This window comes from Gossypium raimondii, chromosome 5, assembly GCF_025698545.1.
Source record: "Gossypium raimondii isolate GPD5lz chromosome 5, ASM2569854v1, whole genome shotgun sequence".
In the NCBI taxonomy this organism is placed as follows: Eukaryota; Viridiplantae; Streptophyta; class Magnoliopsida; order Malvales; family Malvaceae; genus Gossypium; species Gossypium raimondii.
This window is the reverse complement of record NC_068569.1, coordinates 1,871,622-1,941,910: the sequence shown is the minus strand read 5'-3', so window position 1 is coordinate 1,941,910 and position 70,289 is coordinate 1,871,622. Positions and strand designations below refer to the sequence as shown.

Genomic DNA, 70,289 nt, shown 5'->3' with positions numbered 1-70,289 from the left:
CATCAAATCCTATGAATAATACGTGATAAGTCCTGACTGTTGATCCCATGCTTTAAGGTGATGTGATAACATTAATTACAATATAAGTTTAAACAACATATTGAATTTTAATGTTATGATCCAAGTGGTATTAACTATTTAAATTATTCTCAAATTATTATTTTCATTTTAAATTGGTTTACAAATTTTAAAATATTCTAATTATATTTTTTTAATCATTGCTGTTAAATTAAAAGTTTAGTGATGAATTTTAAATATAGTATAATTTGGGGTGTCTAGTGGAATTATTCCAAACCAGAAGTGTGGTAGTTGTAGTTAACCCTCTGATCAATATAGGGATTAGTTTGGTTTGTAATTGCTGTTAGTAGTATTTTTGTAAAAATTGTAGCAAACATTTGTTCTTTTGGAGGAAATGAAATTGTTATATATATATATAAAATTATAAAGATATATGTGCATTATATTTTTAATAAAATTCCTAAAGAAATGATATGCTTTTAAATTACTAATCACCAAAACTTATTATTAATTTTAGCTTTAATAAGGAGTATCATTAAACTAATTTAAAAATTATTTAATACTGTGTATTCTCTTAAATATAACTTATTCAATAATTAGGAATAAAAATATCAATTTATTAAATTATAAATACTCTACTTTTTTATTTCATTAAAATAAAGGAAAAAAGATTTGAGCAGCCAATCAGACCAACGACCTTTCCATTATTGACAAGTAGTAGGGCCCACATTCCTTCTCTGGAAAGCCCAACAAAAATTGGGTCCCACATGATCCAGCCCTCACGTTATTCGTTCGTTTAACGATTCTTCTTTATATTATTATTATTATCAAAATGATATTCTTAATTTATTAATAATTTAAATTTATGCATTCATAATATGTAGCATAGAATACTATATTAATTAACCAATGGATCCTTTTACATGGACCCCGTGATAATGGAGGAAACCAGAAATTTCAACGCTCTCTTAAGTCACGCGCGTAAAGCGTGACGGTGGAAGAAATAATATGACAGTCTCAGTCTCAGGGACAGCTGGGGGGGGGCATGGACTGCAGAAAATCTCTGGACCTACTACTTATGAAAACAGATATTGCATATTTTGTATGATTAAAATATGATATATCATAATTTTAATATTTAATATTTAATATTTAATTTTTTGATATTCTAAATTTTAAGTTTAGCTATTAATATTATTAAATTTGTTGATGTTATATTTTGAAATAAAAAATATTTAATTAATAGTAATACAATTATAAAATAACGTTGTAATAACTTAAAATTAATAAAATAATTTTTATAGTATTAACAAAACAACTTAAATTTTAAAATTTTAAAAATTAAAAGTAAAATTTTAAAAATAAAAATATAAAGATTAAATTATAAATTTATGAAAAATATAACGAGCTAGCTTTTATGTTTTAGTTTATTCCTTTGAGATGTCTTTCTATGCATCGAAGAGGCACGGTTGTATTTAAAGTTGCGAGTTAGAGTATCATTTTGTAATTTTACGGTGTTGACAGTCACGCGCTAAAAAAGGTCGGCGAGATAGAAATGCATGAGATAAAAGAAGTGTTAAAATTTTCGATATTTTTAAGTAATGTTTTAAATTAAATGTTATGAAATAAAGAAAATAATGTCTGAAATATATAGCAACATTTAAAGCACACACATAAAAAAATCCTTAAAGAAAACATAAACAACACATTACGATCCACGCGACCTATTGGTTGTTTGTTAATGTTTCAAATTGTTAAGAATACAAAAGGTACAAATACACAATGAAATATTGGAAGAGTGAAAATTGATGATGTTCTCCATGCTGTTAGGGATTATATTGCTGCAATGAATATCTGGGACTATTCGCGTAGTTTGCAGGATTGGATTGTGCTTAATTTACAGGGTTATTAGGATTGGCGTGTGAGAGATGTAAATTGGAAAAGCCTATTCAAGATTATTGCGTGGTACATTTGGAAGAAACATATCTTTTTCATTTTTCAAGGGACTACTTGGAATGCTAATGAATTCATCAAGACATCTGTCAGTTGGGCAAAACAATATATCTCCCTCAACAAGGAATCATCAGTTAGGTCACAAATTAAGTCATCACGTCCACATTGGATGGTAATTGGGCATGCTTGAATACAGATCGATCTAATAAATTTGAAGGTGGTTCTGCAACGGCAAGGGGTATAGCGAAAAACTGTGAAGGTGAGGATTTTGGGGTTTAATAGATTTTTGAAAAATTGTTTCATTTTCGATGCTGAATTGTGGGGAATCTTAGATGGCTTAACTCTTTTACAAGATCGTGGCTTTGGTAGTATTCTTGTTGAGACTGATAATCTTGAGGCAGCTAAAGCTACTAAGTAGAGGAATTCACTAGTTGTTACATTTTGAACATCCAACATTCGCCATATCCCCAGTGAAGATAATAAGGATGCTGATAGAATGGCTAAACTAGCGCATCTCAGATCTTATAATCTATATGTGTATGAGAACTCCCTGTTAGGGAGGATGATTTAGGTTTCTGTTTTTAGTTTATGTACTCCTTTTTTATCACCAAAAAAATATCGACATTAAATTGTGGGTAGTATAATCTTCAAAGTATATATACATTTGTCAAGCATGAGATGTAATGTAATGGTTGTGCATTTCATTTCTTAATTATAATGTTGAGAGTTCAATCATTAAATAATACGGACATCACATATATATAATAAGAAAATCATACCTTAATTTTCTTGTCATAAAATGTTAGTACAAATTATAAGTGTGGTAACTAATTTCTAATTTATGATGGCCGATGAAAAATTCAGGTTAATTTGCAAAAATTATATATTACAATCATGATTCCCAAATTATATCTACGTAAGCTTTCTAACAACCTATCTTTAGGAAAGGAAGAGTCACCTTTTCTAAATTACTTGTGTTATTAATTTGGAATATCAAACCACAAGACTCAAAATTTTCAAGATATTTGATGGATTCAAGTACGCTTCTGCATTTTGTTTTGTCTTATCTAGATGATCTCATATGACAATCTTGATTTATTAAGTTTTATATAATTTTTTTCGATTCTATCATGATTCTATCCATGAGAGTGGAACACATTTTGTGTTCAACCATTATTCAATTGTATAGCTCTTCAAAAAGCACCCATGGTGAGAAAATTAGTCATTCCACCGACAATAAATACCTTAATTTCAACTAAAAAAACAATACATTTACGCTATCAAGGCCTTCAACAACATCCTTTGGTCTTAAAAATCTTTTGTTTATTACATTTTAGTCTCAAACAACATAAGACTTTGTGATTTTTCAAGCCATCTAAAGCTAACTTATTAGAATTACCATGAAAACAACCTGTTTTCAGGGAAATCAGAACAGTAGTTTCGAGACCACAAATTTGATATTAGAAAAAAAATTATTTTAATATTATTTTATAGTATATGGTATGATAGGAATGTCATATGAAAATTTCGTTAACAAATTTTATCGATTACACGTCTAATTTGTTAAAAAGAACTAAATTGAAAAATGTGCAAAACTTGCTAATTAAAAGAAATGGTGATTAAATAGCTTAATCAATAAATAAGGAGGGATTTGAGGCATAAATATACCAAAAGCATATGGATGGGGCGGCATAAGCCTTAAAAAGATGACAACATGGTGTGAACTAAATTTAATGAAATAAATGAGAAATTAAAGAATTCTAGAGAAATCATCATCATTTTCAGTTCTAAAAACATATATTGAAGAGGGTTTGAGCTGGTTTTTCAATTTTTGCTTCATGTAAGTCAAATCCTCACCCGTTTCTTGAAAATTTTATGTTTTTGTGATTGTTACAATTAGGTCCAAGTAACCTTTACCTTGGTTTTTGATTTTATTGAAAATTTTGGGAGTTATCATTGATGATTTTATATGATTTCAGTTATTAGATGATGAATTTGAAGTGTTAATAGTTATTTAAAAGTGTTTTATTAAAGAATTTTGAAGAAAACATGATTTATGGGTTAAATTAAAAGATGTTGCATTCATTGAAAATTCTGAATTTTATGGAATTCACGAGATTGCTATTATTATGTATGTAATTTTAGGCTTGGAATGAAGATTAAATATCATGAATTTCATCTTCCAAGTTTAGGGAAGAAATTAGAATTACTTAAAAGTATAGGGGCAAAATGATAATTTTGCATCGGATGTAAATTAAATTGAATTGAATATGAAATGTATTAAATTGTTGTTAAATTTACTCATATAGATCTGGATAGACCTAGTACGAAATTGGATCGAGGAAAACAAAAAGTATCAAATTAGTATATTTTTTTACACAAGCAAGTGTCGATGTAAGTTCGTGTAACTATATTTTGTATATTACATAATTGAATTAAATGTTGTATTTATGAATGTTGAATTGTGAAACTGGCATATCTATAAAATTAATCATAAAATCTGATAATGCCCAGTAAATATTAAATCTCGTTTGAATACATGAAAATCAATTGGATATAGGGTTGTGCTCCTGTATTGGTTGTGGTCTTGCATATGTTGCGGACACACCATAGCTCAAAAGAGCACCCCGTTATTAGCTCTCATGAGCTTCTTATTAAATGGTTCTTTCAAGCTTCCTGTTTTAGCTCTTCGGAGCATCCCGATAGGCTGTGATCCTACATGTGTTGTGGGCATACCTTATCTTTTTTGAGCTTCCTGATTAAAGGCTTTTTGTGAGCTTCCTGATTAATGTTTCTCCGAAGCTTCTCGATATGGCTATCCAGAGCTCCCCGATTAATGGCTTTTCAGAGGTACCCGTTCTTTCAAGCTACCCGTTATAAGCACTCCCGAATATGAGTTGACGGATTTACTATATTGTATACTTCGTGTGTACTGCCCATGTATCCATCGATATTTTAAAATGATTTAATGGGTAATGTTTCGGTATGAGATGATATGAATTCAAGATGAGTGATTGTGAGAAATACTTGATATACAAAAATGTGATATGTACATGTTCATTGGAAACTAGAAGTGATAAATGTATGTACGTGGAAATAGAATATTGATGAGCTCATCTATATTTCTTGGTATCTATATGAATTACAATACTAACCTATTTGATAAAGATGTATGCGTGTTTAGGCTATTGAATACATTGATTTAGGTGTGCTATGTATGCTTATTTTAAATGAATATGATTGGTAAGTTAAATTTTTGTTATACAAACTTACTAAGCATTAAATGCTTTGTAACACCCCTTACCCGTATCCAACACCGGAATAGGGTACGAGGCATTACCAAAACACATACACTTGTAGACGTATTTAACCGAGTTATAAAATTTCATCTGAATTAAAACTTTCAAAATTATTAACATGCTTTTATAATTCTTCATAATATATATAATGTAACATTTCCTGCCAACCACAATCTCAAATAATGAATATATCCAATCTAGCTCAATATCAGATGTCAACTTATATTCTAACATTTAGCTTCAATTGTACTACAAATACTTGTCAAATTAAGGATCGTCTTACGGATTTGAGTACATCGCTATACCATACCTACTTTTCACAACTTATATTCTAACATTTAGCTTGGTGTCACGATTTGCTTGAATATTTCACATTGCTATAACTCAGTATGGTTTTCTTCACGGAAATACCATACCTACTTTTCACAACTCAGTATGGTTTTCTTTACCGAAACACCATACCTACTTTTCACAACTCAGTATGGTTTTCTTTACCGAAATACCATACCTACTTTTCACAACTCAGTATGGTTTTCTTTACCGAAATACCATACCTACTTTTCACAACTCAGTATGGTTTTCTTTACCGAAATACCATACCTACTTTTCACAACTCAGTATGGTTTTCTTCATTGAAATACCATACCTACGTTTCACACTTTGCCATGGATCCACCATGGACTTATTCGTCAATTCATCATCACTGGTTACCGAACGTATGTACTCAATCCTGCGTATCCCTTAATTTGAACTAACAATCTCATTTTCTTCTTATTTTTACCATAATCATAATTCAACAACAATATACGAATTGATACATTATATCATTCCCACATTAACCATTAATCATAAAAGTTCAGCCATATGAACTTACTTTTCATTATCTTTCCACATTCGTTTTCTATGCACATCACTCAAGATATAAACACATCATTCAACCATAGTCGCAAGCTAGTGTATTTAAACATAACTCTTTTTGGGGCTAACCACATAATAAACCATATCAATGCATAACTTATAAATTTAATGTGGCATAGTCTAGCCACTACTTGGCCAAAGCCTAAGCATGTATACCAAATATGTTAGCCAAATACACATATAGCATAAGCATTATAAGCATGGATGAGCACAACATTTATTCATGTATTAGGCTTACCAACATGTGTTAATTCATAAACCATTCATGACATTGTTTCATGCCAAATCATATATCGAATATACCATACACACATACTATGAAACTTTATTTTCACACATGGGCTTAAACCATGTCCAATAATGCACAAATATAAGCATATTTCTATTTCATCATCTATCAATTATAATCAAACATATGACCGATTATACACAAATCATTCATATATTTCCCAATTTTCCTCCTCCTCCTCTCCATTCCACATCCTTAATGTGTATAACACACTTAAACAACATTAACTATAATTTCACTATTCACTCACATGTATATTCAAAGCTGTTTATCCGAGTCAGAGTCACTAAATTATTTTTCCCTAGAGATACAAAACTTAAAATTAAGATCCGTAAATTTTTCCCGAAACTAGATTCACATATCTTCTTAACATAAAAATTTCAGAATTTTTGGTTTAGCCAACTAGTACAGTTTATTCTTTAAAGTTTCCCCTGTTTCACTGCTCGACAGTTCTGACATCTCTTCACTAAAAATTAATTATCTCATTGTACAAAATTTGGATGATGTTTCTGTTTATTTCCTTTAAAAATAGACTCATTAAGGATTCTAATCATATAAATTATTACTCATAATTATTTTTTTACAATTTTTAACAATTTTCCAAATTCAGAACAGGGGAACTCGAAATCATTCTGACCTTGTCTCACAAAATTAATTATATCTCATGATTTTCAATTCCATTGCTTACACCATTTCTTCTATGATAAACTAGACTCAATAAGATTTAATTTCATATTTTATTTATCTTCTAATTCAATTCCCACAATTTTTGGTGATTTTTCAAAGTTAGACCACTGCGGCTGCCCAAAACTGTTTTAGTGTAAAATATTGATTACCAATTTGACCCTAAACTTTTAATACATGACAACTTCGTCCCTAGGCTCGGAAAATGAAATTCTTGCATTATAATCATTGATTCAAGACCAATAATTCTCATACATATCAATAACTGCCCATGGATTCCATGAAATTTCAGAAGTTATCCACAATTTCAATACTTTTCAATTCAATCCCTAAAACATGTTTTCATCCAGAATTCTTTAATAAAACACCTTTAAACATCCATTAACATCTCAATCTCATCATAAAATAAAAAAATCATATGAACTTATCATTGGTATCTTCCAAAACTTTCAAAAAAATGAGAAACTAGTAGAATACCAAGTTGGACCTAATTGTAAAAGTCAAAAAATATAAAAATTTCAAGGAAAAAGCAATAATTAAACTTACTTGAAGCCAAAATATGGAATACCAGCTCCAAACCCTCTTCCATGGCTGTTTCCCACCGAAATTTCAAGAAGAAATGGTCTTGAAATCCTTAAAATAAAATTTGGCCACATAAACTTTTTGTAATTCCAATTTTGTCCTTAAATACATAAAATCCTAGATTTTTTTAACGGTATGTCATCTCAGCCACTTAAATTGGTCCATTTATCTTTTAGGCCTTCCTTATTTAATTGTTATACTATTTACTCACTTTAGCAAGTTTTGCATATTTTCCATTTAGTCCTTTTTAATTAATTAACTGCCGAAACATTAAAATTTTCTGACGAAACTTTAACACTACCATATTGACACTTCGTAAATATTTATAAAAATATTTATGGCTCAGTTTATAACATCGAGGTCTCGATACCTCTTTTCCTCAATTTCTTGACTTAATAAATTTTTATAAAACACAATTTACTAATTCAAAAATCTCTTAAAAATCATATTTGGCTCGTAATTATTAATAATGAAATTTACAAGCTTATTTTCTGAATTTGATGATCTCGTACCACTGTTTTTGACATTTTTGAAAATCGGGCTATTACATGCTTACTCGATTTTCTTTTCTCTGTTTTATAGTACTTGGAAGCTCGTGAAGGTTGGACGTGGTCAGAGCAACATCACACTATCCTCCAGCTCGTTTTGGTATAAATAGTAAACTTATTTTGGTTTAATGACATGTATATAGTTGGTTGTAACTAGCCATTGGAATGGCTAGTTATGGTATGTTTGATGTATATGTAGGAGGTTATATCATTGTAATATATATGTGTTTGGTATGATAGATTGAATTTTGATAAACTTATATGATTATACAAATAGATAAATTTGAATACTTAAAATACATGTGCTGATATATCATGCATAAGAATGATTTTGGGCTTGGTTTTAATGTCTTGAATTGGTTGGCGAATGTATTCAAGTGTCGTAGGTTGAAGGAAAATTTAGATGAGAAAAGTGGCCTTGAAAATGACCTATTTTCATCCACATGGGTAGACACACGGTCATGCGCATAGGCATGTGGTTTGGCCGTGTGTCCCCTGCATCCTTAAAATTGAGAAACAGAATGCCCGGATATTTTCACACGAGCAGAGACACGGGTGTGTGACTTGGTCGTGTGTGACACACGGCCTAGCACATGGGCGTGTGACTTGGCTGTGTGACCCCTGCACCTAATTTTCGAAAATTAAATTGTCCACACTGCCTAACACACGTTCGTGTGGATGACCGTGTGACGCAAGTCAGAGAGTTACACGGGCTGGGACACAGCCATGTGCCTCACATTGAATGCCCACACGACCTAAGACATGCGCATGTCACTTGGCCGTGTGAGCCACACGGCCTAGCCACACAGGCGTGTGTCCCTGCACCTAAGAAAATTTTTAAAATTTCGCGAAAAATTCTCTGAGTTTTCTGTTTAATCCCGATTTGATCTAAATGTATATTTTGGGCCTCGAGGGCCCATTTAAGGGACAATATGAATTATTTCGAATATGAATCTTAAATTATATGAATTTTTCTGTAATTGATCTGTAAACTCCGGTAATGCTCCATGACCCTGTTCCGGCGGCGGATAGGGATTAGGGGTGTTACAAACTATTTCACAAAATTATCAGAATTTTATAATTTATACAATGTAAAAACAATATATCTTAAATATAATTGTACGATTCATTTTTGTATGAATTTAGTTCCTCTACTATTATTTTAACCTTTGAAGGTTAATAGATTCTAACACCACTAGCTAGAGTTGTAACACCCCTAACCCATATCCGTCACCGGAATAGGGTTACAGAGCATTATTGGAGTTTACAGATAAAATACAGTTAATTCATATCTTTTATTATTCATATCCGAAATCAATCATATTGTCCCTTAAATGGGCCATCGAGGCCCAAAATATGCATTCAAACCAAGTCGAGACTAAACTGGGAACTCAGAGAATTTTTTAGCAAAATTTTAATTTTTTCCTAGGTGTAGGGGACACACGCCCGTGTGGGTATTCGAAATAGGGAACATGGTTGTGTCCCAGCCCGTGTCCAATTTAGGTTGCTTACTGACTTGAGTCACACGGCCAAGCCACACGCCCGTGTGCTAGGCTGTGTGCTACACACAGCTAAGACACACGCCCGTGTCTCTGCCCGTATGAACAATTCTGAGCATTCTGTTTCCCAATTTTTAAGATGCAGGGGACACACGGCCAAACCATACACCTGTGTGCATGACCGTGTGTCACACACGGTTGAGACACATGCCCGTGTAGACAAAAATAGGCCATTTCCAAGGTCATATTTCTCACCCAACTTGGCATCAACCTAACCAACCAATTTTGTACCATTACAAGTCATAATAAGACCTTCAATTTAGGTCAACTTCAAGCTCAATACATGTCATAACATCCCATATTTCCAAGTATTCAATCTTACCTAATTGGCCATATAAATATATTTTACCAATTCATGCAACCCTTACTTATATCATTCAACCATTTCAAACACACATTAAACATGTTTAGGCCATATATTTACATCTCAAAATATACCAAACACAAGCCATACCAGCGACTAGTTTCAACCAAATATTATTATGCCATCATTTGGCCAATTTAACCTATACATGTCATTATACCAAAAAATAAGTTTGCTATTATCGGGAAGCTCGCAATAATCATATAACGGGAAGCTCGAGAGGGCTAATAATGGGACGCTCTTTTGAGATATGGTGTGTCTGCAACATATGCAGAACCATAACCGATTTGGGAACCCTGTATCCAATCGAATTTCATCTATTCAAATGGGACTTAATATTTATCGGACTTTGTCACATATATGTAATCCATTTCGTGTACATGGCAATGATACAATCACATACATACAATTCAATTAACACATATAAATTCTCAATTTAGTTACACAAATTTACCTCAACAATGTTCATGAACTTATATGCTACTAATCCATTACTTTTTCTTTACCTCGATCTAGCTCATTATTTGATCTATCCAGATTTATACGAGTAAATTTAGCTCAATTTAATACAATTCCTATTCAATTTAATTCAATTCACATCCTAGGCAAAATTATTATTTTGCTCCTATACTTTTAATTAATGACGCTTTCGTCCCTAGGCTCAAAAAATGAAATTCATGCAATTTAATCCTTATTCCAAGCCCAACCGATTTTTTACATGTAATATTTGCAGCCCATGAAATTCATAAAATTTAGAATTTTTCCGTAAATTTTACATCTTTACAGTTTAGTCCTTAAATCATAATTTCATCCAAATTCACTTTACAAAAGTTGCAATCTTTCATTTTTTACCATAAATTTTCATAATTCATGCATATCCATCCATGGAAAAATCCTAGTACTTTGATAACTTTACAAATTAATCCACGAGATAGCTAAATTAAGCTATTACAATATCGAAACATAAAATCATTAAAAACGGGACAAGAATACTTACCCAATTAAACCAAATAAACTTGCTTGAGTTCTCTTCTCTTAGCTAGGGTTTTCATAGAAAAAGATGATATTTTCGTTATTTAATTAATTATTATCTTTTATTATTTTTACTTTCCAGTTTAGTCCTTTTCTTTAATTAATTTTCCATGGATGAATCATCAAACTTATCTACTAACTCCTCTTAATGGTCTATTTTACATATAAGGACCTAAAATTTTGAATTCCATAGCTATTTGATCATTTTAGCTACTATATTTCAACTTTTACATTTCATGCAATTTGATCCTTTTATTAATTAATCATGTAATTAGTAAAATTTTCTTAATGAATTTTTATACGATATTCCTATCATACGGTAGACCAAAAAATGATTTTAAAATATTTTTTCTTACGAGCTCGAATTTATGGTCCCGAAACCACTTTTCTAATTTCACTGAAAACGGGTTGTTATAGGAGCGAAGTTAGAAATGTTGATAGGGGGACCAAGATATTTATATAAAATATACATGTTGAAAGCGTCCCGTATTTTTAATAATGTTTTTTTTAATTTGAAATAATCTTGACCATTAAAATTTAGAAAAAAACAAAATAAGTTAAATGCTCGATTTGTATTAAATATTATAATTATTGAAGTTTATTTTTACCTAGTTAATATTTAGATACTACCTTATATTAGTTTACAGATTAAACTAAAATTGTTACTAAATTATAAATTCTATAAAAGAAATTAAATTATAAAAGTTTTAAAACTTGGTAGCACAAACTTATCATTTTTATGAATAATCATAATATGAAAATAAAAATTTAAAAATGTAAAAAGACCTAAAAGAAAATTATTTAGAATTTAAATATTGACATGGCATTGCCAACCCTTAAATTCATCTCTGACCACCAGTTAGAATATGTTGGTGATGTGGCCAATACAGGTGGAACTAACAATATGTCATTATTTAACGATAGCAACAAAATCCGTTAAGCTTAGAACTAAAATAAAGCAATTGAAGGAAAATAGAAGAACAAATTTTAATCAAATAATAATAAAACTAAATCCATATAATTATGATTTACAGAAATTAACTGAAAACAAACAAGCACACACTTATTTGTTGCGTAGTTGAGCAGAAAGATATAACAGTCACATGGTGTTGAAACGGCTTCGGTGCATATGTTCTTTTGAAAGAAAAGTTGGACTATTAGACGAGGTGAGGTTACATGCTGTTTGTTGGGTAGCCCAACCTATAACAACCAGCTGACTGATTGAGGTGAATGGACATTCCTTTATTATTGGAGCCCCTTTCGATTAGTTTTATATTAGTAAAAGAAATCAACCAATATTAAATTTTATTAGATATAACATTTATTATTTGCAAATGTTTTTTTTTTTAATCTTAAATAGCAAAAATGTCTCATGATAATAACTATAATTTTTTTAATCAAAATTTTGAAGTATTTATTAATTTATTGATATATAAAAAATACAAAACATTCTTAATAAATATTGAGTATAATCTCTCTAACTACAAACTTTGAAAATATTAATATTCATAATCTGAAAATACCTTTCATAATGAAGTCAAGTTAAACTTCTAACCATTTAATTACATATATGCTCCTTTATTAACAATCTAAAAAAAAAAAAAAAAACCTAAAAGCCACCCTCTAACAGCGAAAATGGATAAGGCAGTGGTGGACGCGCCTCCATCTCTTCCGCCACTAATTCTCCAAAATAACCCACTTGTTCATTCCTATCAGCATACCCTGCTTTACTACTCGTCACTGACGACGACACCGTCAAGCCATTTACAATCACAGACGGAGCCACAATAACCGAAGGTAATTGCCTTGTTACTGTGGCGCAGCCGTAATTCATGAATTGCCCCACAAACTGATTGTTATTATGCCCCAATAACTCTTTAGAATCCTCAGGCGATGGCGACGATTGATAACTCGAGTAACGAAAATTGTTGTTGCCTATACCGTATCCAGTTTCTAGTGACGAAATTGTTCCTGCATGACATTCGTCTTCCTCTTCAGATTTTACTGAATTACTTGAAACCGCCAGGCTCGAAGAGGATGACTGTGCAGATGATGGCATCACCGTCATCAACCGTCGCTTCTTGTTGGGGTTAAGCTGCTTTTTATGTTCCTTTTCGAGTAGCATACGTGGAAGGAGATCAGGGTCTTCGACGACTTTGTAAAGAAACGCCATCATTTGTTGCGGCCGTCTCTCGGTGGCTTCTAAACGCTTATTCATGCCTTTTATCTCTTCTTCCAAAGACTTTTGTTCCTCTTTTAGCTTCGCTATTTCCATCACTATATCTTCTTCTTCCTCCTCCTCCTCCTCGTTTAAACCCTCAGCTTTCACTTGCCTGTTTAGATTTTTATTATGTTTTCTCCTCACTATGTTCTTCAACAAATGCATTTGCCCTCTGAGAAACCATTCATTTGCAAACTCCCACTTATCTGGATCCACCTTTTTGAAACCCTAAACAATATACGTATATTAGTATATATATACAGATAAATACAGATATCAGATTCAATTGAAATTTACTACTTACATAAGTATTAAGCTGACGAACGAAGCTAGAGAAATTACTATGCTTGAAGTAAACAGGCAAAATCCTCTGAGTGAAAACTAAATGGTCTATCACTATGAAACTGTTATTAGCTTTACCCCAAGTGATCACAGTGTTAGTCATCGGATCATTCACCATCTGATAAGTTTTCACAACGAAAGAGGCAACAATATTGGTACTGTTACCCTCCATCTTAGCATCATAGCTTAACCTTTCTGTGCCAATTCCCCTCTAAACTAAAGAAAAAGTTTGGGTTTTTATTTTACTTGAAATGAAGATGTTTGTGGTAGAAATGGAGAAGAACTGTAATATATAAATACAAAAGGCTAAATATAATTGGAGGAACTGTACAGTAAGGAAAAAGGGTGGTGTCGTGGCTAGAATCAAGATGGCTTTGATATTTGTTGGGTCACGGGATGGGCACCCACATGGTTCCGCTTTTATCATCTTTTAGCAACACGTCTTGGTCCCAACGGTGTTTAGTTTTAGATATTTTTACAAGCTTATTTGAGTCTAGGAAGAGTGCTTGACACACGCGCCTGATACGATGGTTTTTGTGCGTCTCAGCTTTAGAATTAGTGACGTGGTCCCTCAGTGTATAAACAATTGTAGCTGAAGAAGACAAATGACTATAGTCGGGAGGCCCCGTGCCTTAATGTCAGATGGATTCCATAACTACAATATAATAAATCCGAGGCGGAGCGGAATTTTTTTAGTGGAATTTAAAATACCAAAATGATTGATTTTAGAGCATAAAATGAATACAAATATTTTTTATTATAACAAAAAAAAATCTGAGATTAAAATATGCTTTTAACTACCTCTATTTTTATGATTAAATTTAATTTTTATTTTAAAATAAAAGGTAATGATTAATATTATTAAAATTAATTTATTATAATGTGATTTAAAATTTTAAAATATTTTTATTTTAAAAATTATATCAATAAATTAAACAAACAGATGGGAACATTGATAATAATTATATTTAAAATTAAAAATTAAAAAAGCAGAAGAAGTATATTCAATTTAAATTATTGTTTCATAAAGGAAGTGTGTTTATTTATAAGATATAAAATTAATATTGGTAAGCATAGCAAACAAGAGTCAACGTCATTATGTTATCATGTGATATTTTAATACGTGAGCATTTAATTTAAGATAAACTTTTATAATGAATAAATAAATGAGGTTTATTATTGTTGTTGTTGAATAATAATTAAAATAATAATTTATAGGCTGATACAGTCATTTCATTTGCTTTCGGCATTTCTTTTTGGCCTCGCGCGTTGTGGCGTAAGGCTTTATGACATGAAGGTGCCGCTTCCCCATTGGTTCACATGCTTCAGCCCTAAAAGATTAAATTCTACTCATTCGTACTAGCTAGGCCCTTGACCTTGGAGAGCATTTTTTTTTATATACCCCCAAATTTATGCTGCTTGTCTCCATTTTATAAGCTTTTCTTTGTCTTTGTCCGATTATTTATATTTGTATAGAATAAAAAATAATTTAGTTCCTTTTAAAAAACATTAAGACAATTTAATTTTTATATTATTTTAAAGCCAAAGATAATGATACCATTTGACAATTGGTTGATAGTTGATTGCACTGGTTGGTTTGATCAACTGATTTTATTCACAGTTTATTTACAAATATTTGGTAAAACTTAGCTGAAAGTTAATAGGTGAAAAATGACAAATTTTATTATTAAGTATTTATTTGTTTATAATACTTTAGTCTTTATTGGGTGAAATTATTGAAATAAAACATTATTACTAAGGAATTAAAATATTCATTATGAAAATTAATTAGTGGATATTTTTGAAAATTTAAATAAAAAAATTTCTTAATTTCCTTATTTGCAAATTTATCAAGTTGCGTAAGAAATCATTTTACACGAGTAAATTAAAAATAAATCAAGAGTACATAACCTAATTAGTGAATTTTTTTAGAATGGAGGCTACTCATATCTTGGCACTCCTTATTTGGTTTGAGAGCACGTGATAAAGGGAGTAATTTTTGAACAAGCATAATCAGACATGTCATTCCACATATCTCATTCCCAATTAGTTATGAAAAAAATTGTTCATCACTACGTTTTTTGTTTTGGATGTTTTAGCTCAATAAGCTATTACAAATCTCCATTCACCAAACAGTATAATTAGAGGGTTTAACTACCCAACCTTTTATTTGTACCTAAATTTTGTTTACTAAACATCCTCGATATAAATTGACAGTAATTATTTTTGTTAATAAGATAAACAAGATAATTTAGAGTAAATGGAATAAGCGAATTGAATAAGTGTCAAAATATGTTGTTAGAATGGCTCACTCACTTTTTTAGACATTCAATATGTTGCTGTCTTTTTATAAACTCGCCAACAGCACCTCTGTATTCTAGATAGAATTGGAAGACAATACCAAAAGTGCTGAGCCATCATCTAACAACATTTAGAAAAACTTGATCATATTTTATTTATATTTTTAATAAAACATTGAGTTTATCTAGCTCTTTTTTCCTTTTAAAATAAAACATCAAATCCATCTTATTTTAAGTTTATAAAGTTCATGATAATTAAGATTATTTTTCATTACATCAGGTATTAGTTGAGGTGATCAATTTTTTATTATTTTATATATATATATATATATATATATATTTAAGAGAAAGAGTCCCACTTTTCATTTCTCGCTGATTTTCTCTTTGTTTTCTACTCTTTTAGTTGTTCGATACTGTGATAAGATCAAATATTGTACCAACATGTTTGTATATTCGCGGAAGATTCGCTCCGATCCGAATTTGGATCATGCAGTAACGCAATAAAAGTACAGGTGTTCGGTCGATTCTGATTTTGCTTTTTATTTGTCTCCCGATTATGTGGCAATAAACATTCATACTTAACTTGGGTTGGATTTTGTACCTATATCATAAAATAATTTAAAATTAGAGATGAATAAAATTCGATTATATTTAAAAAAATAAAATAAAATTTTAAATTAATCAAAATAAATTATTTGAGTTTCGAGTCCGAATTGAATTGAATTTTAAAATTCAAATAACAAATTTCGTATCTAAACAAGTTAATTAATAATTCAAATTTATTATCCTAAAATATGTTATCTTTTATTATTTTACTTTGAAAAAGTTTTTAAATATATATGATTTTAAATTTACGTGCTCTAATATAAAATTAGTTATACTATAACAAAATTTTAATTTAACATTTTAATTTTTAATTTAATTCAAATAATTTTACTCAATTTAATTCGACTCAATTTCATTTTACTCGACTCTATTAAAAAAAATTCAAATCAAGTTAAGATAATAAAATAAGACTCGTCAGCTCAAAATAATTTTAAATCGAGTTAAGATAAAACTCATCAACTCGAAATCTTTTTTAGATGCTACTGTTCTGTTTTTTTATTGTGAAATATTTATTCTGAAATAGGGGCACCAAAATGAAAACTGAAAAAGAGGAGAGAAATGTCAAACTGAATAATAAGAGGTGAGAACTACAAGGTGGCAAGGCATATCAAAGAAATTCAACGATAAGGAAATGCCGAAAACAATGTATTCAAGACAGTACTTTAGTTTAATCCCTATATCTACCTCTTTCCTTTTATTTTGAAGCAAATCTCGTCACCCACATCATATGGTCAAAACTGCTTTTAGGAGTGAATGAAATCTTGTCCAAGTGAAAAGATGATACTATAATTGTGGAACCTTGAATCTCATGTTCAAAATTGATTACGTCCTATTTGTTCAACTTTTTCATTCAATTTATCTCGTTCAGTGCATTTGTTTTCTAACCTTGAATTAATGAATCTCATGTGCTATCCAATTAAATTAAAACATGCTAAATGTATTTCTACTACATTTTAATTCTAATCCTTCTACACCACTTTTGAATTTTAAAAGTAAATTCAATTATCATTTTTCTCAGTTAAATTCATTACATCAAAACATTTTTATTATACGACTACTGACTTTATTTAAAAATTTGACCAATGTTATACAAGTAGATTAAATAAAATATTTGTAACAATATTAACAATTAAATCTCATTTTTAAATCTGAAATAGTAAAGGGATTAATTATTGACAATAAAAGTGAAAGAACTAAATTCTAAATATATAAAGAGTATAAAACTTAAAACATATTTTAATCTAAAATGAATTCAGTGCATTTTGATATTTAAAATCAACAAAGCAATGCAATATAACCAAAATTAAATGAGAGATGGCGTATAAATAAAAGCTATACCCGGTCCAAAACAAGCTTGAAAGTTGAAACACAAAAACAAGGTGTTTTTTTTTTTTATCATTAACAATAATATTATTCTGCTGAATAAATTTCACACATTTTATTTATAACGAAGGGAGGAGCAATGCATATATTTATAATATGGAGTCACAACAGTAAACTAACCTGAAGCATCAAAAATGGAGGAAGAAAGCCACAGCATCAAAGAAGAAACAATCAAATCAAAGGCAGGTCTAAGTCCACACCCAGGCTGAACTCCACAGTATATCAATGGGTTTCACCAGCTTCATTAACCGGTTTATCAATTGCCTGAAGATACTAAAACATTGTACTCCTTTAAATGTTTTTGGAATTGATCCAAGCGCGCTTGCAGTTGTACGATTCCTGCAGCCTTCTGTGAAAGAATGGTATTTAACTTCGAGATATAATTATCCAGTTGATTGCCTGGTTGGTCAGCTTCAACTAGCAGATTCATTTCCTGCAGGCATAATAATAGTCAGAACAGATGTGATTGTAGCACGCAAGGAAATGAGCTACAGGCATACTGTTATCTACCTCCCTAACAATCTCCATTGTGTCCTCGACTTGCCTTCTATGAGCAGATACAAGATCTTCCTCTTCCTAAGAATACGGAAAGACAAATTGCATTTCATCATTAAATTACAAGCAGGGAAGAAAAATCAGATGTCAAGATTCTAATTAATACTAACCTTCAACAGGGCACTCAAATCATCATCTGAATGATAATTGTTATCATCAAAGGTTGAAGGATTCGCTTGCTTCATCATAGGATCTTTTGTTTTCTGCAACATCTTTGGTTGCTCATATGCCTCCTCCGAGTAATCAAAATCATCCTCGGGCATGTCGTTTAGTTCACCTCTCTGACTGTTAAAATAATCGGAATATGGACCAACCAAATGTCCGTCCACCCTTCCACTAGCAACAGGATCCACTTTAAGAGACGTATCTCTTTCAATCGGTTTGGACCAACCAAATTTGTTCTTTTCAAAAGGAACATCGGTTATATCATCCTCAAATGTGTCAGTTCGTAAAGATGAACTCAAAGGCAAAGCAGTTGACTCCCTAAGATTTGATGATGAAGATAGCATATCCTTCTTGAAGTTGTTCCCTTTTGATAGGCTCTTCACCCTGGAATGCAAATATCCACAGTATTTTCAGTAAAATGCACCTAGGTTCTAGAATGCAATTTCAATTGCAGAACCACATACCTATCAGCATATCTGAGTGTATTCAGGGTATGTTCACATGACCCTGAGCTTGGTGAAATACATGATATCATAACAGTACGTGAGTCACCAACAAATGAATCTCTAAGAACTTCAGTCAGCTTACTTCCTCGGAAAGGTATGTGACCCTGGTCATTGTCAAGAGCTCTGATGCATTCTTTTAAAGCAAGTAAACTTTTATTAATTTCAGCACCTTCCATTCTGCAGAAATGTGAAATCAGCTTGTTATGATTTGAATAGCACAAGTCTTGGTTATCTAGTTGGGGCACTTTCTGGCCTAGTAACTTCATGGAGCAGTTCAATAGCTCTATGGCTCCATAAATATGCCAGTTAGAATATTAAAGTTATCTAGGAGACTAGGATTCTGTTTTACAGAGAAATATTAAAGTCATCTAGGAGACTAGGATTCTGTTTTACAGAGAAATATTAAAGTCATCTAGGAGACTAGGATTCTGTTTTACAGAGAACCAAGATATGCCACTTAAGATATTATGTTTAATGGTTTGAGGCTTTTGATGAATAAATTATAGAGATTTCAGGAATTTTTAATACTGAGTTACTTTTCCAACATCATCGATTCATAGTTTTGCGCTTTCAAGAAGTATAATTGCAGATTGCATGGATTCAAAATCTTTTACCTTGTCTGTTTATCATTGTCAGTTGTATCAGCACCACGCTCACTTCCAGCAAGATCTATGAAGGAAAGTTTCCCTACAGGTCTAGGAGGCTTTGATTCACTGCCATCAGCTGATCTCTTGATGGCAAGCTGAAGAATAGCATGTGACCTTGAAGATTCCTCATTCGCTCCAGTAGTGCCAGTGCTTCTTGTTGCATTTCCTCTCTCGATTAACTCCTTGATTGTCTGAACATCTAATACCTTGTACTCTTGCAGACCCACAATACATACTTGTTGTTTACCATCTTCTCTCATACAAAGCTTTCTGTAAAAAATAGAAATCTAATTACAGAACCATAAACAATAAGACAATTTGTCTTGGTTTCCATATGGAAATAACTTACTTCCGATCATTAAGGAGATCAAAGACTTTTCCTCCATATATCTCAAAAAAACTGACAAAGAGTTGGAAACCTTGGTTCCGATATGTGTGATACATTAGTCTTAATATATCTTGAGATGCTTTTAGAGGCAGTGGCTGCATAGTATATGTCTTCCCACTTCCTGTAAAGAAAACATAGGAGTAACTAAATGTTATTTGTAAGAATATAAACCGAAAAAGAATTATTAAGATATGGAGAACCGAACTGTATGAATATTGTAAAAGACAGAATTTCCGAAAGAAACACAAAGCCAAAATTACCTATACAAGATGTTATAAGAGTACACAAAAACACATTCAAAAGGTGTAAATCTGAATTAATTAAGAAATGGACTTTTAAAGATGCATGTATCATATATCACTTAAAAGGGAATTTAAAAAGAGTTAGTTTACCATTTATTTCATTCCAATAAAATTTTTGTAAACTGTGGAATGGTCTGCCTTTCATATCATTATTAAAAATTTTGCAACTGGTAAATTGGATAACCAGATACATCCCTTAAAAATATCCATACGTACACATTCACCAATATGCTAGCTTCAGTACTTTCTCTCTTTTCTTATACAACTTATGTGACAACTCAAACACCATATAGAAGAAGACAAAAAAAAAAAAAACTAACCATACCAAAGGCACTGGAGCATAATGACTGGTCAGAGAATTTAAATCATACATGTTCTCAGTAGAGAATAACAGGAATAAATACCAGGGTAAATAAAAAAGGATCAATTGAACAGCATATCACTCATAAATGACAAACAGCAAAGGAGACAGTTAAATCGATAGAAATACATATCAAGGTGCATTCTCAAATAGGTACCATACTGGCATTATAATAAACCATTAAACTCTGCAAAGATTCAGGCACATCCGCATGTTGGTCATCATGAGAGTAGGAGAAAAGATATATAATGTATGAGTCTATATATAAATCAACCATAACACTTCAAACCAATCTTTGTCAAAATCTTGCATAAAGAACACATAAAAACTACAAATATTAAAAGATTAGCGTTCAGGCAAAATAACATAATATAGCTGGCACTCAGCAGAGAAAGAACTGGCGTGTTCATAGTGAGAAGAGAGTTCATACTAGAGAAATTTTAAGAGTGTGCTGTGGCATACACATAACTTTCAAATCTAGGATAAAATAACTTACCTGTTTGCCCATACGCAAAACAGGTTGCTTTTGTTCGATTGAAAATTAGTGGGACTATCGGCTCCACAGTCTCCGAGTACACCTACCACAATAAAAAAATGAAATCTAGTTACATTAGCTGGATGACACTTTAAAGGTTATTCACTTTCCATCATATACTCACCTCCTCATTGCTAACATCTTCATTCAGTACGGCATCAAAAATAAATCCATGCTTCTCAACATATTCTGTCAGGTCAACCTGCATGTATCAATCATTACACCTCATGCAAAAGACTGCCACAACGTCATTTATAGATAACCATGGAAGATGCAAAGTGTTTGATCTGGTGGAGGTTATTACGAATTGCTTAGGCTTTTAAATAATAAGATAATTTGGATTTTCATGAAAAGTCAAGGCAAAAAGTGCTAAAACTTTTTGGTTAAATAGACAGTAATCTCTTGAAAAAACTATAGCATCAAACGACTGATCCATCAAGAGCTCAAGTCAGCAAGTGCCGCAAATAATAAATCCAAATACCTGCATCATAACACACTTTAGGAAAACAGAGATGCCCTAAAAGCTCCTCACCTTTAGCTTTTTCTCGTGAACCATTAGTGCATTGGAATTTGGCTCTATAGTGATAATATCTTCTTCTTTCTTTGCAATTTCCTTCTTGTTCAATGGTCTCTTGCGCACCTGCATTGGAAGTTATTATTAGCTATTTTAACAATTACAAATAAAAATCTAGCGAGTATGCATATCTTGCTATAACATGAAAAAAGCACATTCAATTGGCTATAAACCTTTAACATGTTCAGATCATAAATTCATCACTCAGATGAGCATTAAAGTTGCGGGAAAACACAGCTTCATTGCATTAGCTCAACTGATGGGTCAATTTGGTAGTTGAATCACTCAAAACATAGAAACTGATATTTTCAGTGGGATGTCATATAAAACCCAAAAGAAGCATTCAAGTAACATACCACAACTTTAATCTTGGCAACATTGTTAGCTTTTTCTTTATCTACTGAGATGCTTTTGAGAAGGTTATTCTCAGCCATTCCACGTGGCCTGTTCGGAAGTTTGTTGGTAGATAGATACTGTTCAGAATCATCAAAACTTTTACCACAGACAGGTTTTTGAAGCCCGTATCCTTCATAAAGACTAGGAACCTGAAATTATGAAAAGGACTGATAAATCTCTTATTCACGAAAGAAAATGAAGCTTCTAATAACTAATTTAAAAACACCTCTGATTATTAATATAAACAATTATTTATGATTCAAGAAAAATATAATGCAGTTATCTAATTACCAATTTATCACTTGGTTAACCACAGGATCAAATCAAACCTTATACATAAGAAATTTATATATTAATTAGCATTCGATATTTTATTGAAACAAAGCTAAATAAATTAGGCATTCATGCGTGACAACGAAACCGGAAACTTTAATCTAATTGAAGAAATAGAGTAAAACCTCGGGAAGCAGCTCAGTATCAAATGAATGCAGATCCAGTAAGCCGGGGCTGAGCTCACTGGGCGACACGTATTCATCGCTGTTCTTCCTCAAGCTCGACGACCTGGAAGAAAGCGGCGGTGTCCCTGGCTCCGGTGACTTCCTGCTCATTCTTCCCCCGCCGTAGAACCCGAAATCCTAAACAAACATCAAAAATAAAAATAAAATAAATGCGATGCCATTACAGGAAGAAGTGCAAAAAAGTAAACGTGAAGGGAGAGATTGGGAAAGATTGAAGACCTGAGAAGAAGGCAAATTAGAGGACTGAAGCCATTTGGCGTTAAACGACGCGTCGAGGAAGTTATCGGAGTACTGCCGTTGATGATGAGCCGCCGAATTAGATCTCGCCATCTGTCTCCCTACCACGCTCATTTTCACTGGCCGGTCTGCAATAACTCCGCAGAGCTTGTTTCACAATCGAAAGCAAATAAAGGAAAAATGAAGAGAGAAAGGGAAAGCAAAAACTAGAGAAGACAAACAAAGTAAATACAAGTGGTGGTTGGTGTGTTGTTGTTTTGAAGCTTTCTTCTTTTCACTTGCTCTTTCAAAGTTATTCAAATTACCAGTACTAAATTTGAAAAGAGAGAGAATGTGTATAATCATAGCTCATAATATACTCGTTTTCAAAATTAAAGGGGCGAGTCTCGAGGAGGAGTGGCGCGTGTACAACACGCGAAGAAAAAAAAAAAGGAAAACACGGCAATATAAAATAGGTTAAATTCGAAGGATAATCCTTTACTTACTGATTTCTTCTGGAATTGCTTATTTTAAGTAACCCCATATGAAAATTAAGCATATTTATAAAAAGAATAGGCATAATTCAAATTTTAATCCTTAATCTTTATATTTTTTCAATTTTACATTTATTTTTTTCTTAAATTTGTCCCATCAATTTGGATAAACTCAGCATCTGTCACGCTAGTCTTTTATGTTATTAGCAATTCAATTATAATATTAACTTAGATATAGAATAGGCAACTTATGTACTATTCCACACATATTTTTCATAATTAACGTGACACGATTTTCTAATTATATAAATTAAAAATAAAATTCATTAAATATTAAGCCCAATATAAAAATCCTAAAAGTTTAGGATCAAATTTATTATAAATAATTTTAAATGGGTTAAAGTTGTTAGAAGTTTTAATTTTTTAAATTTAGAATTTAGTTTTGTATTTTTATTTATAGGAATTTAGTCTCTTTTCTTTTATGATTTTAAAATTTAAATTCAACTCACTGTTAAAATTATTTTGTTAAATTCAGTTCATTATAAATGTCTTTTTAATTACATTTCTACTAAATAAGTATTTTTATTTCAAAATGTCACACAAAAAATAAAAATAATGCTAGCAATTATACCTAAATTTTAAAATATAAAAATAAAAAATTAAATTATTTAACATAAAAGTATAAGGATTAAATTTAAAATTTATAAATAGTATAAAGACTTATAGTATATTTGAAACCTTTAAATGTAATTAAAATAAACATAAACTAAATGCATATATTACGTATCCTAAAAAATTATTTAACCTATAAAACACAAAGCATTATTATTTTAAAATTTGAACGCAAGGAGCAGTGAAGTGAAAACAGCGCGTGAGAGAAGTGGCTTTGCTTTTAAAATTTAAAAATGCAGGCAGGCAGGGGGGACTGCACTGAACAGCAGAGACCAAAGCGGCTTTGTTGGATTGGTAAAAGCCTAAAGCGCAGTGTGGGAGTGGATTGTCGTTGTCGAGACCTTGTAGGACGCTTCAGCGGATTGTGGACCTTGATATTTTATTATTAAATGCCGACTACCTTACCTTTCTACTTTAGATGATTTATGTTAAGATACTTGATTTCGATTTCGACATATAAAATATATTTGTGGACCTTTTAAATTGCTAAGGTTAGGATTGAGATGAGTGGGCAGGCTGCTTCAAATTTTGGTTGGTCAACTGGCCATTAATGAAATGCTGTATACTTTTTGGAATAAATGAACGACTAACACCCAAAAAATAAGATTGGAGGGAGCGAAAGTTTGAATTTAATTTAATTTTTTATTAATAAAATAAGAGATTAATTTTAACGGGGGACTTACTACAAATAGGTTTGGGAGGGAAGCCTGAATTTGAATTTAATTTTGTCGGTGACTTTTTTTTTCATTTTTTTATATTCAAACAGTGATATATCATTTCCATTCCTGTTTATGGATATTAGTAATCCAACGGGTTATTTAAATTGTAATATAGTGGCATTTACCTTTTAAAGAAAATTATTCTCATTTTCTTTTTCTAACTTTACAGAATTTTCATTACTGCCTTGTTTTTATGTAGAGTTGTATTGAAAATAGAATAATTATGTAAAAGTCTTCGAGCTCATGTTAATGATGAATGAAACAATTGAATGTCATTGAATTTTCTAAAGATTAAATAGATTTTTATTTTCATAGTTATACCAATAAAACCCTAACAAATAAATCACACTCAATGTCTTTGATGAACGGGATCTGTTATAAATAACCTAACAAAGATTGATCCAAGGTCTTGAGTAGTCTAAAGTTTCATAATTTGCCTTGGCTGCTTTTAATTCAAGAGAAAAATTAAATGTTGAAGTATGTCTCTAACATTAATCTTCATTTTATTTTAATAATTTATTTTGTTTCATCATAAAGTCACGGTGATTCTAAAGGTTATTTGAGAATATAATCGTTCGGTCTAGTTAGAAAGGACCAATTTTTTTCAACTTTTAATGTGTGAAAAAAAAAGACTAAAATTAATTAATTAAATATCTAAGATTTTTAATTTTTCACCATAAATGCTTCATCTCTTAGAGTCCTAAGAAAATTTCAGCTTTTATTACATTACATTTTATAATTTTTAAAAATTAGCTCAATTTATTATTTCACCTAAGGTCTCAAAAATGTCAAGAACTGGCCTGATTATAAACATATCAACAAAAAAAATTGTTTTGACTTATTAGGAAAAGTCTTTGAATTGTTATATGTCAAGAGACAATTGACCTCCTCAATGAGTATAAAACCAAGCTCGAGGTGTCTATGTTTGGTTTCTATTATTGGATTTTATTTGTCGCCTTCATGCAGAGCCTCATCAAGTTCATGGACTGAGAGTGCATTCACCTACTAAAATTCAGAATTTGTATTTGGTGGGAATTGAAACTCATGTCCTTTAGCATATAGGAGTTTAATGAACATAATATATCCTATTGCAATTGTAAATTACATGATTCGTGGTATCTATAAATGTTGAGTGTAATAATGAGATAAATGACATTTTCAATGAAAGACGCAAATTTGAACTTTAAAAACGACATTGTCGGAAGCAAGAAATCACAAATTCCAAACATGAGTTGTAAGAAAAAACATAATTGGTGGTTATGTTCACGATATCCAATGATGTCATTTCCATACATTTTCTTTTATTACGAAGTTTAGTGAATTATTTTAATTTTGTGAGTGAAGTTATCAAGCTTATTAATTAATATTTAAAATAATAGTAAATAAATTAAATATGTGATGAATTTTTAATTATCGTTAAAAAACCTATCAAATAATAATTGATTACAAATGTTGACTAGAGGTGCTCATGGGTCGGGCGGCCCGGCCCGGTCTGACGGCCCGCCCAAAATATGGGAGGGTTTGAGTAAAAATATAGGCCCGAAATATGGGCTTGGGCAAAAAAATAAGGCCCGTTTAGAAAACGGTGCGGGCCTCGGGTACCACTTTTTCGGCCCGGCCCGGCCCGATATAATAAATATATTTATTTTTAAAATTTAAAATATTTTTTACATACTTTTTTAATTTTTTTTAATTTTAAAATACTTTTTTTTAATTTTTTAATTTTAAAATATTTTTAAAATACTTTTTTTTAATTTTTTAAAATTTTTAAAATAAAAATGGGCCGGGCCAGGCCGGGCCCGGGCTTATATTTCTCGGGCCGGGCCTGGGCAAATCTTAGACCCATATTTTGGGCCGGGCCAAAAATTTTTATGGGCCCGGCCCATGACCACCTCTAATGTTGACTCTAAAAACTAAAAGTTGAATTTGGTTAAAACTAGTCTAATACTCTGAGCCCATTTATTGGGGTCAATTCTGAGTCCAATTTAAGCTTCATTTGGGACGAAAGGTGAATCTAAAATGGCAGTAAATCCTAAACGACCTTAAGAAAGAATTATAAATCAACAAGTGGATTGGGCAACCCATGAGAAAACACAGAGTCACAGACCCATAAACGCTGAAAGAGATGCTGAACTTACAGATGTTAGAATTGTGGCCATTGGGGATTTAGGGGCTGAGTGCAGGCCGACCTAGCCAAGACGAATACGACTCGGAGATAAGGCAGTTAACTTGGTACTTCTTTTATTTTTGTTTGTTTCTGCGGAAACTGTTCCCACCAAGAAACCAACCATGGCATCATCCATTTGCCTATCCTTATTGCCGCCTTCCAAAACCCTAAAGCCGGGTTCATCCACTTCCAGTATACGCCGTTGCAGATGCTCCCTCGTCGTCTCCATTTCTAAATCCCATCAACTGACGACGAGAAAGAGGCTGCAGGTGGTTTGTATGGCTCCCGAGGAAGAAAAATTGACTCGTCGCAATCCCCTCGATTTTCCCATTGTAAGTTCATGCTCTGTTTATTCAGCTATAAGTAGCTTTAAATTGCCTTGTTAACAGGACAGGGAATTTCCAAATTAGTGATATGATATTTGTTTTTAACTTTGTGAATGAAGAAAAAGCCTCAGCAAGATTTTTACGAGATGGGTTTAATTTTATGCAGTAGTATTCTGTTGGGGTAGTTTTGTTTGGTTGATGGGTACTGTTTAGATAATTCAATCTTGGTTTTTTTTTGTTTGGAATTTTGTTTCTTCAAGACAGTGTGATTAAACATGAGCACCTTGGTTCACATGGCAGGAGTGGGAGAGGCCTAAACCTGGACGCAGACCTGACATATTCCCTCAATTCAGCCCTATGAAAACACCATTACCACCACCAATGCCATATGATCCCCCTGAAGAAGATGAAGAAGAGGAAGAAAAGAAAGAGGAAGAGGAGGAAGATCCTGAAAAGGAAGAACCTGACAACCCTGAGAAACAATAGTTAGTATTTTTGCTGCTACTTCAATTTTGCTGTTTTTAATATTCAATGGTGGTTACCACTTTGCTTATGTCCTTATAATAGATGGAGTAGATAAGATGTCACAGTCATCCATTTTAGAACATGGAGTTGAGTGGTATAACCATATTTGAGTTGAGGGGATTGTGCAGGCATCTTCTTGGGATTTTATTGCCTTGTTAGGTTAATATAGGGAAACTTAGGTCCAAGTTCCTGTTTTAGAGTGTTGTAATCCGTAAGTCTTTCTTATATGATTATACTAGTTGCTTTCGAATACCTTGTTCTTAGTTGTTATGTTCTTGTTCATTTGTTTGCGGGACTAGAATTTATTGATAACATGAAATTCAATGTTGTCAAATTCCAAGTTTGAAAATTTAAGTGCAATAATACAACGAAAGGGTTAAGAGTTCATGGATGAAATTCAATGAGATATACAAGGAATGGTGTTTATTCGCATTCTGACTTTAAAACTGCTTCTCATGCATCTATAATGTGAATCATAGGATTCCAGTTATGCAAATCGCTAGACTGGTTTTTTCATTAAGCATTTGATCAGACTTCTGAGGCTTCATATAGAGTTATACAATTAAAATGCCATTTCTATATTTGGAATTGATAAACACAACAAGGATAAACTTAGCAGCATTCAACTTCATCATCTCTCAAAAGGCACATTGAAGAAATACCACATGATATGATTTTTCTGTACAGTGTGAATATCAAAGCACATAATTATCTTGAAATTTGGGAGGAAAAAAGCATAATTCATGACTGCACCATTATGGATATAGATGACTTTTAATAGCATCACATGCAGATTAATTTTGGTTCTTATAGAAATGTAAAATCAGTTGTAAGTGAAGACATAACTTCTGGTAGGTCTGTCAGTTGCACTCGTTTGCACGCCCAGCAAAACAACCGGAATAATAATACTCAACAGCTCTTTTTGGGGGCTTGATTCCAGTGATTCATCCTTCAGCTCGAGAAAATCACTTTGTTTCTGCGAATTCCATGCCTGCCAGAGTTGATGTCAAATGGATGTCCTCATGCAAATCTGCAGTTATGCTTTAAGATTGAGATTGAGATGTTGTCACTCAGAACAAATGACTGAGAACTGAGCAGGAAAAATTCTGAATTGGGCGTATTGGCCATGATACTTTTGTGGGTTGTACCTTGCTCTATGTATCAAGCTATAGCTGCGGTTACTAAATGACCTCTATGAACTTGAATTCCAGAGAGAAAAGACAACACAGAAAGCACCCAACCATTGAAGAACCGAAGAGTTGCTTACGCATTCTCACGAGATTCGCCACCTACTGTTGCCGCCAAAAAAGGAAGCTTTCCCACTCTGTCGGTCCTCTCCAAAGAAGTTAAAGGAAAAGAGCTAAGAGAAAGTAAAATGGGTGCGACACTGATAATGGTGGTTAGCCTGGCCATTGTATTAGCTTTAATCGTAGTACTGCTAGCTAAGCTCTATTGCTTTTGTCTTACTCCACTGGCGGTGTCAGCGTATACACTCTGCTGCCAGCCCTATCATTACCAACACTGCAACTGGTGCCCTCACCCCTACAAATACTGCTTCTTCCTTTCCTCCTCTTGATAACCAAACTCAATCAACCAGTCCCCTTAGTAGCTTCTATGCACAAGGAGTTATTCATGCACCAAGGAACTTCCTTTTCCCTGCTGTTCTCCCTTTACATCCTCAAGTTTTTGAAATCTTTGCCCAAGAACCAAACACAAGCCCCCTCATCAATTTGGTATCTTATCTCTGGTATCTCCATCAACGTCCTTGGCGACTTCCCCTAACCCTGTTCAAGAAATCTCAACACGAATTGGCACTGGAACTACTACTAATTGTAAAGAAAAGCTAACGGTACTATTCCTGGTCATGGTGTGGATAATTTTGCTTACATATCGAATCCTATTTACAGCAATGATGTTGGCTGCAGCATGCCAGGTACTCCGTTTGAGAGGTCTAGGAAACAACGGTTCTTCAGGGGATGATGAGAAGGCTGAGCCTTGGATGACATCTTCGAGTCCAATGAAGAATCTCCCAGCTCAGGCTTGTCCTGTTTCTCTTAGAGATGCTAGGTCTTTAGTCACTTCGGGCAGTGATTCTAATAGTGTAATAATGGTCTTTCATCATCTTCATCAAGTTCTCCATGCACTTCTCCTTCATGGTGATTAGGGTTTCTGTCAAAGCTCAAAACTAGCCAGGGAACCTTTATTTTAAGCTTTTTGTACCGTTTTCTCAAATGTTTTCAAAATTCTAACAACCATTGGTAACTAAAATTCCTACTTTCTCATTGGTTTTTTTTTTTAGCACAAAGGTTCTCTTGGATTCATTTGTTTGTTGACTGTGTTGTGGTGTTCTTGAAAAAGCTGTTTACAGCAGAAAACAAAGCTTAATGGTTTTGTTTCTTTTTCTTCTCTGGCATTCCAATAATGCATCTGACATTGCAAAAAGAAGTTAGAAATTTAGTAGTTGTTTTTTTTTCTTTTTATTCAAACAGATATATTATTTCCATTCCTGTTTAGGGATATTAGTTATTACCAAATCATCATGGCTATGACTAAAGTTTGCTGCTATTATTGATCATTTCTTTTTTCTTTTTAATCTTACACAACCCTAATCCAACGGGTTAATTGAATTATAATATGGTGGCGTTTACCTTTAAAAGAAAATTATTCTCTTTTTTTTTCAAACCTTAAAGAAATTTCATTACAGCCATGTTTTTATGTGGAGTTCAATTGTATGGTTAATTTTTTTCTTAATGGAATATATTATTTGGAGTTTAATTATGTAAAAGGTTTCGAGCTCATGTTAATGATGAATGAAACAAATGAATGTTATTGAATTTTCTAAAGATTAAATAGATTTTATTTTATTATAAAAATATTTTGTTTTTATTAAAATATATTTTTATTTTAGAGTTATACCAATCAAACCCTAACAAATAAATGACACTCAATGTCTTTGATAAATAAGATCTGTTATAAATAACCCAAAGTTTCATAACTTGCCTAAACTACTTTTCATTTAAAAGAAAAATTAAAAGTTGAAGTATGTATTAGGGATTAAACTGCAATTTATTTTAATAATTCATTTTTGTTTCATTATAAATTCACCAGACATCAATTTAACTCTTTTTTAAGGGTGTTTTGACTTATTAGGAGAAGTCTTTGAATTGTTATTTGTCAAAAGACGATAAATCTCTTCAATGGGTCTAAAATTAGGTTTGAAGTGTCTATACTCAGTTTTATTATTAAATCCTATTTTTCACCTTCACACATAGCTTCATTAGGTTCATGGAGTGAGACCGCATTCACTTGATACAAATTCAAAATTTGTACTCGGTGGGATTTAAACCCTTTTCTTATGGCATATAGGAATTTAATGGGCATAACATGTCCTATTGCAAATGGTAGATAACATGATTTGTGGTATTAATAAGTGTTAGGTATAATGATAAAACATATTACATACTCAATGAAAAATACAAGTTCAAACTTTGAAGACGATATAATCGGAAAAAATAATTATAAGATATAGTAAAATGAATATGAAAGAAAAAAAACTATAAGTGGATGTATTCAAAATAGCCAATGTTGACATTTTCATACATTTCCTCTTATTATGAAGTTTAGTGAATTATTTTAATTCTGTATGGGAAGTTATGAAACTATCATATGCTTTTAATTAATATTTAAAACTAATAAATAAATAATATATACCTATCACTCTAAAAACTAAAAGTTGAATTTGGTTAAAACTAGTCTAACATTCTGAGCCCAATTTTTGGGGTCAACTCTGAGTCCAATTTAAGCTTCATTTGGGACGAAAGGTGAATCTAAAATGGCACTAAATCAACAAGTGGATTGGACCACCCATTAGATAATATAGACCCATAAAAGTTGATAGAGATGCTGAGCCTACAGATGTTAAAATTGTGGCCATTGGGTATTTAGGGGCTGAGTGCAGGCCGTCCTAGCCGAGACGAACACGACTCGGAGATAAGGCGGTTAACTTGGTACTTCTTTTATTTTTGTTTGTTTCTGGGGAAACTGTTCCTACCAAGAAACCAACCATGGCATCATCCATTTGCCTATCGTTATTGCCGCCTTCCAAAACCCTAGCGCCGGGTTCATCCACTTCCAGTATACGCCGTTGCAGATGCTCCCTCGTTGTCTCCTTTTCTAAATCCCATAAACTGACGATGAGAAAGAGGCTGCAGGTGGTTTGTATGGCTCCCGAGGAAGAAAAATTGACTCGTCGCAATCCCCTCGATTTTCCCATTGTAAGTTCATGCTCTGTTTATTCAGCTATAAGTAGTTTTAATTGCCTTGTTAACAGGACAGGGAAATTCCAAATTAGTGATATGATATTTGTTTTTAGCTTTGTGAAAGAAGAATAAGCCTCAGCAGGATTTTTATGAGATGGGTTTAATTTTATGCAGTAATATTCGATTGGGGTAGTTTTGTTTGGTTGATGGGTACTGTTTAGATAATTCAATCTTGGTTTTTTTTGTTTGGAATTTTGTTTCTTCAAGACAGTGTGATTAAAAATGAGCACCTTGGTTCACATGGCAGGAGTGGGAGAGGCCTAAACCTGGACGCAGACCTGACATATTCCCTCAATTCAGCCCTATGAAAACACCATTACCACCACCAATGCCGTATGATCCCCCTGAAGAAGATGAAGAAGAGGAAGAAAAGAAAGAGGAAGAGGAGGAAGATCCTGAAAAGGAAGAAGAACCTGACAACCCTGAGAAACAATAGTTAGTATTTTTGCTGCTACTTCAATTTTGCTGTTTTTAATATTCAATGGTGGTTACCACTTTGCTTATGTCCTTATAATAGATGGAGTAGATAAGATGTCACAGTCATCCATTTTAGAACATGGAGTTGAGTGGTATAACCATATTCGAGTTGAGGGGATTGTGCAGGCATCTTCTTGGGATTTTATTGTCTTGTTAGGTTAATATAGGGAAACTTAGGTCAAAGTTCCTGTTTTAGAGTGTTGTAATCCTAAGTCTTTCTTATATGATTATACTAGTTGCTTTCGAATACCTTGTTCTTAGTTGTTATGTTCTTGTTCATTTGTTTGCGGGACTAGAATTTATTGATAACATGAAATTCAATGTTGTCAAATTCTAAGTTTGAGATTTTGAGTGCAATAATACAACGAAAGGGTTAAGAGTTCATGGATGAAATTCAATGAGATATACAAGGAATGGTGTTGATTCGGGTTCTGACTCTAAAACTGCTTCTCATGCATCTATAATGTGAATCATAGGATTCCAGTTACGCAAAAAGCTGGAATGATTTTTTTCATTAAGCATTTGATCAGACTTCTGAGGCTTCATATAGAGTTATACAATTAAAATGCCATTTCTATATTTGGAATTGATAAAAACTACAAGGATAAACTTAGCAGCATTCAACTTCATCATCTCTGAAATGGCACATTGAAGAAATACCACATGATATGATTTTTCTGTACAGTGTGAAGACATAATTTATAGAAATGTAAGATTAGTTGTAAGTGAAGACATAACTTATGGTAGGTCTGTCAGTTGCACTTGTTTGCACGCCCAGAAAAACGACCTGAATAATACTCAGCGGCTCGTTTTGGGGGCATGATTCCAGTGATTCATCCTTGAGCTCGAGAAAATCATTTTGTTTCCACAAATCCCATGCCTGCCAGAGTTGATGTCAAATGGATTTACTCATGCTAATCTGCAGTTATGCTTTAAGATTGAGATTGGATGTTGTCATTCACAACAAATGACTGAGAACTGAGCAGGAAAAATTCTGAATTGGGCGTATTGACCACGATACTTTTTTTGGTTGTACCTTGCTCTATGTATCAAATTACGGCTGCGGTTACTAAAGTCTCACGAAGAGTTGCTTACGCATTCCCCATGACCTAAGTCTCACGAGATTCCCCACCTACTGTTTCCCTCCAAAAAGGAAGAAAGCAAGCTTTCTATTGTCTTACCCTGTAATTACTTTCCCTCTCTGTCGATCCTCTCCAAAGAAGTTAAAAGAAAAGGCTAAGTAAAACAATGAAGGGGGCATCCTAGGTAATCATGGGTGCAACACTGATAATGGTGGTTAGCCTGGCCATTGTATTAGCTTTAATCATAGTACTGCTAGCTAAGCTCTATTGCTCTGTCAGCGTATATACACTCTGCTGCCAGCCCTATCATTACCAACACTGCAACTGCTGCTGCCACCCCTACAAATACTGCTTCTTCCTTTCCTCCTCTTGATAACCAAATTCAATCAACCAGTCCCCTTAGTAGCTTCTATCCACAAGGAGTTATTCATGCACCAAGGAGCTTCCTTTTCCATGCAGTTCTCCCTTTACATCCTCAAGTTTTTAAAATCCTTACCCAAGAACCAAACACAAGCCCACTCATCAAATTGGCTTCTTATCTCTTGTAACTCCATCAACTTCCTTTGCGTCTTCCCCTAACCCTGTTCAAGAAATCTCAACACGAGTTGGCACCGGAACTGCTACTAATTGTAAAGAAAAAGCTAACGGTACTACTCCTGGTCATGGTGTGGATAATTTCGTTTACATATCGAATCCTATTTACAACAATGATGTTGGCTGCAGCATGCCAGATACTACGTTTGAGAGGTCGGATACATCGCCTTCACATTTAGAAAACAACGGTTCTAAGGCTGAGCTTTCGATGACATTTCCTTTGAGTCCAATGAAGAAGCTCCCAGCTCAGGTTTGTCCTGTTTCTCTTAGAGATGCTAGGTCTTTAGTCACTTTGGGCAGTGGTTCTAATAGTAATAATGGTCTTTCATCATTTTCATCGGGTTCTCCATGCTCTTCTCCTTCATGGTGATTAGGGTTTCTGTCAAAGTTCAAAATTAGCCGGGGCATAAGCAAAACCATTTTCTCTAACGTTTTCAAAATTCTAAGAGCCATTGCTAACTAAAATTCTTACTTTCTCATTGTTTTTTTTTTTTTTTGAAGAAATGCTTTCTTGGATTCATTTGCTTATTGACCGTGTTGTGGCGTTTTTAAAATAGCTGTTGACAGCAGAAAACAAAGTTTAATGGTTTTGTTTCTTTTTCTTTTTTGGCATTCCAGTAATGCATGTGACATTGCAAAAAGAAGTTAGAATTTTAATTTTTCTTGAAAAACAGTAAAAATATTTCTGTTCTAGAGGGCCTTGAATGGTGATTCTTACGGCATAGAAAGGCCAAAACCACCAGCGAGGCTTTGCTTTTGTCCACATCATTTTAATGCCATGTCTTGTTGGTTTCCATGAGTTCTATAGGGTAAAGAAGCTTCAGCTTCTGAAAGTCGACCCATTCTTCATTGTATTTGGGACGTTTCACCACAGAAGCAACAAGAACAACTGGTTTTTGGTCAAAACTGTAGTGAGAACTCTTGCATTTCGGTCAAAAGTGTTTTTGGAACCATAAAAAATATTAAACTGACAATTTTTGGAGTGATATGTGCTTTTGAACGTCAAAGCAAAAGCTATTTTTTTTAGCATAAGCATTTTTAGGAACAAAAGACAATTTTAACTCTTATAAAATATTCTATATTGGGTATGTAATTACTTTCCTATTGAAATTTATTTTAAATATATACTATTATATATTTAAAATTTTATTGATTATATTCCTGAGAAATAATACTAAATTGAGGCTATCAAGTTGGTACCCTTGCCTTGCTACATGGGAAAAACAACAACCTTGTAATTGAAAAAAGAAATAAAAAAGAAAGCAACCCAGCACTGGACAGTCTGATTAGCCAGTTTTGAACCTTTGAGACACTTTGTAAACAAAACCATGAGCTTTAATCAACAAAAGTGGATAATATCTTGTAAGTTGGTAGAGATGGTGACTTTTAATACCAAAGTCGGCTCTGAGACACTAGTTGTTGTCTAGATCCTTATCGGAGAGTCACGAATCCCACGTCTTTTGTATACGGTGACTTGAAACTTCGAAAATAATGCAATTGATACTAGAAAATCAAACCATGCTGAAAAGCTTATAAATTATAACAGAGGATCTGGAACCGCGGCACTGGTTACCGAGTCGTCTTACTATACAGAGAAAAACTAATTGGACATAATAAACACACTATTAATTCAGTAATCAAAGTCATTTTTTTGCTTTGAACCTTTATTCATTTAGAGATCCATGATCATCTCTTACACAAAATGAGCGCATTTGAAATTCATATAAAGCTTTTCCTGTGTTTCAGCAGTGTACGTGCATATAGGCACAGCCAATATTCATTGAAGCAAATTCAGCCAGGAACCAGCATAATCTTCAGTTTCGATGACCTGCAACAATTTCTTTAGCTGTTAATTAACAAGAGAGGCCTAAAATGTATTGCTTGTAAATTAAGGGGAAATGCATTATATCTAGTTAGTATGACAGCAGTGATTCCATCGCTCCAGGGGAAACTAAAGCCCCTAGAAACCCCAGACATGGAACCTCAATCATGGTAATAAGACCTTCATGTCTTTAGTTGACTGACAGATAGTGATGAAATCATGTTCCCAGATTTATTCAGATGCAAAGCTAACCTTTGTATCACGAGGAGCAACAGAATAGCCTTCTTCCGCTTTCTTGCCGTCGGCTATGCAATTTCATTCCACCTGTCCGAGAAGGAGCAGCTTTTGCCAACCTCTTTGCTGCAAGAAAGTATGTGAGCATAAGAAACAAGTTCAGAAGATGCTTGCCAATTTACATCATATAGGAAGCAAACGGCTTATGAAACACAGTATTTACCTATTTCGTAGAAGAGTTCGCTGACATTCTGTGCCGTCTTTGCAGATGTTTCCATGAAAGTCAAACCATTTTCTTTGGCATATACTTCACCTTCCTGAACAAAAACATTAAAACTCACTTAAACACATACAGGGATTACTTGTCAGTGGTGATGCAGTATGCAATTATGAGTAGAGCGGCATTTAATCGCAATATTTCGAGTTGGAAAAGGTAAAATAGATGATTGAAGCGGTTATCAGATTGCAGATACCTCATTTCCCACCGCTCTCTTTTCTTCCAGGTCGACCTTGTTTGCTACCAAGAACATTATCAGATTCGGATTTCCTGAACCATTGTAATACGAATCAAACAACATGTTGGAATATGAAACATGCTTGAACTAAGTAAATTTTAAGATACTATAAGTCAATTACCTCGTCTTTGCAGTTCTTGAACCCATTTTTTGGCACGCTCAAAGGATTCCTGAAATACCAACACCATCATTGGACAATCACTTACAGAGCATGAACGCATGGAGACACTAATATCAAAGATAGGAACTTCAACTCAGCTACCGGATAAGCTATGGTACATTTCTTATAACTAGATATGCAGGTATGGCATCTAGACCAGATACAGTTACAAAGAGACATCAGCTAATAAACTTATAGGGACATCAGTTATAAAGAGATCGAAGCTTAATCATAACTGCATAAACATGTTAAAGATAAAATCGGATAAAACGCTTGAGAGGAAGTTACCGAGTTTGTGATATCGTAGGCCACGATGGCAGCTGCGGCACCTCGATAGTACATAGGAGCCAAGCTATGGTATCTCTCCTGTCCTGCTGTGTCCCATATATCAAACTTAACCGTGGCTTCGTTTAGAGACAGAACCTGAGTGAAGAAGGCAGCTCCAATTGTGGATTCCTATATTACATTTACACTTGCATTAGATGTATATATAAATACATATATATACCTTAATCATATGTTAAAAAAAAAAGATAAAAACCTGAAAATCAGAAAATTGGCCTTTGACAAATCTCAAAACCAAGCTTGTTTTCCCAGTTCCCACGTCCCCAAGCAGTACCTGAAAGAAAAAGAATATGCTTCATCAACACATTTTCATGATCATAATTTTGGTTCAGGCGACAAGATCATGTTCTTCATGAAAATAATTCCATTTTTAAACCAAAAAACAAAGGGAAAGACATACCTACCAGCTTGGCTTGTACGTTCTTGTTGCTTGTTCTTGCCATTAACGATTTGATCAAGGATTCCCAGAAAACAAAGAGAAAATTATAGAGTTTTAAAGGTAGAGAGAAACTTTGGGATTTAAAAGTGTGTTGAAAAGCGAAATGGAAAGGGTCAAAAACTGATAATTAGAAGATAAGATTACAAGAGGGAAAATGGCCAACTCCAGGAGCGTTTTTATTGCTTCCAGGTAAGTGTCCAACAAAGATTATACCCAGAACTACAAGTAAGAATGGAAACATAGAGTGGGAATAGCAGTTGTTTTTTAAGTGAGACCGGTAGTTTTGGCAGTTGACTGGTAAGTTGGTGTTCATTATCTAGTGGTTTCAGGCTACAGCTGGAAATTTTTTATTTCCTAATTTTGATTTTAAAAAGGGCAGCCACCTCTGATTTGGATACAAATACACGGAACATCATCAATGTATCAATGTAAGTGAACAAAGCTGTTGGCTTAGCTGTCCGGTTTACAAGCTGGGATTCACGGGAAATTCTTAATTTTCCCGAGAAAATGCTCGTCTTGGCTAGAATATGGATTACATGGATGCCAATTTGATCTTATATTACATGCATATAATTAGCCAATTTGATCTTTAATGTGCTTTTGCCACAACTAGAAGATTTAGCTGTCAATCATACATGTAGAGGATTTGGCTTTTTATTTCTACACAGAACCTTGTTGCATTGAATCCAGATAGGAAGCTCTATATTAGCTCCATGTGACCCATTGGCTGGATCTCAAATTCTCAATGTCTGATCCATCATTTTTGTTCAAATCTGTCAAATCTGAAGCAAAAATGACTGTAGGATGATGCACTTTTCACATCAAGAATCGGTAAAAAAATATATTCTTATCCTTGCAACAAAGTATTTTATGAATGTGGGATACAATTATATTTCAATAATTCCATCATAAATTTCAATTTTTTTTTTCAAAAAGAAAAAGTTTATATGAAACAGGATGCCATGTCATCCTGTATTCAATGACATTTCAATAATTTATTTCATGTTATTCATACATAATATTAGTATTTTTTTAACTTAAATCTTGAATCTAAACTCGAACCCTGAATCTTGAATCCGAATTCTGAATCGTAAACCTTAAATTGAACCTTGAACCAAAAGGCCAAGTTTAGGGTTCGAGTTTTGAGTTCAAGTTTGAGGTTCAGGATTCTAGGTTTTGAGTTCGGATTTATGATTAAAGATTCAAGTTCGAAGTTTAATAACATGAAAAAATTTATTAAAATATCATTAAATAATTAGAAAGAGGTATAAGATAATGTGTCATCAAATTGAACATAATATGTTAAAATTTAAGATAAAAATATTAAAATAACATAATAACTCAATTTTATATAATCTTTTCTCGCACTAGCTACTTACTAATATCTAATTAGTCATTAAATGTTTAGCGTATCATTAAAGTTGAAGAATTTTTTCTTTTAATCACTGCGCCGATATAGTGACATGGCATTAAATTCTGTCAATTGACCCCACCATATAGCACTGCAATCCCTTAGACTCATCATCACATTGCACCTTTGTCCTAATGAGAATTCTTTCTTACATTCCCTTTTTCTCCACCACCACAACCACCAATTCAACCTCAAACATGGGTTGGCCGTCTCAAAATTCAGACTTCTCCATGTTTGAACCAATGAACTCTCAGTTTCAACATCCATCACGGCTTTTTGCTACCTTATCAGAGCCCACAATTCCCATACAGTCATCCCATAGAGCAGGCTCCTATGTACCCTTTCTATACGAAGCAAAAGGTGTTTGAATTTAGGGTATGGAAGGAACAAGAGATAAGAACCATGGGTCCTTATAGAACAGAGCTTGCAAGGATTAAGAGAAAGTTGGCATGACAAAGAAGCCTGCAATGAAATGCTAATTCAGGGGCTTCAACACAGGTGGATGCCAGGAGACTGAAAAACTCTGGCGCTGGCATTGATACAAATAAAAACAAGGGTAGTACCAAAAAGGATCCATACAAGTTTTGCATACCAGATAAGAAGGTGGATTTTTTAAAACTTGTTGATCTTTTGAGTTTTAAATTTCATTATCTTCACTAATGACTGAAATTGTTTATAACTTGGAATAAATAACGCAGAGTCTGAGGGTGCTGCTAAAGAAAGAGTTGAAGAACAGTGATGTTGGGTCCTTTGGGAGAATAGTTCTTCCTAAACTTGATTGATCCATTATGCCATTCTCAAAGCTTGTTCTTCCACTTTAAAGCAAAAATGAAAGAAACAAATAAATAATAATATAATAATATAATAATGACAGAAATTAACCATTTCTTAAATTTTAGTGATTAAATTAATTTTTTTTATAATTGAGTGATAAAACAGAAATACGTATATCCTATTTATTTAATATTTTTTATTTTATTATATATATACATACCTGTTGATTTTAATATAGGTGAGTAATTGATACATTAGTAGTTAGTGTCGGATCTAGAAATACGATTTAGGTGGGACGAGTGAAGTCAGAAATTTTTTTGGAGGAGTCAGAATTAAATTATATATTTTTATGATAGTAAAAATACAATTTCGTTATTTTAATAGCTTATATCTTTATAATTTTTAAAAAATTAAATTAAATTTTATATTTTTAGGGGTCAAAGTGTGCTTTTATCATTACTAATTTAAAATTTTATATATTATAAAGAGCGTAAATGAAAAATTTTTCATTTTAGGAGCTTAGATCTGCCCCTGCCAATAGTGTCAACTGTCAACCCTCTAACTCTGCTTGTGGAGTTAGAGTCTAAAATCTTCACCGAAATTTATTGATAATTGAGGAAAAATATACCTACAAAACTTATAACAGCAAAGCAAAACTACTTCTTTGACCTTTTTAATTTGAAATGTTTGGGATGCCCTTACCAACAATATGACAACTTTGGCTCTCTATATTAATTGTAATTAAGAAAAGTAAAACTTTGAGATTATTATAAATTTAAAATCATGCATATTAGCTCCTTTTTTTTTTTTTAAATTAAAAACATGTATATATAAATATTTTATTTTCCTTCAAAAATTGAAATTAGAACATAAAATTCAAATTTAACTAGAAGACAGAGAAAACCAAAATAAAAGTCATAAAACTCCTAAATATATAGAAGTGATGGTTTAGTCATGGTCCAAGTGGAAGAGACATTTTACCAGAAAAATACTACTATTCTAAGCTAACGACTATTAAAAGAACACAAGGGTAGCCAATCACGACCGGTGAGACCTCACACTTCAAACATGCTTTTTTTCTTTATTTAAATATCATAAGTCATAACTATAAATAAAAATGGGTCTATTTCTGCCTTCACTCTCTGTATTCTTCTGATTTTTGAAACATAATCCCTTCACTCTTTCTTTTTCAGGATAATATTTTTTTTTTATACTTGTATTTTTTTTCACTTTGGTCCTGAACTTGAATTTTGTCAAGATTTGATGATGAGACCAATGTTACTGAATCAGACAAACCGATAATTAATCGATTTAATAACAGCACAAACAAATGAATTGAACTGATTGACTCAAAAACTGCTTGACATTGATAAAAATTAAAAATCGATTAAAAAATCAACAGTTGAACAAGTTGAGCCGATTTAATAAATTTTTTTAGATTTTTATGAATTTAAATTGCTTCTTTAATTATTGTTGATCCGATGTCGAACCAATCAAATTGGTTAAATGAAGAACTAGTGGTCTGACCTATTCAACCATTTATTTGGTTATTCAAACACTGAATGTAATTGTACCAAATCGTCACCTAAAAATTAAATTTATATAAAATTTGTAATTTTAAGTGATCATGTGACATAATCTCATAGAGCTACATCATCAAATTTTATATTTTTTAAGTTTAGGGCCAAAATGGACCCTTTTATCAAGTCTAAGTGCCAAAGTGGATAAAAAGTACAAGTACTAAAATAAATCTAGTTAATTATTAAGTTCAGGGACTAAATCTTATATTATCCATTTTGGTATTCAAGTAAATAATAATATTTCAAAATTTAAATTTAATCCAAATACTTGAAAATAATTAAATTTAATCCTTGAATTCAACCCCACTAATCTAAAATTCAAATCATGGAAGAATATAGGTACAGAAGATAAAATTAAATAAAATTTTTTATCTCGATGAATATCTACGAGAAAATCAAATCAAAAAAAAAAAAAAACTAGCATATAAATCTGGGAAGTTACCTTAGAATCCTAGTAGGTCAATCTTTTATGGTTTTACGTAAGCCGCCAACTGAGTCAAAAATTCTCGCATCTACGACGACGCGTGCATCAGTTTCTAGACCTTTCAATTTTCTTTTCCCGGAAATTGCAGACCTAAACCTAACCCACAATAAACGCTCTCCCAATATAAATACCATTAAATTCCTCTCGCGAATTCACATTCACAAACATCCTTCTTCTCTTCGACTGCTCTTTTTTATTTTTCCGGTGAAAAAAAAAAACAGAATTTCTCGTTGATTAATCGTAGTATTTTGATTCGAAGATGAGGAAGTTGCATGTAGTTTCAGCCATAGGGTTCTTGTTCTTGGCACTTTCGCAGCTCAGTTACGGTCAAAGCATGGGTTCATCGCCTGCACCACTTCCGTCCAACGATGGTTCTGCCATTGATCAAGGAATTGCTTACATTCTCCTTGTACTTGCTCTGGCGATTACCTATCTCATCCATTGATGATCTTTTTTTATATTTTATTTTTATTGGTATATGAGCTAAATGATTTTTTATGTATTTTCTCCATATATCCAGTAGAGAAATTGCAGCAATTTTGTATTTTTCTTCTCTCCTATCTCTGTGTTGTAAATCTATGCAGCAAATAAATCCAGTTGAGAATTTGAGATCACATAATCATTTTACTACATAACTTTTTGCTCCTTGTGGAATTTGGAATATATTTAGATTCATATGGCCAAATCGATAGATCAAAACGTTTTTAGTTTTCTTCTTTAGGGGTTTGGAGGAAGATTAGTATTGCTTCAATTTTTTCCCTAATGCCAATAAAAGTCTTTTTTTTTTTTAATTATTGGGTTGACTTTCAATTGTATTTTGATTATAATTAATCAATTAATTACGAAATAATAATTTTTTATTGGAACTTGTTCTTACTACTTGAAAACACTCCTCGGAATAACATTTATGAGGGTTTCACTTAATCGTTAAAGACATCACCTTGAAAGTACTTGTCAACTTAGTGCTCGTGTTGACCTCACTCGCTAATTGTCATCTTTGATTTCAACTACTTTATTCCATTCGGAATGATTAAAAGGCTGTTCAATTGTTAATACTTAGCTCATAAATGCGGTTAAGGCTATAAAAGCCCATAGCTCTGACATAAGAAAGGGGATGCTTTTATTAAATTTCATTTATCGAAGTTGTCAATTTTTAAGCAGTAGACTTACCTGATTTTTTGGATGAGATCCTGACATATCTGGATTGAGATGTCTTCTTGAAACACATTTTGAATCACTTGATTTTGATTTCGGGAGTTTATGTATTTTAAATCATATTGGGTTTGGGTTTTATCAACTCTCATTATTTTATTATTCTGAATTTTTAATAATTATTAAGTTATTCCGAGTTTTTAATAATTATGAAATAGTTTAAGTTATTTAGGAGTTTTATGTCAACAAGAAAGTTTAGTTTAAAACTATTTATTGACTAATCCTAAGTTAAAGGATCGAGAAACTCAACAACGCCACTATTATTGAACAACTTGGAGTTAGGCTTTCCTTTCGCACTATTACGGATACGAAAATAATGGAAAAAGTTGGATTCAATTGTCAACTGCTCCTATCGGAAATAGGATTGACTACGGATTTGAGCTATATACGCATGGTTTCATAAAACCGTACTATTCTCCCTGTGATGACCCAAAATTCACGGGCATCGAAAAGTATGATATCGGGCTTTCCGTCTTAGTAAATTGAGTCATAAATAATTATTAGAAATAATTAAATTATGAGTTTAGTTGAGTGCTTAATTAGGAATTAATTAGGTGAATTTAGCCTAATTTAAAGTAATTAGGAAAAAGATCAAATTGAATAAAGAATGAAAGCCTAATTATAGATTAAAAGAAAGCAAAAAGGGCTAAAATGGAAATTAAGCCATTTATATGAAATGAGGCGGCATATATGCATTAAAATCTAAGATTTTATTTAAGTTATACATAAATATTATATATATAATTATTATAATTATTAACCATTATTATGGTTTTATATTATTATTATTATTATTATTATTATTAAATAAAGTAAATAGTAGACAATTGTATGGTAATAAAATATACATGTGTAAAAATTATATTTGTACATTTGTAAACTAAACACCTAAATTACTTATAATTTAAGTATGAAGATATTTTATAATTATTAATTGAATTAATTATATTATGAGATTTTTATATAATAAATAAATTAAAGACATGACAAGTGTATGATGATGATAAGGTACAAAAGTAATAATATTTATGTGTACAATTGTAATAAATGTAAATGATATTAAAATAGATATTTACTAATTATTATTATTATTAAGTTAAAATATTTATTAAATTAAATAATTAAATTATGAGATTTTTATTTGATAAACAAATTAAATGATGACAATTGTAATAAAATTATTGGTACAAATGTAAAATTATAGGTGTGACCAGATGTAAAATAAATATTGTTATTAAAAAGATATTTATTATAATCATTATATTATGTTAATAAAATAAATAAAATATAAAAAGAAACAAAAACAAAGAATAGAAACAGAATTGAGACGAGAAGCAGGGAGAAGAAGCGAAAGAAAAAGGAAAGAAAATAAAAGAGAAAACTAGGGATTTGAAGCTTGAAACTTTAATTGGTAAGTTTAATCAAGTCATTTTTCTTATAAATTTGATGTTTTGGAATCCAAGAGTGAAATACTCTTGGATTTAAATTTTGAAAGTTAATAGATTTTTAGTAGGGTTTATGTTGAATAAATGATGGAATTGAGGGTTTATTTGATAGAAATTTTGATTGGAATTGAATAAAGGATTGAATTGTAAACTAAGCTATAAGTTTTGAGTTTTAGGGATTAAATTGAAATAAATTCGAAATTAGGAAAATATGCTGAAATTTTAATAGTTAAATTTGAGTTTGGATGAAATTTTAATAGAAATAGAGTGTGAATTGAATTAGGAAAGTAAGTGAACTTAGTTAGGATCAAATTGAGAATAAGGAATAAATTTAATAGAATTTCAATTATTTATCATAATTAGTGTTGTAATTAATAGTGTAAATTATTATTATTTTCGTAGCTAGCAAAGAACCAGAAGCATCGGCACGGAAGGGAAAAGAGAAGATTATCGAGGAGTAAACTCGAGAAAATCACGGTTTGTATTACTATAATTCAAATCTATTTATTATTAATTGTTATATTTTAATTAAAAAGCATGGTAAGTAAAATTAGGTAAGTAATTGAAATGATAATAGTGATTTGAATTGAATCAAATTGAATTGAATGAAGAAAATACGTGAGTATTTGAAATATATATTGATTGAAAAATAATTAGTGATTTGAATTTGATTGGAAAATGAATTAAAAATATGAATTGAATAAAAGTGAATTAAATTATGATTATGTGTGAATATCTGAAATATGTATTGATATTGAATTGTATATTGATTAGAAAGTGGGAAGTGAATCTGAATTGAATTGTGATTGGATCAAAAGTGAAATTGAAATAGAAAAATGATTTGAATACCCTATTAACTAGTCGGGCTGAGTCGGATATAGTTGGCATGCCATAGGATTGGAAGAGTTCAGGAATACTTCGACCTCGAGTCAATGAGACACTGGGTGTCACTATATTTCTTCGGATAGATTCGATGAGGTACTGGGTACCAACTTTCTTCGACTTTGCCGATGAGACACTGGGTGTCAACTATTGATTCAAACTATCCAATGAGGCATTGGGTGCCATACTGGAGTGTTTGGTTGGATCCGTGTATCCACCAAAATTCGAATTTTGTTATTAGGGTAAATAATGAAATGATAAACTGAATGAGTTGATCAATCAAGCTATTGAAATGAAATGAAACGTTGAATGGTGAATTGAAATGTGATATGAGATTGAGAAATGAATCTGAGGTTCGAAATGTGTCCAAGTTCCAAATTGTGGATATATGATATTAATTGATGAATTGTTATTGTTGAAATATGAAACTTGAGTTTAAATTTATAAGAATGATTTTATACATTACATGTTTATTAATATTATAATTTGAATTATGGTAATACCACTGAGTATGAAATACTCAGCGTACGGTTGTTTCTGTGCGCAGGTGGTTAGAGTTCAAGGTCCAGTTCAGCATCCAGAAAGATCCCGACTCCATAAAAAAAAAAATTTGGTGATGTATTTCTTCCTTTTGTTTAAGTGGCATGTACTAGGTGATTGTACACGAGTCATATATATATAAATATATATATGCTAAATGATCTTGGTTGTAAGCAAATGGTTATAATCTTTTGAGTGATAAATAAAGTAGTGAATCAATTTATTAAGCATGATTTAGTAGCGTTTTAAAGTATAAAATTATTGATTGAAATATTGATATTGGGTTGTTTTTGGTTTTAAGTTTGTAGGGGGTTTTATGTAAAAATAAGCAGAAATATCGTCGAAATTAAAAAAAATGAAGCCAATTAGCACAAATTTATAAGAATTTATGATTCTTTTATATATGGTTCGTTATTTATTTAAGAATTATTTGTAAATTGTCCAAGATGTCTGGTAATGCCTCGTAACTCTATTTCGGCGACAGTTTAAGGTTAGGGGGTATTACACTCCCGTTCTAAATCAAGTAGGTTTTACATGAAGAAGGTTTGCCTCAGCATGTTCTATTCGATACGAGTAAGAGAAGCGACATTGTACACAATTGATTCAGTTCATTATTATTCAATTTCATTTTTGATTTTATAAATTCACTTTGAGTTTTATTTTCTTTTATTTTTTAAGAATTTCTCTTGAATTCCTTTTAGAAGAGTTTTAACAATATTTTCAGATTGTGGGGATTATCTTCAAACTTTTTCTTGCCAAGTTTTTTTTTTTTGAGGGGAAATTAGATCTGCTTGAAGAAGGTTGTGGATTATTCGTGTTTCTAATGCTTCTTAGGACTTTTACATACCACATTTTATCTTTCCATCTATTTTTTTTTATTTTCTTTCTTATTGTTCTAATCGTAGATTTATTATTCTATTTTAATTATTAATTATTTTATTTAACTTGGATTTGATTGCATTTCAAGTTGTGTCAAAAATCTAATTTTTTTTCCGAACGTCTAGAACCTTAAGTCAAATTCTCAACTTTGACAAATTTTACGATCCGTTTTCGCATTCATCCATCTTATTTTTTATCATATGATCTAGCTAGCATTAAGTGAGTTAAACCACCCATCTCAACCTCCTCTACTTTGTTAGACTCAGAACTCCACAAAACTATTTGATATAATTATAAGTTACAAAAGTATATAACAAAAACATTTATAATTAATATGTAGTACTACAATGTAATACCTAATACCTCGTTAATGAGGTAAATAAAACGATTTCACGGGATAAAATTTAATTTTATAGGTTTTAACTTTTAAAATTAAATATGAATAATTTTTTGTGTGTTGGTTTTTTCATGATAAACTGTTTTTAATTGTGTTTTTGCTCTTGTGATTTGATATCCGACGAAAAGCTTCAATCAAACAAATACATGAGGATTAAATTTAAAAGGGTAGATTATAATAGTGGTGACTTATTATGGATTATTTTATTTTTTGTCAGTCAACAATAAAAGTTACTGAAATAATCACTTAATTATTCGAGTTTATTTTTTTATCATTGCTAAGTGGATCCTACATGACTATTAACTCACAATGTGTTTAGACTTATGAAGACTCGATGGCTCGCCAATGATAAAAGAAAATATAATTAAATCACTTTTATTGTAGTTTGTCCAAATTAAAAAATAAAAATTATAAGGATTAAAGGTTAAAAAACTAAACCTTTTATATAATATAAATTATACCATTAGTTTAAAAAATATAAAAATTGTATGTTGACTATTTTAAGAGGTTACAAATACAAAAATGAGTATAATTATCTAAATAATTAGTTTGTTAAAAATTAAATAACTATTTTAAAAACATGATTGGGTTTATCACTAAAATATTTTAATATTTAAATCAAAATAAAATGATTAGATTGAGAATTGAAATATATTAATTTTAAATAAAAATAAAATAAATATATCTAAGAAGACTTAAATTTAGAATCACAAAATTTTCAATAAAAATTCGCTAATAAGCTAAATCCATATTGGTTTGTAGATTGAAGTCAGTTTAAAATTGATAAAATAAAATAAAAAGATAAAAATAATTAATAATTTTAAATCATGGAAATTAAAAAATAAAAAAGTAATTTATAAAATAAAATTTTAGCAAACGTGCACTTGAAAAAGTGACCGAGAAGTGTTATCTAAGTTCTAGTAAACTAAAAAAAAAAAAAAAAATCTCATTTCCAAATGAATTTTGGTATAAGACATAACAATATTTAATATTATTGACCCAAAAAATATTAATTATTTAAAATAAAAAATGAAAATCCATTTTAAATAATAATAATTCCACGTAACTCCTTAATGGGATCCTACGTAGCCAAGTCGTAGCAAAGTCAGGTGTTGAGATTTAGGGCTCAAATCTTCCAAATTCCCAATTTCGCTCCTAACTTCCTCTCTGCCATCCACAGCCATGACACATTGTTTTTTCCTTCGATCGCATTATTTTTTCTCAATTAACACTTCATATTTTTCATGTTCTTTCAAGAACCTAACTTTTTGAAGCACATGATTGGTTTGCGTCGTTTCATTTTCTTCTTCTTCGAATAAAAAGGTATATATATATATATATATCATATTCCCAATGTTTTATCATCTTTGAGCGTTGTTGTAACAAAAGCAATAAAAAAGAGATCAAATAAAAACCCAGTAAAAGAGGCAAATCGGTTTGTGTATGTTTTAATGTTTTTGTTCATTTCGTGCATTGTTTTATGGGAATCGCTTTCTGGGTTTTATTAATGTTTTTTTTTTGTTTGAAAATTGTACATGTTCTTTTTTGTTCTTTGGAATCGGTTTTTTGGATGATCGTTTGATTTACAAGTAATCAAATTCATGTTGGTGTGATCAGGCTTTTGTTTACGGCTGATGCTGAAATTTGTTAAAGTTTTTAACTTTTTCTTTAAATTGGTAGAGTTTTAAACTATTTTCTGTATGTTCTTATGGTTGTGGATGATATATTTGTGTTTGAACTGATTTGGATTCAATATTTAGTAATTGGGTTTCCACCCTATATAAAAGATCAATGGCGATTTCCGGGTTTTCTTTTTTGATGATGATCAGAGTGTTGGTTTTGCAACTTTGGATGAATCTGAAATTGCAGTTGATTTTTTCTTAGATTATGGTTCATGCTTACGATTTTGATGTTTTAAGCATGTGATTCAACTATTGTTACTTATAACTTGAGCTTTGATGTATAATTGTTGAAATAGAATTTTTTAGGTTGCAATAAAATTGAAATTGATTGAATTTTACTGGTATATATGTTATGAATTACCAATTTCTGGGACTGTGTATGATGATAAAATAAAATATCATGCAAAATGGTTGATAGGAGCTTTTACTCTCTCTTTTTTCTTAGAAAAGGATGCCAGATTTGAAAGGGGGAATTCGACGATCAAAGAGGATCAATGACAACCAGGAGACCCCTGCTGTCTTAGCTACAACTGCTCAGCGTGGTGGTGGTAATAACCTTTTTGGTTTCATGTCTTCAAATCTCTTTGTTTATAATCAATCCAATTTGAGATTACCTGATGTTTCCTTGTATAATATGAATCTATAATCAGCTAATAGAGGTCGAGGTCGAGGTAGAGGACGCAGAGCAATGAACCAGGATGACAATGCTGTGCTCGTTGGCCCTGGTGCTTGTGGCAGGGGTTGCACTGGGATAAACTTGCCAGTGAAGCACCCGGTTGAGAAAACTGCTGAAAGATTGGTTGCTGTTGAGGAAGAAGGAAGCACTAGTCCACTTCCTGAAAGGGTACAAATTTTCTTCGATAGTAAGCTGACTTATGGGGCCATTAATTTACTTTTCTTATACTAGAACAATAGTGGATGAGAGTCTCATGTTAGTGGGTGCAGATGTCAAACTGTTGGAGGTAAATGACCAGATAGGTCTACGCAATCACTTCAACTGTTCCTACTTTCCCTTATCATGAAAAAGAAATCGCTGACCAATTCACTTATATTTATCATCTCCAAATTGACTTTTCAAGTTATTTATACTGATGTGAAATCTTCTTCTCCTTTGGCAGGTACAATTTGGTAACTCTCCCGTGTACACGTTGGATAGAAAGTTGGGTAAAGGTGGTTTTGGACAAGTTTATGTTGGAAGAAGGATCACTAGTGCCATAGGATGCACTGGTGCTGATGCCTTTGAGGTTCTCTTTCGCTTGCTATTCCAGTGAACCCAAACAAAATTCACAGGAAGTCAAATCTGTTGCTAATGCCGTTATCCTACTTTATTTTGCAGGTTGCTTTGAAATTTGAGCATCGAAATGGTAAGGGATGTAGTTCTGGTCCTCCTTATGAGTGGCAAGTATACAGGTATGCAGACTTTGGCCCTTGCAGTCATTTGAACTTCAAATTCTGTGACCTAATTTATTTTACTTTCTCAAAATTATCATTCAGCTCTCTTAATGGCTGCTATGGACTTCCATCGGTTCATTACAAGGGTCAACTAGGGGACTACTACATACTCGTGAGTTTCTTAGTAAAGAGTTTCAAATCCACTGTTGTATTTCGGACAAAGGGGAAAAAAACAAGAAATGGAGTCTTTATTGATGTTTCTGTGAATCTTGTGACTAGGTCATGGATATGCTTGGTCCAAGTTTATGGGATGTTTGGAACTCAAACAACCAGATGTATGGGACCATTACTCTCTTAAGTTCTTTTTTATTTTTACTTTATTATCAGTTTTCTTAAAATTTTATGCTTTTAATTTTTCTTTTAACTAACACATTGATGCCACTATATCTTGTTGTTTTTGCTCTTGATATAGGCTTACAGAAGATATGGTTGCTTGTATAGCAGTTGAGGCAATATCAATTTTAGAGCAGCTTCATCACAAAGGGTACTTTGAAATTGTTGCATTCCATTTTCTTTACTCACATTTTTTACTTGTAATTTGCCCACATTTCTTTTCTCTACTTCAGCTTTGTACATGGAGATGTTAAGCCTGAGAACTTTTTGCTTGGTCAGCCTGGGACCTCAAATGAGAAGAAGTTGTATTTAGTTGATCTGGGTTTGGGTATGGTTGCTTTCCTATTCTATAACATACCATTTGTAGAGTGGCCTATAATTTTTGGTTCTTTTCAGCTTCGAGGTGGAAGGAGGCAGCTTCTGGACGTCATGTAGATTATGACCAAAAGCCTGATGTGTTTAGGTAACTGACTTTTGTTATGTTAGGAGTATGACCCTATTTGTTTATCTATTTATTATTCCTTCTGTTTTAGGGGAACTGTACGTTATGCAAGTGTGCATGCTCATTTGGGTAGGACAGGCAGTCGAAGGGATGACCTTGAGTCATTGGCTTATACACTAGTATTTTTACTTAGGGGAAAACTTCCCTGGCAAGGTTACATTGTAAGTTTATTAAACCGTTTGTATTTGCAATTAGAACTTTGTAGCCTAATTGCTGTCCTTTGTCATTAATGTGTTATGCTTTGATGTATTATGGGGCTGCAGGGGGAGAACAAAGGATTTCTTGTTTGTAAGAAGAAGATGGCAACTTCTCCTGAGATGCTTTGTTACTTGTGCCCTCCTCCTTTTCAACAGTTTCTTGAGATTGTGACCAACATGAAATTTGATGAAGAACCAAATTACTCAAAGCTCATTTCTCTTTTCCATAATAGCATTGATTTCAATTCATCAATACGTCCTATCCAAATTGATGGAGCTATTAAGGTGGTTACCTGGGAATTGGGATTTTAACTTGTGCCAATACCTTCTCTTTAAACCAAAAAAGTTTGGATTTTTTAACTTTAGTATTTGTTGATGAACCTCAATGCATCAGCTGGGTCAAAAAAGGGGAAGAGCACTTTTTGAGCTGGAAGATGGTGAGCAGCTTAGGAAGAAACTTCGGCTAGGTTCTCCTGCTTCTCAGTGGATCACAGTATATAGTTCCAGAAATCCAATGAAACAGAGGTGAAAATTCTATTCCAAACCAATGATCTTGCATCTTGTGTAAGATTATCTATTAACTGTGTCTACAAGTGCATGTGTATTTTGGCTGTTTCATATGCTTCACTGATAACCTGAATGGGGCAATGGTGGAAATGTAACTCTTGGACACTTTTAATAAAGGGCAGGTGAAAATAGGATACTAATGCTAGAGTTTCCCACTATCAAAATTGGTGAAATGTCTTGGCATAATGACTTTAGAATTGACTCCCATCCATCTAACCTCCAGTTAACAAAAAAAAAAAAAAAGATGAAGATGGAATAAGTAGGTAAGGTGGTCATGAAAAGCCAACCATTGCTGTTTCGATGAAGATGGAATAAGTAGGTAAGGTGGTCATGAAAAGCCAACCATTGCTGTTTCTTTTTGGAATTTGGTATCTCCTGCAACTTTTGGTATTAGATTCTTCATCCTTTTTTATCAATACTTGCAATACTAATTGCAGGTATCACTACAATGTTATAGATTCAAGACTCCAGCAACATGTGGAGAAAGGAAAAGAAGATGGCTTGTATATTAGCTGTGTAGCTTCATCATTGAATCTGTGGGCCATTGTTATGGATGCAGGGACAGGTTTCACATCTCAGGTTTATGAGTTATCTCCTATCTTTTTGCATAAGGTAGAACTAACTGGTTCTCAGCTCTCAGCTTTTCAGTTTCAATCATTCTTATTACTGAAGTCTCAGGCTTCTTACTGATTATATGATCAGGAATGGATAATGGAACAATGGGAGAAGAATTACTACATTACTTCAGTTGCTGGTGCTTGCAATGGCAGTGCACTGGTTGTAATGTCAAAGGGTAATTTCATGTTTGCCTTATTTTATTTGGTGAACATAAATATTTGGATAAAAAAAAACATTATCTAAAACGGTGGGCTCTTGTATATATAGTGTGGAAAGTTATACCAAACTGTCAAGGCTTTGGGACTATAATATCTGATTGTTGTAGTCTTGTAGTTCAGCTCATGCTAAGTTCTTTGATTAGGAAAAATAGACAAATTCTCCTGTCATGATTATCTTGTTAGTAGACCACTTCTCATGAACTTTACCTGGAAATTGATGTTGTGAAGCTCAATGCTGTTTTCTCCTTACTGCTACTAAAGGTACACCCTACACGCAACAGTCCTACAAAGTTAGTGACGTATTTCCTTTCAAATGGATTAATAAGAAGTGGAAAGAAGGCTTCTCTGTGACCTCAATGACTGCTGCAGGCAGCAAATGGGGCATTGTCATGTCCCGTAATGCAGGCTATCCTACTCAGGTTGCCTAATTCCAGCTGAATAATACTCAATTATATGATACTGCAGCAATCACTTACATCTTTTTGCACTTGCTGACTAGGTTGTTGAACTCGATTTCCTTTATCCAAGTGAGGGGATTCATAGAAGATGGGAAAAAGGATATCGGATTACCGCAGCAGCTGCTACAGAGGACCAAGCTGCATTCATACTTAGTGCGTCCAAGAGAAAATCACAAGATGTAATGCAAGAAACTTTGCGTACATCTGCTTTTCCTAGTACCCATGTAAAGGTAATCTAATTTTGCATGATTTTGGCAAGGCTGAAGATTGCCTGCTAGTAGTATTATTTTATACAATAAAATGATTCTTAAACGTTAACTCACGAAGAATGTAATTAAATAGTTGATTTATCCCACTCATCTGCTTTTCAGGATAAATGGTTGAAAAATCTGTATATTTCATCCATTTGCTATGGGAGGACAGTGTCCTGAAGTTTGGTATTCGGAAGAAGCAACTGTGGTTGAAAAATCTGTATATTTCATCCATTTGCTATGGGAGGACAGTGTCCTGAAGTTTGGTATTCGGAAGAAGCAACTGCAGTTTACAAATTAAAAGGCAGGTAAACTATCCCGGTCTATTATTCAAGGCCTTGAAATTAATAACAGTTGATGAGTCTTGTAAAGATTCCATCTGATTGCGCATTTTGTCCCGCTAATACTTAATGCTTTGAATCAAAAGTTTCCTTCCATCTTATCTTTTTGATTTTGCTCGAATCCTTGTCTATCAAGCATAAATTCCATCGTGTTTGTTGATTCTGTTGCCATCTCAACCTCTAATACCCCTTTAGTATACAATACCTGAAAAGGGTTTTTCTTAAAATGGCTATCTTATGATAATTTCACAATATAGCTTTGAACTTGCTAAGAGATGAGCAGACAATATATTACCAAATGATATAGAAAAAAAGAAAAAGCTTGTACTGGGCAAAGCCAGTCGAGACGATGCTAATTGCAAAGGCTTTGTTAAAACCCTACCAAGTTTGTCTGTGTGAAGTGGGCAGCCCTGAGGATGTTAAATTTGTTGGATCATATTTAGCATCAGAGACTGTTTTATGTTGTTGGGCTTTCAGCTTGACAAAAAACTTCATTGGTTGAAATATCAGCTATATTACAAGGACTAGGGAAGAATTTTTGATTTTCCCTGTGTAGCGTTTACAATGAATGCTGAAATTTGTCGCTATTATTTTATACTAGAATACAAAGTCAGAGGTCCCTCTATTGTAGGGAACTGGTCATATTAGTCCATTTTTTCTATTAAATGGATCAATTTAATCTCAAATAAGGCCAAATAGGAATAGGTTTTTAACGTTTTTATGGTTTTGTAAATGAAATATTCTATTTGAAATTGGAACAAAAAAAATTTTAGACATTTTTTATATAGTAAATGTCAACTCTATTACGATTTGGATGTGATTAAATTCTTTTTAACCAATACCCACAACTGGGAGTTTCTTAAATTATTTTATGCCCGTAACCAACCCTAGTTTCATGCGGATTAATATAATTCAAATTTTAATTTGAGAAAAACCCATGGAAATCAACCAGATATTCCAGGGCATGTGAAGAATTATTGTGATCAAATAGTTTGCCATATTTAGCTTTCTGTGACTAATAATACATAATACGATGGCGTGATTCTCTTCCCCTTTTGTTCAAGTTTAAAATAGGACAGAAAACAAAAAGTATCTCTAAATCCATTTTTTCCAGTGTTGATCTGCAAGTAAAACAGAATTGTGTCACATTGATAACGGGGGTAGGAGAAAAAAAATATTTTTATATATAAATTTTCAGTTTCTTACGTCAATAATGTTAAATAAAATAAGATAGATGGTTATAACATTACTTATAAAAAAAAAAACAATATTTTAATGAAAATAAAAATAGATCTTGCTTTCAAAAGGGTGTCACCAGCCCTTATAAAACGAGGACTTTTTAGGAATTTTAAACAAATAAAATTTGATTGCTGGAATAGAACGCTCAGATATCATTTAACATTTTAATATTTATTGCCGATATTAGTAGTTTCACCTCGATGATTCCAGGCTTCTATTTCATTATTGCTGGAAATTGGGAAAAACAAAATACTAATCCAATGGTGCATATTAATATTAGTGATCCCACTGTTTATATTTTAAGAAAAGACACCTAAAAAGAGCGAAACTAACTCCTCACACACTTAAATACTAACTATAATTAGTATTTAATTTTGAAAATAAAATTATGTTGTAGGAGATACGTGATACAAAACTCTTAGGATGTAATAAAAAATAAATTATGTTTGCCTCATAAATGTTATTCCTAATTCTTTTTAGTTTAATAAATGTAATACATCCAAACATATATTTCTTTTAGAAATTTCAAATGGGAAAACTACCAACCCCTAAAATAAATAATTATTGTTTTAGTCTTTTAAAACATTCTAAAGTTTTAAATTACTAAAATAAGATTATACTTTGGCCCTCCTAAAATTATAAAAATTTAATTTAATTTTTAAAAATTATAAAGATATAAACTATTAAAAATTTAAAATTTAATTTCGCCCCCTAAATTTTTTTTTGACTTCGTCCTTGTCTTGGTCATATACTTAAATAAATATAATTTAAACCTTTACTTTATATTTAAATAAACATATAACTATCAATTTGTACTTTTAACATATTCATTTAAATATATAAAAATATTACTGAAAAATGAAATATTTCAGAAAATATATAAAATCTTTGCCAAAACTAGCCCCTGCATCATGAAAATGATTTGCACGAGTTTGTAATCTTTTGACTCTTACTTTTGTGGTTATTATCTTTTCACTATTTTCTTTAGAGGTAACACTTTTTAGACTTTAACACTGTTCTGAATGTTGTAAAAGTGATGAATTTTTCAATTGTGTCGGGGAATGTTATAATTTTCTTATATAATAACTGAATCTTCTACATTTTTTTCAACTAAGAGCAGCTCTTACTTTTTTACTTGCCTATTTTTATAGCATAACACATGCAACATGATGCCTTTAAAACCAGACACAATTTTCCATGTTGGATGGAAAAACGTGTAAAATATATGTTCTTAATTTTAATTTTTTAAGATTTTGGAAATCTCTTAACTCTGATTTTAAAAACGTGTAAACATGATTTTTTTAGGTTTAAATTGTTTTTTATAGATCTTTTATACAAAAATAAAAATACTTAAATATAGCATAAGGTAAAAGTACTAGGGAAGTTAGATTGCATTTGACTCTCTATTGAAAAAATAAGCAAATTAATTTTTATATATTTTGAAATGTGTAAATTAGTCCTTTCGATAAGTTTTATCCATTAAATGATGACATGATTGATATTCTTGATCACTATTAAAAAATATTATATAATTAATTTGTACATTTCGAAATACATAAGTGCATGGGCTTCTCTCATACTTTTACTTATAACATAGATATAAGTCATAGATATGTATTAGTCACGTGAAACACCCACGATAAAGGCGAAACAAATAGAAATAATATAAAAATATTGAAGTTTAAAAGTGCAAATGTATTTTATATTTTATATAAAAAGTCTTCAACCAAAGAGCGACACATAATAAAAAATAAATCTATATAAAAAATCCTTCCCTTCCTCCTCCCTCTCACAACACCTGTCAGCATCACCATCTTTTAACCCAATAAATATTTAATTTATAAACTTTATATTTCTATATTTATAATAATTGAATATTTTTTAATAAATTGAAGAATATTTGGATTGCCTTTTATGGATTACAAATCTTGTATATAAAGTTACGATTAGACAAACTTTTTCTGATTTCCAAATTCTTATGATTTTGTTCATTCAATCATTATTAATTATCAAATTATTTAAAGAAAAACTTGAGAAAAAGATCCTAATAATTTTTATTTTACTTTTTAAAATTAATCATCCAAGTTATTATTTTAACCCACGAAATCTCTTGCCTCCTGTATTTCCCTTACCACAAAAACAGAAATGAAAGCATTTCATATATTGTAGATAACAAATTTTAACTTTATAAGTATCTATTTTCAAAAATTTCACCAACGTAATTAATAATTATATTTGAAGTTTGTTTGTAGAATTAAAATTTTTATTTTTATATTTATATATGTAGGTGAAAAAAAGTAGTATAATTATTTGGTACACTAGGGGTAAAAATTTTAACTATACAAGTATTATTAAGATTTTATCACGTGTCTTTAAGTTGTGTTAAAAGATATACAAAACTTATGGTTTTGTGAAATAAAAAATTCAATACTAATGTACTAAATAATAACTCAGAAAATTATTTATAAAAAGATTTGTTAAATAAATTATAGTGGAGTGATTTGTATACAAAATTTCAATATTTCGAGTTTTATCTTTAGACATTTACTTTATTTTAAGTAGAAATTTTAGTTGTTTTATTTAAATATTATTTTATAAAAATAAAATAATATTGACTAATTTCTTGAAAAGTAAAATTTAAATCGAAGGTAAAAAGAATAACAAGGTTTTACGGCTTTAAATACAGATGGAGGGATGAGGTAGCTCAACTCATTGGCACACGAAAGATAAAACGAGCTCTAATTTATCCAAAAACGAGAAAATAGAAGTAAATAAAATAAAGGCCTCTTCAGCTCTTGTTGTTCCATTACATAACCCAGTAAGAGAGAGGCAGAGACGGAGAAATTAGAAATGGCCGGCGAATACAACGGAAGTTCCAAAGCCTCTGAATCTGTTTTCAAGGTTCCGCCAATAAAATTCACCAAGCTCTTCATCAATGGCAACTTTGTGGATTCCGTTTCTGGTATCTTTCGTTCCATTTCCATGTCTCTTCTTTTTTTCCCTCCCTTCCTTTCTCTGATAGATAAGTGAACTCACTTGATTTCCTTTTTACTTTTGAATTTGAATGATTTGATTGCTACAGGGAAAACGTTCGAGGCAATTGATCCAAGAACAGGGGAAGCGATAACACGAGTTTCAGAAGGAGATAAAGAGGATATTGATTTGGCTGTGAAGGCTGCGCGTCAAGCTTTTGACCATGGCCCTTGGCCTCGCATGTCCGGCTCAGTACGTTTTACTGCATACTTTTTCTCTTCTTCTAAATCCTTTTGCTATGCGTTCAAATCAATCATATATATTATATACATATATTTTCTTATTCAACAAGCTAATTTTCAAATCTTGTGTCTATGATCTGTCGATATTTAAAAAAAAAACGAAACTCCTTTTGGCAGCTTATTAGCCTCAGTAGTTACTACATACTGGTCACGGAGTCGGCGTTTCTATTCGGTTGTTTTGAATAAAAACCAAATGGTCCATCAGTTAAGCCAATAGTTCAGCTATTTTTAACCACTTCCTTTGTGTGTGTTTTACTGATAAATCGCGGGAATACAGTACTCTTAATACAATGTATTAGTTGAAGTCTATAAAAAGAAAAAAAGATTATTATCTAGATTGACAAGTGAAACTTTTTTCTTTGACAAGGTATTCAATTATTTATCTAGATATATTACAATGGATGATTCTCGCGTCCACTAGATGGAAATTTTTGTACCTTAAAATTTTAATTTAAAATATATATTTAATTTAATTTTAACCTTTTAAATTTATGAGGTCCCGCTTCCCAACCCTAATTTAAGATTAGTATTTCAACACGTCATAGGATACAGAGTAATGTAATTTTGCTTTTCGGATTGATGATCACATATCTTAACATATTCAACTTCATTTTCATATCTTTATACGAGTTTCTTGAATTAATTAGTTGGATATGGTGTCGGTGTTATTAATTTATTTAATTATTTCGATGATTAATGTTATCTTTCATGATGAACGTGTTGTTATTATGTATTTTAATGAACTTTGTGTAACTGTAACTGTAACTGTAAATTTTACTTGTGATATGTTATGGTCTAAATACTGCATTAAGTTACGTAGGTATAGTTGTTCATAAAGGAAGGGTAATTATGTATGCATCAAAGATTCAAAATATATGAATAAAAAAAATCAAAATATATTGTTGGAAGCTGTTGGATAGAATTTAGAGATGGTAATGGAATGAAAATTTTCTTTTATTTGTTCACTCACATCATAGTATACATGTATCTTAATATAATCTATTACATTCACGCATTTTAAATAAGTATATTCATGCATGTTAATTAAATGACTACTAGACTGTTTAAATTCATCCATCTTAATCAATTTGATTAACTGCTGTTTAAGGCTTAGCCTCTTTATTTACCAAGAGAACAATAAAATATATATACAAATGCTTATGCCAAAAGATGGAAGGTTAAATATTGCCATTTTGCTTGCTATACTTCTTCACTTGGCATATTCTTCTTTTGAAAATTTCCCCTTAAATTGGATATCAGGAGCGGGGAAGGATCATGATGAAGTTCGCAGATCTAATTGAAGAAAACGTAGAAGAATTAGCCGCACTGGATGCTATCAATGGGGGCAAGCTGTTCTCTCATTGTAAGGCCATGGACATCCCAGGTGCAGCAAGGAATCTTCGTTACTATGCAGGTGCAGCCGATAAAATTCATGGAACAGTGTTAAAATTGTCCAAAGGATTTCAGGGCTACACTCTGAGGGAACCCATTGGAGTAGTCGGAAGTATAATTCCCTGGAATTTTCCCACTATCATGTTTTTCATGAAAGCTGGCCCGGCATTAGCCGCAGGATGCACCATGGTCGTCAAGCCTGCTGAGCAGACTCCTCTCTCGGCTCTTTATTATGCTCATCTCGCTAAGCTGGTAGTTAAGCTTTAGATAATTTGTATAAAACCCTTTTAAAATGATTAAATGGTTTTTTATTGATTTCAGGCTGGCCTCCCTGACGGAGTGCTGAATGTTGTAAATGGATTTGGAGAGACTGCGGGAGCTGCCATTAGCTCTCATATGGACATTGATAAAGTGAGACTTTAGTTTCATGTTTAGGATGAGAAACTTAACTAAACACACATTTATGAAGAAATATTATTATGTTGGGTGGATTTTCAGGTGACTTTTACGGGGTCTACTGAAGTTGGACGTAAGATAATGACAGCAGCAGCAGCAAGCAATCTGAAACCAGTGTCATTGGAGTTGGGTGGAAAATCACCTCTATTAATATTTGAAGATGCTGATATTGATCAGGCTGTAAATATTGCTTTCAATGCCATCTTTTACAACAAAGTAAGTGTGTGTGTGTGTGGGTTGCTCTTATTGCATGTCATTATCAGCCTAATTTTTCTCATTTTTTCTAAATTTCATAGGGGGAAATTTGTGTTGCAAGCTCTCGTGTTTATGTTCAAGAAGGAATTTATGAAATTTTTGTAAAAAAGTTGGTAGAGAAGGCAAATGCATGGGTAATTGGAGATCCTTTTGATTTTCGAGTTAATCAAGGACCCCAAGTAAGAATGATAATGGATAAGTTATACTATTATTTTTAAGTTAAAATATGTCATAAATCTCTGTATTTTTCACACATTTGAAATTTAAATTTAGTTTCTGTATTTTTATTTTCATGAATTTAATCCTTTTACATTTCAGATATCAAAATTGAGGTTCAATTATTGATACAATTAATTTTTTTGTTAAATTGGTTGATATGACATTTTAAAGTTAAAAAATATTCACGTGGTAGCAATGTAACTAAAAAGTAATATTGTAATGAGCTTGAATTTTGAAATTTAAAAATTAAAGAGACTAAATTTTAAATTTATAAAGAGTACAAGTACTTATGATATATTTTAACCTTATTTTTATATATGTATTCTAGTTCCTTTAATTAACGCAATGTTTGACCAAATGACATAGACCGATAAGAAGCAATTCGAGAAAATTCTCTCATACATTGAGCATGGAAAAAGAGAAGGAGCTACGTTGTTAACAGGGGGCAAGCGGCTGGGCAGCAAGGGATTCTACATTGAGCCTACGATATTTACTGATGTTAAGGTGAATTCCTTAGAAAATAACTATGCTATTGAGGTACCTATATTATATTACAGGGGCGGGATTAAATGTTAGATTTGATTCATTTAATAATAAAAAAATTAATTTAATCCCATCTTTATAATAGATTTACTTTTTGGAAGTTTGCTTTAACAATTGAGTAATTTTGTTTGTGCACACATACAGGAGGACATGACTATAGCAAAAGAAGAAATTTTTGGTCCCGTGATGTCATTGATGAAATTCAAGTAAATTTTCTTTCCTTTCCTATTGTTTGTTTTTGGGTGTTTTCAAATTATTGAGTGGTTTGATTAATTTTCAGAACAATGGAAGAAGCAATAAAGAGAGCAAACAACACAACATATGGGCTAGCAGCAGGGGTCATAACCAAGAACTTGAACGTGGCGAACACGGTGTCAAGATCCATCCGAGCGGGGATTATATGGCTCAATTGTTACACAGCATTTGATGTGGATTGCCCTTATGGTGGATATAAGATGAGTGGCTTTGGAAGGGAATTTGGTTTGGATGCCCTTAACCAGTATCTGCAAATCAAGTCCATTGTTACTCCCATTCATGATTCTCCCTGGCACTAAATAAGCAGAGTGATTATGAACACCGGAGCTGGTTTTATAGCAATCTACCGATAATATAATCTGGTTTGTGATATTCTGATTTGATTTCCATAATAAATGGTCTAGTATGCTAGCGAATGGTTAATCAATGTAATTTTTTTGGGGTCCAATCTATTATATCTTATAATTCTCTCTCTCAAAAAAAAATAAATTTTTTTAAGTCAATAAAACTGAACAAATGGAGGAGATATTAGTGGTAGAAGTCTTCAAATATTCACCCTTAACCATATAAATTTACTAAAGACGGTAAATTAACAAAGTATTTAATTAACCTCAAGTTTAGCAAACAATCCGCCTACCTTTCTTCCAAATTTTTTGGAGAAATGATTTTCTTTCTTTCACATTCACGTTAATTACAGTTAATTACTGTTTTTCTCACTAATCACATGAGGAAAAAAACACTCAACTCCCACACCCTAATATTATTATTCCATGCATGAAAAAAAAAAAACTAAGATTCCTAGGCTTTTTTTTTATAAGAAGAAAGACATGCTGAAATCGAAGAGGAAAGAGCTGGGACTCTCTTGCATGTTGAACACCGAGGTGGGGGCAGTTCTAGCCGTGATACGGCGGCCGATCGATCCCACATCTCAATTCATTTCACCCCAAGAAGATTATTTTGACTCTTCGCTCCAACAATCCTTGAAATCATTAAGGGGTTTCATCTTCAATCCACATCAAGAATGGCGAACCATTGATCCTTGCATTTATCTCTCCCCTTTCCTTGACGTTGTTCAAAGCGATGGTATCCCAGCAGCTGCCACCGGAGTTGCTCTTTCAGCTATTTTGAAGATTCTTAAACTCGGTATCTTCGATGAGAAAACCCCAGGAGCCAAAGACGCTATTAACATCGTCGTTACAGGGATCACCAGCTGCCGCTTGGAACAAACAGACCCTGTTTCAGAAGACGCTGTAATGATGAAAATTTTACAGGTTTTAACAGCGACGATGAGACACAATGCTTCGGTTTTGCTCACCGATCAGGCTGTTTGTACCATCGTGAATACATGTTTTCAGGTCGTTCAACAATCAGTAACCAGGGGAGATCTGCTTCAACGCACGGCAAGGCATACCATGCACGAGTTGATTCAGATAATCTTTTCGCGATTGTCCGATGTCGACGTTAACGAAGGGGAGAGCTCGGAATCCGAGACCGACGACATCGATGAAAACTCGGGGTACGGAATACGTTGCGCCGTCGATATTTTCCAGTTCTTATGTTCTTTGTTGAATGTAGTTGAAGTTGTGGACAATACTGAAGGACCAATTTGTCACACAGCCGATGAAGATGTTCAACTTTTCGCATTGGTTTTGATAAACTGTGCTATAGAATTAAGCGGTGATGAAATTGGGAAACACCCAAAGCTTTTGAGGATGGTACAAGATGATTTATTTCACCATTTGATCCATTACGGGACTTGTTCAACCCCACTCGTTCTTTCCATGATTTGCAGCACCGTCTTGAATATCTATCACTTTCTTCGCAGGTTTTATTTCTTTTTCCATGGAATGATGTTAGCTTGTTAATCTGCATGTTGGTTAATATGTATTCCATATTTATATTACATTATTTATCAATTAATATAAAATTTATAAAAAATAATAAAAAATTGAAGGTCAAATTGTCATATTTAAAATTTTAATGTATTTTTATTAGAAAAACAACAAAAAATTTAATTTTTTTTTAAAATTAAAGGTCAATTTTAACTAATTTAATCAAATCTGTAAGTATTGAAGATTAAATTTTACATTATACCAAATTATAATAAAAATAATTATTACTTTTTTCCCTTTTTGCAGGTTCATACGTCTTCAATTAGAGGCTTTCTTTTCGTTTGTATTGTTGAGAATCGCCGCACCAGGAGTTTCTTTGCAACTCCAGGAAGTGGCATTGGAAGCAATTATAAATTTTTTCAGGCAACCGACGTTTGTAATCGAAGCTTATGTAAATTACGATTGTGATCCGGTTTGCAGAAACATTTTCGAAGATGTAGGGAAGTTGCTATGCAAGCAAGCCTTTCCAGGGAACGGTCCAACCTCGACATTACAAGTCCAAGCTTTCGAAGGATTGATTATTATGATTCATAGCATTTCTACAAACATCGATAAAGAAGAAGATTCAACCCCATCAGATCCATATCCTATTGAAATTAAAGAATACAGACCCTTTTGGGTAGAGAAACCCAAGGATGATTTAGAAACTTGGGTGGAATATATACGTGTAAGGAAAGCTCAAAAAAGGAAGATTTTGATTGGTGCTAGTCATTTCAGTCGAGATGAAAAGAAAGGATTGGAGTATCTGAAACATTGTCAATTGGTTTCTGATCCACCGAATCCTAAATCTTTTGCCTTTTTTTTCCGATACACTCCGGGGCTGGATAAGAACATGATCGGTGATTATCTGGGTGACCCTGATGAACTTCACATTCAAGTTCTTAAAGAATTCACTGCAACTTTTGAATTTCATGGCATGATTCTCGATTCTGCTTTACGAACTTATCTTGAAACGTTCAGACTCCCCGGAGAGTCACAGAAGATTCAGAGAATACTCGAAGCTTTCTCGGAGAGATTCTTTGATCAACAATCGTCGGAAATATTTGTGACGAAGGATTCGGTGTTTATTCTTTGTTATTCTCTTATTATGCTTAATACGGATCAACATAATCCACAAGTGAAGAAGAAGATGACGGAAGATGAGTTTATAAGGAACAATAGAGCAATTAATGGTGGGCAAGATCTTCCTAGAGAGTATCTGTCTGAGCTTTTTCATTCCATTTCGAATAATGCGATCACGCTTTTCGGTCAATCTGGTCCGGTAGAGATGAACCCGAGCCGATGGATCGAGTTGATGAACCGAGCTAAACTAATGCAACCGTATATCCTTTGTGATTTCGATCGTCGATTGGGAAGAGATATGTTTGCCTGCGTTGCCGGCCCGACGATTTCAGCTCTTTCAGCGTTCTTTGAACATGCAGACGAAGATGAAATGCTACACGAATGTATTGAAGGTTTGATCTCTTTAGCTAGGATAGCTCAGTATGGGCTGGCCGACACGCTCGACGAGCTTGTCGCGTCATTTTGTAAATTTACGACGCTTTTGAACCCGTATGCATCGGCCGAAGAAACCCTGTTTGCGTTCAGCAATGATATGAAACCAAGAATGGCTACACTTGCGCTTTTCACCATAGCTAACAACTTTGGAAGGTCGCTTCGAGGCGGTTGGAGGAACATCATCGACTGCTTGTTGAAACTCAAACGGCTTAGACTACTTCCTCAATCGGTCATCGAATTCGACGTCGCTTCGTCATCAGATGCACCAGAAGGTTCAAAATCCGAATCCGGAGTAATATTCCCCAATCATGATTCTAAGTTCTCTAAAAACACTGCTGGTGTGGTTAGTCGATTCTCACATTTCCTAACACTAGATAGCATGGAAGAGTCCATATCTCTGGGAATGAGCGAGTTCGAACAAAATTTGAAGATTATAAGACAATGCCAAATCGGGAGTATATTTGGCAACAGCTTTCAGTTGCCCGTTGAAGCATTGATGAACCTTGGGCGTTCTTTGATATTTGCAGCAGCTGGTAAAGGCCAAAAGTTCAGTACACCCATTGAAGAAGAAGAAACAGTTGGATTCTGCTGGGATTTGATCATTGCCATCTCTTTAGCCAACCTTCACAGATTCCCAGTTTTTTGGCCTTCTTACAGTGATTATTTACTTGCAGTTGCTCAATTCCCTTTATTTTCCCCTCTCCCATTTGCAGAAAAAGGCATTATTGGCCTTTTCAAAGTCTGCCTCAAGCTTCTAGCTTCATACCAAGCCGATAAAACACCCGAGGAACTCATTTTTAAGTCCATAAATTTGATGTGGAAATTAGATAAAGAAATCCTCGACACATGTTGTGAGTACATAACACAGTCAGTGAGCAAGATTCTGACAGAATACCCAGCAAATTTGCAGACACAACTAGGATGGAAATCGGTTCTTCATTTGCTTTCAATCACTGGTCGACACCCAGAAACCTATGATCAAGCAGTGGAAGCTTTAATCATGTTAATGTCCGATGCCTTCCATATCTCAAAGATAAACTATGCTTACTGTATCGATTGTGCATTTGGTTTCGTTGCTCTTAAAAACAGTCCTCTCGAGAAAAACTTGAAGATCCTCGATCTAATGTCAGACTCAGTGAAGCTGTTAATCCAATGGTATACAACCGCCTCTGATCAAACCAACAATTACAGCTTTTCAAGCAATACCAGTGCTTCATCAAGCGATGATAACCCCAAAGGCATAGAATCCGTCAACTTTATAATGAGTTTATTTGTTAAACTAGGTGAAGCCTTAAGGAAAACCAGCTTAGCACGTCGAGAAGAGATAAGAAACCATGCAATATTGGCTCTTCGTAGAGGGTTTAAACTAGCTGAAGACCTGCAACTTTCTTCATCAAGATGTATAAGCTGCTTTAATCTTGTTATATTTGCTATGGTGGATGATCAACATGAAAAGATGATTGAATATTCTCGACGGGAAAACGCGGAGAGGGAAACGAGAAGCATGGAGGGGACTTTAAAGCTGTCAATGGAGCTGCTGACGGATGTGTATTTACAATACTTGAATCAGATAATGGAGAATCCAGGGTTTAGGACGTTTTGGTTAGGGGTATTGAGAAGGATGGATACGTGCATGAAAGCTGATTTGGGAGAATATGGGGAAACGAAATTGCACGAAGTGGTTCCGGAGTTGTTGAGGAAGATGATAACGAAGATGCAGGAAACTGGGATTTTGGTACGTAAGGAAGAAGATGATCTATGGGATATTACATACATTCAGATACAGTGGATTGCTCCTTCACTTAAAGAAGAGCTTTTTCCTGATGAAATATAAAAAGAGTCGAATTACTAGTGAGGTTAACGTTAGTCTTAAACTTCGTTCATGTTAATTTTAATTTTAAAATTTCAGATTTCTCGATAATATCACTAATATATTATTACATGGCTAATATTAAAAAGTAAATTAATAGAAATTTATGTAAAAATTAAAATTTTAAATTTTGAAAACTATAAAACTTACTGAAGAATATAAACTAAATCTAAAAATATATGCGAGACTAATTTAATATTTTTAATAATGTACTTATATATTGTTTGTTAATATAATATTTATATTTAACAAAAAAATATACCATTTATATAAAAATAATTACCATTCAAATCCTTAATTTCTCACCATTGGAAAACTATTCACATTTTGAAAATATTTTCAAAATATAAAATTTATTGTTAACAACACTGAAAACTGTAATATGTAAACATTTGCCGTTGTAATATTACAGTGTGGATACGACCAGGGTTTAGGCTGTGTAATAATATACCTTACTGGATCTTGTGTCTATAATCAGCCTAGATGGGCTTTTTTGTTTGAGATTTTACGGTTCAAATTAGATGACCAATCTAAAAATACCCAATAAAGGACTGAACCTTTATAGGTATTATAAACTTAGACGGCCATTTTACTAAAAAAAGCCCTTGTTTTTTTCAAAATTTATCGAAATGGGCCACATTTTTAATTATTTACCGGAATGGGCCATTTCCGCGAAATCGCTGCCACGTCAGCGCGATGTCAGGATACGCTCCAGGAAATCGCGTCCACGTCAGCGCGATTTGCGGACGTGGACACAAATAGCGCCCTCTAGGACGCGATTTGCTGACGTGGTATGAACAGTTTATGTTTTTTAGCTTGAAAAACTTTGAAAGGCCATAACTTTTCGCTCGGTTGTCCGATTGAGACAATTTTTTTTTTGATTTCGAATAACTTTCCGAGATATACGCGCTAACAAACTGCTTAGAGATGAATAGGGACTAATTTGTAAAGTATAATTTGTTAGTTACGAGTATAGGGACTAAAATGTAATTATTTCAAAATTAGCATGAAATTTTTGTATTTAAGAATATTTGAATGTTATGGAAGGATGAAATTGAATTTGAATTGAAAAACGAAGCTTAGATTTGAAAATATGACTATTTAGGTTTTAGGGACTAAATTGAATAAAATGGAAAATTTTAGGGAACTTCTCAAAAGTGGAATGAGCTGACTCATACCTATAAATAAGAAAAATAATGATTTGAATGTTTTAAAATTTAATTTTAAACCGAAAAAATCGAAATTTAGGGGCAAAAAAGGATCTTTTTCGACGAAATCATGACAAACCGCCTTCTACATTTGTCGTAGCGTGAGATCTTGAAAATTTATTCGAAATAAAAAAAATCGTCTCAATCGGACAACCGAGCGAAAAGTTATGGCCTTTCAAAGTTTTCCAAGCTTAAAAACATAAACTGTTCATCCACGTCAGCAAATCGCGTCCTCGTAGGCGCGATTTGTGTCCATGTAAGCAAATCGCGCTGACGTGGACGCGATGTCCTGGCGCGTACCCTGACATCGCGCTGACGTGGACGCGATTTCGCGGAAAATGGCCCATTCCGGTAAATAATCAAAAAATAGGCCCATTTCGATAAATTTAAAAAAAAAGGCTTTTTTGGTCATTTGCCCAACTTAGACTACCCAATAAAGGAACCAAGACACTCCATTAAACTTGTATGCAACGCTAATCGAATCATCAAGTGAAAAATACCTAAAAATAACAAAGTTACCCAGAATGGGACAAACAGTAAACAACAAATTATATATATATAATAGTATGGTTTAGCTTTATGTGTGGAAAATGAAAGCACAATGATCACCCAATGGAAGACTATAATCACTAAGAATTTACCCATATAAAGCGAAAAAAGAAAAATAGTAATTTACAATGTGTTTCGTCATTTTTCAAGACTCCCATGGTGCATTTTCGAGTTTCATCAACAGGCATCCCCATATACCACAAAGTCAAAAGTCGTCTACCAAGAAAGTTGTTATTTGATGTTGTCAACTAATAGAAAACAAGGTGGAGGCCAAACCTGCTTGTTCAAGATAAAGCTTAGAAAGCCCTCAAAGCGGAATCATCCTTCCATCCAATATCAAGTCTAAACAATCTTTCAATCAAAGTTCTCGCCAATTCGGTTGCACAAACACAGAGAAGGTTTGTCTAAATGACCTTTAGATCAACGTTCTTCCCAATCCGGTTGCACCAACAAAGGAGAAAAAACATGTTTTCAATATCAAATCTCGACAACACTTAAAGCAGACTCAACCACCTAAGATGAAGTTGGATTCAATCTATCTTCAAACACGTTTGCAAGACAAAGTATCGACAACCATTAAAGTAAACATCATGTAACACCCCTATACCCGACCTGACTACCAAGTCGAATATAGGAATGACACATTTGAGCACCGGAGTAATTCTGGCTAAATTCAATTAATTGAACCCATTTTTGGTCATATTTTAACCCTACAAACATGTTTGTAACATATTTTCAGTGTACAGCTTAAAACTGAGTGAAGCTTTTCATATATTTACAATTTAGTCATTGCTTTAAATTAATGTATCACAACATACTTCTTAATTTAATTTTTTTTTCTTGGTATCACTCAACCTTTCTTTTATCATTTTCTCACTTTACTAGAAAAATCAATTATACACCATTCAATTTAATACTACTTTTATATTATATTGATTTTAGGGGTGTTACACATCACCGATTCAAGATCAAGTCTAGAATACCCTTGAATCCAAATCAAATCAAATTCTCAAGCAAGCATCTCTCTAAATCCAGTTTCAAGATCAAATCTCGACAACCCTTGACGCAAACTACATCCTTTCAAAATCAAGTCTAGACGACCCTTAGATCAAAGCGCCATAAAAAAAGAATAATCAAATGAGTTTTTTTTATAATCAATAAATTTAGACGTTGTAACTTTACAATATTTTTAGATTACTATAAACTATACAAATTTTCAAAAGCAACAGTAATAACCTAGTACTCCTATGAATTCAAGCCCGTTG

General features: G+C 32.5%; 8 protein-coding genes and 1 long non-coding RNA gene across 13 annotated transcripts; 6 read left to right on the top strand and 3 right to left on the bottom strand.

Moving 5' to 3' along the window:
- Positions 1–12,695: 12,695 nt before the first annotated feature.
- Positions 12,696–14,092, bottom strand: LOC105770815 (heat stress transcription factor C-1). Its single transcript, XM_012592169.2, has 2 exons — positions 13,772–14,092; positions 12,696–13,695 (listed from the first exon to the last, which is right to left on the bottom strand). The coding sequence occupies exons 1-2, from the start codon at positions 13,979–13,981 to the stop codon at positions 12,856–12,858; spliced, it is 1,050 nt and encodes a 349-aa protein (XP_012447623.1). The 5' UTR covers positions 13,982–14,092; the 3' UTR covers positions 12,696–12,855.
- A 2,448-nt stretch (positions 14,093–16,540) lies between these two features.
- On the bottom strand, positions 16,541–23,626 carry LOC105769795 (kinesin-like protein KIN-13B). 2 transcript variants are annotated; one of them, XR_008196275.1, is made up of 13 exons: positions 23,265–23,609; positions 22,986–23,162; positions 22,488–22,676; positions 22,090–22,197; positions 21,682–21,759; positions 21,519–21,600; positions 20,321–20,480; positions 19,939–20,241; positions 19,283–19,501; positions 18,764–19,202; positions 18,609–18,674; positions 18,219–18,531; positions 16,541–16,710 (listed from the first exon to the last, which is right to left on the bottom strand). XR_008196275.1 is itself a non-coding variant. In XM_012590668.2 (13 exons), the coding sequence occupies exons 2-13, from the start codon at positions 23,394–23,396 to the stop codon at positions 18,355–18,357; spliced, it is 2,130 nt and encodes a 709-aa protein (XP_012446122.1). In that variant the 5' UTR covers positions 23,397–23,410; positions 23,515–23,626; the 3' UTR covers positions 18,077–18,354. The 2 variants fall into 2 exon arrangements, 1 of the variants encoding a protein (XP_012446122.1); XM_012590668.2 differs by lacking the exon at positions 16,541–16,710 and having other exon boundaries at positions 18,077–18,531; positions 23,265–23,410; positions 23,515–23,626.
- Positions 23,627–27,195: 3,569 nt separating this feature from the next.
- On the top strand, positions 27,196–29,531 carry LOC105768903 (uncharacterized). 2 transcript variants are annotated; one of them, XM_012589168.2, is made up of 3 exons: positions 27,196–27,645; positions 27,940–28,124; positions 29,020–29,531. In XM_012589168.2, coding segments are annotated over exons 1-3 (396 nt in total). In that variant the 5' UTR covers positions 27,196–27,435; the 3' UTR covers positions 29,021–29,531. The 2 variants fall into 2 exon arrangements, with proteins under 2 accessions (XP_012444622.1, XP_012444621.2); XM_012589167.2 differs by lacking the exon at positions 29,020–29,531 and having other exon boundaries at positions 27,198–27,645; positions 27,940–28,551.
- Positions 29,532–29,738: 207 nt separating this feature from the next.
- On the top strand, positions 29,739–30,698 carry LOC128041223 (uncharacterized). Its single transcript, XR_008195927.1, has 2 exons — positions 29,739–30,013; positions 30,090–30,698. It is a non-coding gene; the product is annotated as an uncharacterized LOC128041223 (long non-coding RNA).
- Positions 30,699–32,124: 1,426 nt separating this feature from the next.
- On the top strand, positions 32,125–33,344 carry LOC105768904 (uncharacterized). The gene is made up of 2 exons (XM_012589169.2): positions 32,125–32,438; positions 32,731–33,344. The coding sequence occupies exons 1-2, from the start codon at positions 32,229–32,231 to the stop codon at positions 32,917–32,919; spliced, it is 399 nt and encodes a 132-aa protein (XP_012444623.1). The 5' UTR covers positions 32,125–32,228; the 3' UTR covers positions 32,920–33,344.
- A 2,793-nt stretch (positions 33,345–36,137) lies between these two features.
- Positions 36,138–38,357, bottom strand: LOC105768902 (ras-related protein RHN1). The gene is made up of 8 exons (XM_012589166.2): positions 38,117–38,357; positions 37,909–37,986; positions 37,656–37,823; positions 37,329–37,377; positions 37,166–37,239; positions 36,916–37,009; positions 36,711–36,818; positions 36,138–36,464 (listed from the first exon to the last, which is right to left on the bottom strand). The coding sequence occupies exons 1-7, from the start codon at positions 38,153–38,155 to the stop codon at positions 36,718–36,720; spliced, it is 603 nt and encodes a 200-aa protein (XP_012444620.1). The 5' UTR covers positions 38,156–38,357; the 3' UTR covers positions 36,138–36,464; positions 36,711–36,717.
- Positions 38,358–48,838: 10,481 nt separating this feature from the next.
- LOC105769189 (casein kinase 1-like protein HD16) lies at positions 48,839–54,475 on the top strand. 3 transcript variants are annotated; one of them, XM_052631347.1, is made up of 18 exons: positions 48,839–49,078; positions 49,888–49,985; positions 50,088–50,281; positions 50,556–50,681; positions 50,774–50,847; positions 50,932–51,001; positions 51,109–51,164; positions 51,302–51,373; positions 51,456–51,550; positions 51,619–51,685; positions 51,756–51,885; positions 51,988–52,206; positions 52,316–52,446; positions 52,926–53,100; positions 53,191–53,281; positions 53,586–53,743; positions 53,824–54,012; positions 54,154–54,475. In XM_052631347.1, exons 2-18 carry the CDS (start codon positions 49,889–49,891, stop codon positions 54,211–54,213), a joined length of 2,004 nt encoding a protein of 667 aa, XP_052487307.1. In that variant the 5' UTR covers positions 48,839–49,078; position 49,888; the 3' UTR covers positions 54,214–54,475. The 3 variants fall into 3 exon arrangements, with proteins under 3 accessions (XP_052487307.1, XP_012445118.1, XP_052487308.1); XM_012589664.2 differs by having other exon boundaries at positions 49,883–49,985; XM_052631348.1 differs by lacking the exons at positions 48,839–49,078; positions 49,888–49,985 and having other exon boundaries at positions 50,275–50,399.
- A 3,859-nt stretch (positions 54,476–58,334) lies between these two features.
- LOC105769191 (aldehyde dehydrogenase family 2 member C4) lies at positions 58,335–62,473 on the top strand. The gene is made up of 9 exons (XM_012589667.2): positions 58,335–58,575; positions 58,696–58,838; positions 60,149–60,532; positions 60,602–60,691; positions 60,779–60,952; positions 61,033–61,170; positions 61,577–61,714; positions 61,898–61,959; positions 62,034–62,473. The coding sequence occupies exons 1-9, from the start codon at positions 58,464–58,466 to the stop codon at positions 62,305–62,307; spliced, it is 1,515 nt and encodes a 504-aa protein (XP_012445121.1). The 5' UTR covers positions 58,335–58,463; the 3' UTR covers positions 62,308–62,473.
- Positions 62,474–62,835: 362 nt separating this feature from the next.
- LOC105769188 (ARF guanine-nucleotide exchange factor GNL2) lies at positions 62,836–67,231 on the top strand. The gene is made up of 2 exons (XM_012589659.2): positions 62,836–63,833; positions 64,147–67,231. The coding sequence occupies exons 1-2, from the start codon at positions 62,836–62,838 to the stop codon at positions 67,229–67,231; spliced, it is 4,083 nt and encodes a 1,360-aa protein (XP_012445113.2).
- Positions 67,232–70,289: the final 3,058 nt, after the last annotated feature.

What these genes read in the sequence shown, in the direction of transcription:
- LOC105770815 (XM_012592169.2), bottom strand. Translation starts at nt 13,981, where the DNA reads ATGGAGGGTAACAGTACCAATATTGTTGCCTCTTTCGTTGTGAAAACT. An exon ending in TTCGTCAGCTTAATACTTAT is followed by an intron (nt 13,696 to 13,771) that starts GTAAGTAGTAAA and finishes TATATTGTTTAG; the next exon opens with GGTTTCAAAAAGGTGGATCC.
- LOC105769795 (XM_012590668.2), bottom strand. Translation starts at nt 23,396, where the DNA reads ATGAGCGTGGTAGGGAGACAGATGGCGAGATCTAATTCGGCGGCTCAT. An exon ending in ATACTGAGCTGCTTCCCGAG is followed by an intron (nt 22,677 to 22,985) that starts GTTTTACTCTAT and finishes TCATAATTTCAG; the next exon opens with GTTCCTAGTCTTTATGAAGG. An exon ending in TTTTGCGTATGGGCAAACAG is followed by an intron (nt 20,481 to 21,518) that starts GTAAGTTATTTT and finishes TTTTCTTTACAG; the next exon opens with GAAGTGGGAAGACATATACT.
- LOC105768903 (XM_012589168.2), top strand. Translation starts at nt 27,436, where the DNA reads ATGGCATCATCCATTTGCCTATCCTTATTGCCGCCTTCCAAAACCCTA. An exon ending in ATCCCCTCGATTTTCCCATT is followed by an intron (nt 27,646 to 27,939) that starts GTAAGTTCATGC and finishes TTCACATGGCAG; the next exon opens with GAGTGGGAGAGGCCTAAACC.
- LOC105768904 (XM_012589169.2), top strand. Translation starts at nt 32,229, where the DNA reads ATGGCATCATCCATTTGCCTATCGTTATTGCCGCCTTCCAAAACCCTA. An exon ending in ATCCCCTCGATTTTCCCATT is followed by an intron (nt 32,439 to 32,730) that starts GTAAGTTCATGC and finishes TTCACATGGCAG; the next exon opens with GAGTGGGAGAGGCCTAAACC.
- LOC105768902 (XM_012589166.2), bottom strand. Translation starts at nt 38,155, where the DNA reads ATGGCAAGAACAAGCAACAAGAACGTACAAGCCAAGCTG. An exon ending in GCCAATTTTCTGATTTTCAG is followed by an intron (nt 37,824 to 37,908) that starts GTTTTTATCTTT and finishes AATGTAATATAG; the next exon opens with GAATCCACAATTGGAGCTGC. An exon ending in CGAACTCTTCTACGAAATAG is followed by an intron (nt 36,819 to 36,915) that starts GTAAATACTGTG and finishes ACTTTCTTGCAG; the next exon opens with CAAAGAGGTTGGCAAAAGCT.
- LOC105769189 (XM_052631347.1), top strand. Translation starts at nt 49,889, where the DNA reads ATGCCAGATTTGAAAGGGGGAATTCGACGATCAAAGAGGATCAATGAC. An exon ending in AACTGCTCAGCGTGGTGGTG is followed by an intron (nt 49,986 to 50,087) that starts GTAATAACCTTT and finishes ATCTATAATCAG; the next exon opens with CTAATAGAGGTCGAGGTCGA. An exon ending in TATGAGTGGCAAGTATACAG is followed by an intron (nt 50,848 to 50,931) that starts GTATGCAGACTT and finishes ATTATCATTCAG; the next exon opens with CTCTCTTAATGGCTGCTATG.
- LOC105769191 (XM_012589667.2), top strand. Translation starts at nt 58,464, where the DNA reads ATGGCCGGCGAATACAACGGAAGTTCCAAAGCCTCTGAATCTGTTTTC. An exon ending in CTTTGTGGATTCCGTTTCTG is followed by an intron (nt 58,576 to 58,695) that starts GTATCTTTCGTT and finishes TGATTGCTACAG; the next exon opens with GGAAAACGTTCGAGGCAATT. An exon ending in ATGCCATCTTTTACAACAAA is followed by an intron (nt 60,953 to 61,032) that starts GTAAGTGTGTGT and finishes TAAATTTCATAG; the next exon opens with GGGGAAATTTGTGTTGCAAG.
- LOC105769188 (XM_012589659.2), top strand. Translation starts at nt 62,836, where the DNA reads ATGCTGAAATCGAAGAGGAAAGAGCTGGGACTCTCTTGCATGTTGAAC. An exon ending in ATCTATCACTTTCTTCGCAG is followed by an intron (nt 63,834 to 64,146) that starts GTTTTATTTCTT and finishes CCCTTTTTGCAG; the next exon opens with GTTCATACGTCTTCAATTAG.